General features: G+C 36.1%; 3 protein-coding genes across 5 annotated transcripts; 2 read left to right on the plus strand and 1 right to left on the minus strand.

The window, feature by feature from the left end:
- Positions 1-5,068: 5,068 nt before the first annotated feature.
- On the plus strand, positions 5,069-6,721 carry LOC148803060 (exopolygalacturonase-like). Its single transcript, XM_088897917.1, has 4 exons — positions 5,069-5,258; positions 5,358-5,669; positions 5,778-6,290; positions 6,390-6,721. The coding sequence occupies exons 1-4, from the start codon at positions 5,139-5,141 to the stop codon at positions 6,612-6,614; spliced, it is 1,170 nt and encodes a 389-aa protein (XP_088754043.1). The 5' UTR covers positions 5,069-5,138; the 3' UTR covers positions 6,615-6,721.
- Positions 6,722-15,477: 8,756 nt separating this feature from the next.
- Positions 15,478-29,479, plus strand: LOC148803061 (cell division cycle 20.2, cofactor of APC complex-like). 3 transcript variants are annotated; one of them, XM_088896588.1, is made up of 7 exons: positions 15,478-15,739; positions 18,183-18,446; positions 18,577-18,847; positions 18,948-18,963; positions 19,061-19,532; positions 19,658-19,776; positions 28,693-29,479. In XM_088896588.1, exons 1-5 carry the CDS (start codon positions 15,662-15,664, stop codon positions 19,461-19,463), a joined length of 1,032 nt encoding a protein of 343 aa, XP_088752714.1. In that variant the 5' UTR covers positions 15,478-15,661; the 3' UTR covers positions 19,464-19,532; positions 19,658-19,776; positions 28,693-29,479. The 3 variants fall into 3 exon arrangements, with proteins under 3 accessions (XP_088752714.1, XP_088752715.1, XP_088752716.1); XM_088896589.1 differs by having other exon boundaries at positions 19,681-19,776; XM_088896590.1 differs by having other exon boundaries at positions 15,481-15,717.
- Positions 29,480-38,077: 8,598 nt separating this feature from the next.
- LOC148803062 (uncharacterized) lies at positions 38,078-38,386 on the minus strand. The gene has a single exon (XM_088890898.1). It carries the CDS (start codon positions 38,384-38,386, stop codon positions 38,078-38,080), a length of 309 nt encoding a protein of 102 aa, XP_088747024.1.
- Between the last annotated feature and the right edge of the window lie 33,703 nt (positions 38,387-72,089).

Here is a 72,089-nt window from a genome sequence, read left to right on the forward strand (position 1 = left end):
TGTCATGTTCCTCGGGGATTGGTGTAAGGTTGATTCTATGGGCGGTCATTCTCTGTGATCAAAGAATGAACCAGAGATTCTATTGTAGGTTAGGTGGTGGCTATGATAGGGAGGTGGTCTCTTTGAAGGATAGAGGAAGGCTGAGGACTAGGAATCAATCATTAAGGAACATTGTTGGGGTTTCACCACGTGTCCCTATGGGAATCTTTCTTAGGATTGACTTTCCTTTCATTCAAAGATCCTCATAACCCATGTGTGCTACTACCCTTTTGCACCTTGCTTAACTGATGTGGCACTAGTGATGTCACTATTTGGCAGATGACATCTTATTAGACCTATGTGGTGCCTTGTCACATTCGTCACTTCAAAGTTACATGTGTAGGTAATATCCGGGCCCGGTTCTTAACAAACCGTTATCCTGTAGCAATTGAGGGTTCATCGCAGAGCTAGCTACATGTGAACCTCATTACGATTCAACTTAAGTTTGCTTTTGGGCTTGCACTAAGAATAGGTTCATTGCAAGCGTGTAATGAACCGTGGGTTCATTGTAGACCAATAGTGCACTGTAGGTTCATCACAGAGGAAAGATGGGCTACAGGTTAATCGCAAGTGTCCATGTGATATTAATCCAATGTTTACTATGCTTTGAGGGACTAAGCGAGCACTATGCACCTACACCTGATAAGGGTAGGAAAGGGGATGGCTCATTCCCATTATGTTTTATTTGGAAATCACAAGCCCTCTCTAAAGTTGCATTCCTTATGTAGACTGCATGCTTAGATAAAATTCTAGCAACCAGTCATGCGGTGTCCTGTAATCTGCCAATATCCACACAAGTAAATCATGAGTGATACAAGTGAATTGTTAATATCCAACTTTTAATTCATTAATCAATCATTCATAATCTGTATTCAAATTTTATGGGTGGTTTTAAGTGAGCTAGAGTCACCCTAGTAACATCAGATTATATTATATAGATTGTTTTCTATTTTATTATTTTTACTTTTTAACATTAACAAAAAGGTTAACCAAATATTGTTTCATAATTTTTAATTATGAAAATAATTATTTAATTATTAAAGTTTAAACTTTTATAAATTTTTTGAAACTAAAAATCATTTTTCTTTATAAATGTAAATTAGTGGATTTGATAGGTTCAATTCAATATTATATTCTTGAATATTTTGTAAAGAATTTTTTTGTGCAAACATGTTATCAATCAAATGTAAAATAAACATGCTATCAAAATCCTTTTCAAAAGAATATTTTTGTAAACAATTTTGTGCAAAAATGCAATGAAACAAATTTCCCATTTTCAAAAGAATGCTACTCAAAATCTTTTTCATGACAAAAATGTTGATATAAAAGATGATTGAAAAGCGACAATAATTGAAGATGATCAAAAGATTTTTCTAGAATCTCCTATGCTTCCATAGTTGTCTAGCACTCTCGGCTATTGACAAAAGGATTGTAATACATAGGCCAATCCTTCGATCTTCCTAAAGGGGTTTTTGAAAAGGAATCTCTTATCCATAAAGTTTGTGTGGTTATATAGGACTATGATTGTTTTTGTAACAAAGGAATTGTGTAATCTCTCATTGGAAATTCCTCGAAATTTTCTAGAATGCATGATTTTATAATGAGATTAAAAAATGCATTATTCAATGAGAAAATCTTTTTTTCATAGAAACTAATGAGTTCTAGAAAGTAATTCCAACATATTTCCTTACTAAACAAAACTGAAAGACATCCATCAAGTTTCCATACTTGAATTATGCATGTTTGATCTGGGTAAGTCAATATGTAGGGATTTTTTTGCATTTGGCTTTAATGACCAAAATATGCTTTGATTTTGAGAGTTGGGTCAACCACCTAATATGAGGATTAGGAGAATATTGGACTCAGAGCTCTCATAATGGATGTTTTGCAATTTGTACATGAAGTAGATGATGAGGGAATACGTGGCACTTACTTGATAACTGATGGTGATGTTATTTCTTATAGCTAATATGCCTTGATGGGATGAGATGTTTATCCTATCCATACATGTGAAGTTAAATGCAAAATAAAGGGTGAAGAAAACCTATGCGATCAAGCCACCATGAGATGACTATTACAATTTATATCTATATCTATACTATTATAAAAAGTATGAATAGGGTCTTAGGTTTTATGGGGTTTTTCTTGACTAAAATACTATGCTTTTTGAAATATGGTCCCTCTTTATTGTGAGGGAAAAATGGTAATCTAAATATTATTATTTAGTTTATTCAATTTTCTCTCATTAAATCCTACATTTATGATGTTAACTACCATTTTGCCTCATTGATTCAAATGTTTAAGGCGTTTTTGTTTCTTATCATTAAATTCTACTAATTAAATCCATTCATGACAATTTTAATAGTGTAGACATATTTTTTTAATCAACTCAGAAACAAAACTATATTTTCGTCTAGGTGATGGTAAGAAGTTCAACCATTTTGAATCAAATGGGCCAACCCATGATGTAATAATTGAACAATAAAAATTCAAAATAAATGAAATACAGAAAAATACAAAAAGGAATATAATTTGTACAAATTATGAACGCATCTTTAATATTATATATTCATCATGTTAAACAAACATGAGTGTGATAAACAAGAAATAGTTGTATTAATGATGAAAATGGCACATAAAACTTAAAACAAATTAGAAATAAAACCATTTTCATATTCAATTTCATCAGGTCTCATATATAAGGTGTTAAATCTATTCTTTCATTATACCACTTAATCCATCTATGGAAACAACTACAATATCTGCATACTTGTTCTTCAAACACATTAGTGCCCTTAGTGAATTTGTGATCATCAAATTACATAGGGCCAATAATGCTAACAGATGGAAATGATCCATTATTTCCATCTAGGTGGTGGGTAAGTAATTTAATCATCTTGGTTAAATGGGTCAATCTATAATTCCTTAATTCAAGTAATAAAAATTAAAAATAAATAAATAAAAACAAAAGGTTCTTAAAAATAGAAATTGTGTAGAAAATGTGGGTTCATTTCCATTAATGTGTATTTGTCATATTAAAAAAGTAAGTGTACTAAATAATAATGATCCTTTATCAATGATAGAAATAAAATTAAAATCAGGAGCAAGAGAATTAATGTTTGACCAATAATCCACAAACTGGGTTAAATGGTTTAGTGGTTTGATTTGCTACAACAATAGCATGGTGGTTAAGTTATTGGTTTTTTGTAACCAATTGATTTAGGCATATGATAAAAAATCACTGACAAAAAATGTATGTTATAAAAATCAATTGAAACTGTATTTTCCTCCTAACCTAACAAGATAACATGAGATTAATAAATTAAATAATAACAATAATATAACAATTTTTACTAAATTTGCAAAAAAAGAGCATATCTTTTAATATCATATTATATATTCATATTAAACAAAAAATATGCAAATAGAATTTATTGTTATTAATAATGAAAACTGCTAAAAATACCAAAAAAAATGTCTTTTCTCATGTCCTATTGACCTAGTTAAATAGGTCAATAGTCAACCAATAAGGTCATTTGGTTGTTAACCAAGTTAATGTTTTTTCTACTAGTAAAATTGAAACATACTCTTGATTAAATTTATTGTATGGGTGATATGCTAATCAATTTGAATGTTTGGTGAAACAACAAATTAAAATACAAGACTATTTAAATATAAGTCTTAAAGTTGAAAGGCAACAAATCCATCAGAACATTATGCTTCAATTAGTCTTTCTTGCCAGGAGATCTACTATATATGAACACAAGTAAATTTGGATTTACTCCTCACAGCATCCTCTCATAGCACATTGTACTTGTGCATTGGGAACATCTCTTAATGACAACATACATGCATGGGAGATGCTCCCAATGCATGGCTAAGTGTGTTATGAGATTGGTGTACAGAGCACATTCGATCTCAACACAAGTGTGCAAACTTAGGTGTGTAGCCAATCACAAGCGAACACACTAGTGTTTCTATATACATGAGGCTCATATCCCATGTGGGTCCCAAGCATAAGGAACATTGATGAGTTAATTTACAATTAGTTACACAACTAGGTCCACACACTTGTATTTGCACTAGATCCAGACCCACCTTTGTTACATAAGTTTTAATAAGAATCTTAAAATTATTGTCTTCATTGTCATCACTTTTAATTCATCAAATTCCCTTCAATAAGACCTATGATTAAGGTATTAACTCCCATTCTCTCATTAAATCCCATATTTAAGGCATTTTTGTTTTCTACCATTGAATTCCTCCAATTTTGCATAAAAGATTCACCATATGGTTATACCACATAATTTTATTTGTATAAAAAACTATATTTTTAAATCTAACAAAAGAAACTATTCTTCTATTTGGGTAGTAGGTGAGTGGCCTAATGTTATATAACATAGATTAAAATATCAACTAATAATTATACAAATATATAAAAATTGTAAGATATATATCATGCACAAATTTATAAATTTGAAGTGTTATGATAGTTATTCTCTTATTAATATTTTATTTGTATAAATTTCTTATGATTAAAATCACCATTTGATGTAAATTTGAATTTGATAGATTATTTATTTCATATAGTTATAAAATGCTAATTTGAAATATTATTTCTTTTATTTTTTAGTTGGAATTGTTAATCATAAATATGTATTATTTGTTTGGATGAACACAAAAGTTAGTAAAACATATTTTATTTAATTAAATAACACAAAAGGCAAGATGACTTAGTTGGGGTGGTAGGGGAGAGAAAATGAGAGAGGGTAGGTCAAAAGAAGGGAAATGTCTATTTTAACATGTAGGGTCAGGTGCTCATAAACATGGGTCTCTCCTTAATAGGGGAAGAACCAGGAAAATGAGAGGGAAAATAGATGAGTTGTAGATCTGGATCTATATTTAGGAAAAGTTTTTGTTATTGGTAACCTAGCCTATTGACATGTGGTTGGCTTTGCAAGGTTTTTGGCCTTTGTAACTTTGATAAAGTGGAAGACCATGAACACCTTCTATTATATATATAATCAACATTTAAACTCTAGCACCAATTGAGAATAGATCCTAAGAGGAAGAAGAAAGTAGAAGGGCAAGAATAGAAAATGGGTTCCAAATTGAATCTTCAAATCGTATTTCTATTGTTCTTTTTGTTGTGTGTTGCAGAGGCCCAAGATTTTGACGTGACAAAGTATGGTGGAGCAGCCGGTGCAGACATCACACAGGTTAGAGTTTGATAGACTTTAATGATATTTACTCAATATGTAGAATGCCAAATTCATTATAAGTTTTGTTTTGTATGTATAAACACAAACACACTCAAGGCTCTGTTGAACGCTTGGAAAGATGCATGCGCAGCAACAGGGACAGCTCAAGTTATTATTCCAAAAGGGACGTATACATTGAATGAAGTGAAGTTTCTAGGACCCTGCAAAGGACAAATAAACTTTCGGATTGAAGGGGTGGTACAGGCTCCAGCCGATCCATCTGCCTTTAAATCCGATGCCTGGGTTGTTTTTGAAACCATCACTGGCCTCACAGTGTTTGGAGGTGGAACCTTTGATGGCCAAGGACAACAGGCTTGGAAAGCGAACGATTGTAGCCTACATTTTGACACTTGTCGGCTACTGCCAACAGTGAGTTTTTTCGATGAATTAAGTACAATTAATCCAAACTCTATTTTGCTTACTATTAATGATATGACATTAAAATTTATTAAACTTTTGTTTTGGTACAATTAACAGAACGTAAGATTCAACTTTATCACCAATGGTGTCATCCATGACATAACCTCATTGAATAGCAAGATGTTTAACCTTTTTCTATTTGGTGGAAACAATGTGACTTTCCAACATGTCACCGTCACAGCACCAGAGAACAGTCTTAACACTGATGGCATCCATGTTGGAAGATCAACTGGAGTGAAAATTTTGGATACTACAATTGGAACAGGTGATGATTGCGTCTCAGCTGGTGATGGTACTAAAGATTTAACTGTCAGCAAGGTAACATGTGGACCAGGGCATGGCATTAGCATTGGAAGTTTAGGCAAATATGACAATGAAGAACCAGTGGTTGGAGTGCATGTAAGTGATTGCACTTTGACAAATACGGCTAATGGTGTGAGGATTAAAACATGGCCCAACTCTAAGCCTGGAAGTGCTTCTGATATCTCTTTTATTGGTATAGTTATGAACAATGTCTCTAATCCAATTATCTTAGACCAAAACTACTGTCCACACGCAATCTGTGACAAGGTAAGCAATTTTTTTTACTTAGTATTAAGGGAAATTTAGTACAACATAAAGATTTAGTGGGTTTAATGATATATTTTTTTCCTGTTTTCTTCTTTGCAGCAACCATCACGTGTTAAGGTGAGTGGAGTTAAATTTGAAAACATTCATGGCACTTCGGCAACACAAGAATGTGTAATAATTTCATGCAGTCCAGCTGTGCCTTGTGAGAATGTGGAGATTGGAGAAATCAACTTGGTTTATAATGGACCACTAGGACCCGGAAATTCTACGTGTTTAAATGTCAAGCCCACTTTTACTGGCCATCAAGTTCCACCTATTTGCTAACCACCCAATGCAGGAACAACTGTGTGAAGGATATTTAATAATTTATGTATTTTCTACATGTTTTAATTAAATAATTCAAATTTTGATGTGTGTGCAATGCTATTTTGCTATTTTAGAACGTATATGTAACACAAAATTAGATGTGGGTTTACAATTTACAAAACCCTCCCCAAATTTGCATTGTTCCCATCCCTACATCTAATATAGGATATCTCTAAGGCTTTAAATTAATTTTACTTCCTTTAATCAAGGGATCCTTCTAATTGGTAGTTGGCACAATCATCTAATAACTTGGATCTCATTAAAACTTGAGCTTGATAAGGGAAAGAAATTCCTAGGGCCTTAACAAAGTTCATTAAGGTTCTCCAAGTATTTATTAAGATCATCAAATTCATTTAGTGAGATATCAAAGTGTAGTCTAACACACCCAAAATTGGTCTTATTGTCGCCCCAAGTAGCCTAACCTAAGAGAAAGGTGCCAACAAAGGGTATATAACCAATTGCACTTCCTAGGTGTTGGCAAGATTGTTATAATGGATAATCTTATAGGTCTTATCGTTAATTTTACAACATGACTTCAATTTCTTACTTAAAATACTAGATACCCTTGGATAGTCTTTATGGGTCCTATCCAAAACTTTCAGTGTGTTCTATCTTAGAACATAGCTAGCAAACCACTAACTCTACACTCACAAACATGATATGGCACTACAAACATAGGAATAATACAATGCTTCTTAATAGGCTTCTCCTTGGTAGTAAACGTCCTTCTTGGTTTATCTTTTGAATTATCATCTTCATTAGAATGATTCACAATGATAGACACTACCCAAATCTCTATTCATGCTTTACTTCTCTTAGCATTTGTTAATCATTCTTAACTTAATGGATACAGTTGCACATTTAATTTAGCAAATTCATAACGTTCTCAATGAGCTTATTATTATCAAAACACATAGAGTTGACAGTCATCCACTTTCTTTGTCTATAATTTCAAAAATGCATCTTCTTTTAGGATATTGTTCTATTCACAAGAAAAATATATCCAATTCACTATTTGAAGCCTTTATTTGCTATTCATGATGACAACAAGTTTTCTAGAAATAATAACAATTGTGGCCATGTCCGATAAACAGCTACCTCGTATTCAAACAACCTCTAGAACCAATTGGTTAAGAATTTCTAGCAAGAAAGAACAATCTCAACTGGCATGGCATGATTTCTATCCCCCAAATTATCTATTAGCTTCAACCATCTTTTCCCTAATAAAAAACCCACCTCGATATAACAAGGAATACTTTGTGCTATTGTCAAAAGTTAAGCAAGGAGATGAGCGTGGAATGTAGAAAGAATGATCATTGCCTCCTATCAGCAAGGAGATTATACGAGTTCCTGGAGTAGTCATCCTCTTCCTTCTTCTATGTTTCAAAAAGTCAAAATCAACTTTCAAGACTACTTTGTGAAGACACAAATTCAGAATGATGAACCATTTTGTTTGGGTCATAGAGTTGTATTTATTTTACCCACTTTTGTATATGTTGAAGTGTGCTTCTCGTTTGTTTTAACTTGGGTTAAGATAGAGGAGTGTTAGTTGTTCAATTTAAATGTTATTCAAATAATACAAATTATTATTAATCAATAAATTAATCATATAAATTATGTAGTAACCATATAAATTATAACTTTATGAATTATTCAATTTAAATGTTATTCAAATAATACAAATTTAACTTTAAAAAATAAAATATAATTTAAATATTTTAATAACTAAATATCCTAAATAACAAAACATTAAAAGTAGCTAAATAATTGTATAAACAAATATTTAATATTACGTAATAACTTTAAAATACATAAAATTCAATTAATGAAAATTTTTTAATATTTTATGTATTACTTAAATATTTAAATTATGAAATATTTAACAAGACTAAATTTTAAATAGGTAAAATAACGAAATCATGTAATAAATTTAAAAAATTTCTTAAAAGTGCAAAAATAATTACAACACATTTCATAATATTCATATTAGTAATAATTTAATATTTGACAAAAATAATAACGAATTATGTGTACAAATAGTACTAATTATAATTTTATAGATTATTAAATTCAATGAATAATTAATATTTTAAAAAATTAAATAAGAATATTATTTAAATAACTAAATAATATTGTAAATAACTAATTTCACTCATACCAAATAATAATTATAGAAGGTAACTTTCAAAAAGTTAATATTTATTAGTACTAATTTTGTGATAATAGTGTATATTTGTTATATATTTATATGTACTAAAATTAATATTTATTTTATTTTTTGATAAATATATTTTCAATAATTATTAATAAATCTATTTTATTTTATTACTTAATAGAAAATTGTTAATAATTATTGGAGATTAAACAACTATTATTTAACTTTAGAAATTTAATTTATTGTTTCTTGTTATAAATTTGTTTTTAGTATTATGTACTTTTTATAATTTATTGATTAATATTTATTAGACATTAAACTATTATTTGAAATTACAATATTTATTAACTAATTTAATATATTTTTAGTATTTATTGCATTTTTGTAATTATTGTATTTTCAGTGTAAATTTATTTTCAATAATTGTGTATTTTTGCTATAAATTTTCAATGATTATTGGAGATTAAACTATTAATTTAGCTAAAATTAGGAGTGTTCAAAGATTGGTTCAGTTTGATTGTAGGTAGTTTTGCCTATCAAATCAACTTGGTAAGGTCGGGAGTTTGTCACCCAAAACTAATTAACCATTAGTTAAAACCCATCAACTCGGGATGTATCGGTTTGGGTCTATTTTTGATTTGGTTTGTTTGCTCAAAATATTTAAGCTTAAAAATTGAATTTAAATTTAATAAATTGTAGTGGTATTATTAAAAATAAATTAAAAAAGAATTAAATTTATGATATAAAATATTTTAGACTAAGAAATATGGGAATTTTCCCACTTTCCAGTATTAAAAAATCATATTTAAAATATAAAATATTAATATATATATATATATTATAATATATATATATATATATATATATATATATATATATATATATATGGTTGGGTCGCCTTATAAATGGCTAAACCGAAACTGACCTAAAATGATCGGGTTGAAAAGTTGTTTAACCAAAACCAATAGGAAATACTAGAAACCCAACCAACTCGATTGGAGTTCTATTAAGTTGGTTATTAAAAAGTTAAAATGTAAAATAATTATATACTCTTATGCATTTCTATTGTTTAGCTTTCACTTAACAAAGCCCGTGCATTGCACAAGTTCCCGCCAATTAATGAAAGTTTGATTAAGTAAATAAGTTGTAAAATATATGAGATGTTTTAGTAAAATGAAAACTATAAGGTAGGTTTAACTAAATATGTAAAACTATAAGGTATGTTCTATTAAATGACCCTAATAAAAACACATAAGATTATACAATTGCTTTATATTTTCAATTTTTTAAATAATTAATAATTATTCATATTTTATATACTATATTTAATAATTTTTTATGATACAAAAATAACAATAATTAATTTCAGTTAGGTTTATTCATCGATGAAACTGACCAACCCGATCAACTCGACCCGAGTTAGTCGGTTTTCAAGTATTTTAAGTCGGCTTTGGTTCAAAATTTTCCCAATTCGACCAAGTTGGATTAGTTTCACTTTGGTAATTTGTAATCGACCAAAATCAGACGAGCTAACCATGGATATATATTAATATTTTATATTTTAAATATAATTTTTAATATGGAAAAGTAGGAAATTTCCCAATTTTCTTAGTGTAAAATGTATTATATCATAAATCTAATTTTTAAATTTATTTTTCAATAATTGCACTATAATTTTTAAAATTCAATTTAATTTTTTAAGTTTAAATATTTTGAACCAACTAACCAAACCAACACAACTTGAGTGGAGTAAGTTTTTACAAAAGGTCAGTCGTTTTAGCTGACCAACTCCCCAACCTGACCAGGTCAATTTGGTTGGCCAAATAGCCTACGACCGAACCAAACCAACTCATGAACACTCATAAATTCAGCTAAATTAATAGTCTCATCTCGGATAAATAGCAATAGTTTAATCTCCAATAATTATTGAAAATTTATAGAGAAAATACATAATTATTGAAAATATATTGGGAATGAAAAAATACAATAAGTACTAAAAATATATTAACTTAGACAATAAATAGTATAATCTCAAATAATAGTTTAATCTCTAATAAATATTAATCAATTAGTTATAACAAAAATACAATAAGTATAATAAATTAAATTTAAAAAAAAATCAATAACAGTAGTTTAATCTCCAATAATTATTGAAAGTTTTCTGTTAAATAATAAAAATAAATAACAATAAACATAATCATTGAAAATATATTTATCACAAAAAGCATTAAATAGTTACTGAAATACAAGAAATATTAATTTTAATATATATAATTATATAATAAATATATATTAAGAGTTTAAAATTATTATTCATAAATATTAGTTTTTTGAAAGTTATTTTCTCGAATTATTACTTGATCTAAGTGAAATTAGTTATTTACAATATTATGTAAAAATATTAAATTATTGTTAAATTCAATATTATGTTTTAATTACATTTTCTAATTTTTAGAATTTTTTTAAAATTAATTATCCATAAAATCATAATTTATACTATCATTACATAGTTTCATTATTAACTTTGTAATATATTAAATTATTATTATTTTCACTTTTATGTTATAATTATTTTTCTAATTTGAATAAATTTTTTAAAATTATTACATGATTATGTTATTTTAACTATTTAAAATCTACTTATGATAAATATTTCATTATTATATTTAAATAATCTATAATTTTTTTATTTTTTATTTGAATTTTATTTATTTAAATCTATTACAAATTATTAATTATTTGAAAAACATTTAAACTAATAATCTAGAATAAAATCATAATTTAAATTTTTAATACATAATTTCGTGTTATATTTTGTTGAAGTATAAAATTATTATTTTGTGTTTTTAATAAATATTTTAAAGTTATTATATAATTTTGTTAGAATATTTAAATAATTCTTAAAATTCTAATCCAAACTTTCTTTAGATAGATATAGATAAAAAATAGGAGAGGGGATAAATGAGAATTAGAGATAATTTTGGAGAAAGTGGGGGATAGTGGGAGAGGTAGTTTAGGAGAAGAAATTATTTAGGTTATTGGGAAAGTACATCTCATTGGTTGTTTCAAAAATGACATGGAATTAAAAAAATAAAAAATTCAAAAAACAGAAAATTTTTCTAGACTTCCTTGTTTTAATATATACTAGCGGGGACCATGCGATGCATGGGATTTATTAAGCAAAAGCTAAATCATAAAAAGGGTCATTTACTAAAATACCCTTATATTTTCATGGATTTATTAAAATCTACCCTATAATTAGCATTTTACTGAAACACCACTTATAATTTGCAATGGATTTATTCAACCTTCCATTAGATGATAGTGGAAAATGACAATGTTGACCTTAATGTTCATTTAAATAAATTTAATCAAAAGAAAATAAAAATAAAATGTCATTTTTTCACTTAATAAGACATAAGCAACCACTCTATTGGCTATATTTGGTCAATTTTGTTTTCTATACAAAATAAGTATTAAGGGTATTTTTGGAATAAAAATATGGGCCTAAAAACAAACACTCCTTAATGAAAGGTTAATTAAGTAAATAAGTTGTAAAATATATGTGATGTTTTAGTAAAATGAAAACTATAAGGTAGGTTTAAATAAATATGTAAAACTACAAGTTGTGTTCTACTAAATGACCCTAATAGAAACACATAAGAGTGTACAATTGTTTTATATTTTCAACTTTTTAAATATTAATAATTATTCATATTTTATATACTACTTTTAATAAATTGTTAATAATACAAAATAACAATAATTAATTCCATTTAGGTTTATTTATCAAGCTAATGAAACCGACCAACCTGATTTGGTCGATTTTCTAGTATTTTATGTTGGCATTGGTTCAAAAATTTCCCAATTCGAACAAGTTGGATCAGTTTCACTTTGGCCATTTGTAAATCAACCAAAATCGAACAACCTAACAATGGATATATATTAATATTTTATATTTTAAATATAATTTTTAATATGGAAAAGTGGGAAATCTCCCATATTTCTTAGTCTGAAATGTTTTATATCGTAAGTCTAGTTTTTAAATTTATTTTTTAATAATTGCATTATAACTTTTAAAATTATATTTAATTTTTAAGTTTAAATCTTTTGAACTGACTGACCAAACCAAAAAATCGACCCAAACTGATACAACTTGAGTTTAAATCTTTCGCTAATCAATATTTAATACCAAATCTCTCATTAATGTAGGTAGTCCTGTATTTAAGTCTAATTTCTCTTTCACTAATTTGTCAATTACCCCAAAGAAAATTCAAATTTGAATTTTAGAACCTAATTCAATATATATATATATATATATATATATATATATATATATATATATATATATATATTAAAACAAGGCAGTCTAGAAATTTTCTCCGTTTTGAATTTTTTTAATTTTTTAGTTTCATGTCATTTTTTAAACAACCAATGAAATGCACTTTCCCAATAATCTAAATAATCTCTTCCCTAAGATTTATCCTAAATAATCTCTTCTCTAATTCCTATTTATCCTCTAAATTATCTCTAATTCTTATTTATCTCCAAAATTATCTATAATTTAGTAGAGAGTTTCTCTCCCAAATTACCTCCAATTCCTATTGATCTTCTAAATTATCTCTAATTCCTATTTCTCTCCTAAATTATCTCTATTTCCTATTTATCCTCTCCCCTACTTTTTATCTATATCTAATTAAAGAAAGTTTGGATTAAAAATTTTAAGAATATTTAAATATCTAACAAAACTATATACAAACTTTAAAATATTTATTAAAAGCACAAAAAATAATTTTATATCTTTACAAAATATTTCACAAAATTATGTACTAACAATATAAATTATGTTTTTCCGGCTTACCAACTACAATGTTTTTAAAATATTTAATAATAAGTAATAGCTTTAAATAAATAAAATTCAAATAACAAAAAAATCTAAAAATTTTATAGACTATTTAAATATTTCAATAACAAAATATTTATCATAACTACATTTAAAATAGTTAAAATAACGAAATTATGTAATAAATTTAAAAAACTTCTTAAAAGTAGAAAAATAATTATAACATAATATTGGAATAGAATAATTTAATATATTAAAAAATATGTAATAATAGTATAAATTATGATTTCATGGATACTTAAATTCGATAAATAATTAATATTTTACAGATTATTTAAGTATTTAAATAACTAAATATTTTAAATAACAAAATATTAACATAAATAGATCTTAAATAGTTAAAATTATGTAATAAATTTATAAAAATTCTGAAAAGTAGAAAAATAATTATAACATAATAAGGAAATTAATAATAATTTAATATTTTATGTAATATTGTAAATAACTAATTTCACTTATATCATGTAATAATTCGAGAAAATAAATTTAAAAAAAATAATATTGAAAATAGCAGTTTAATCTCCAATAATCATTGAAAGTTTTCTATTAAATTACCAAACAAAAATAATTTATACATAATTATTGAAAATACATTTATCATTAAAAACAATAAATATTTACTAAAATATAATAAATATTAATTTCAGTATATATAATTATATAATAAATACAGATTAAGAGTTTAAAATTATTATTGATAAATATTAATTTTTGTGAAAGTTATTTTCTCGAATTATTACTTGATATAAGTTAAATTAGTTATTTACAATATTATGTAAAATTATTTTAATTTTATTACATAATTTCTTTACTTTAACTATTTAAAGTTAAACATTTTGTTATTTAAATACTTAAGTAATATGTAAAATATATAAATTTTATAATGTTAATTATTTATTGAATTTAATTATCCATAAAATGATAATTAATACTATTATTACATAATTTAATTATTAATTTTGTAATATATTAAATTATTATTAATTTCAATATTATGTTATAATTATTTTTTTGCTTTGAAGAAATTATTTAAATTTATTACATAATTTCACTATTTTAACTCTTTAAAATCTAGTTATGATAAATATTTAAATAATTTATAAATTGTTTAAATTTTTTTATTATTTAAATTTTATTTACTTAAATCTATTACACATTATTAAATATTTGAAAAACATTTAAACTGATAATCCAAAAAAACATAATTTAAATTGTCAGTACATAATTTAACTTATATTTTGTAAAAATAAAAAATTATTTTTTGCCTTTGAATAAATATTTCAAGGCTATTATATAATTTTGTTAGAATATTTAAATAATTCTTAAATTTTTAATCCAAACCTTCTTTAGATGTATATAGATAAAAAGTAGGGGATAGGACAAATAGGAATTAGAGATAATTTAAGAGAGAAACTCTCTACTAAATTAGAGATAAATAGGAATTAGAGATAATTTTGGAGAATGTGGGTGATAATAGGGGAGGTAGATTAGGAGAAATTTTAGGAGAAGTAATTATTTGGATTATTGAGAAAATTAAAAAAATAAAAATTCAAAACAAAAGGAAAAAGTTTCTAGAATACAAATTTAGATATTGTTGGATTCGAATCTTGACCAGATCGGATTTGGAGAATCCATATCTGATGGGATTTGGAACCCGGACTCGCTCGAATAATCGGTATCATTGAGTCGTTGACAGCCCCAGCGGGAAAACACTCGCCACGAGGGTAAAAGCGTAATAATACATCCAACGGCCCAACGCGCGAACGACGTTTAGCTCATAATTCTACCACCTCTCAAACCTAGAAACCATCTGTTCATCTCTCTGCTTTTTCTCTATAATCTGTTATCTGATTCTCTCTCCATTTTGCAGTAGTTGTTCTTTGTCTCTCTAACATTGTTTTGCAGGGTTTTCTGTTTTCGTTTCCATTTTCTTTTCTAACACCATGGATGTTGGTTTTAGCGTGCAGGAACAGATGCTTCAGAGGAGAAGGTGGAATGACTATGTACGTATATCGTGTAAATCCTGTACTACCCATTTTCTTTTTCTGGATTACGATCCTCAGTTTTCAATTTTTGTAAAGTAGGGTTTATTTTCTATCGAATTTGCGTGCTGCCATGTACGGTAGGGTTTGTGATTGGATTTGTTTATTCGTAAGTGCTTTCTTAAACTAACAGAAAATAGGAAATTTAGAGAAAAAGAAGCGGGAAAACCGCTTCGAGTGGTCGGATCTCGAGGGTTTTGGTCTCTTTAAATGGAATCCTCCTTTCATAACCGAACTCAATAATACAGTTCTAACTAATCGTTTGTATTTAGAAGGGTAAGCCTCCTGTGCAATCGTTTCTCCATTATATTTCCATGAATAAAATTCAGAGTCAAGGAAACCAAAAAAAGTATAAAATTATAGAACCCAAGAAACAAAGACAGCTAGCCCGCTAACTCTCTATATACATTCTCTAACTACTTGATAACCTCCACTGATTTCTAACAAATACTAAAACTTCACTATCTTTTCTAAAAGGATACTAACCTTCCCGTAGGCTGACATGACAAGACAAAAACAACCTCTCACTTATTCCTCTGATAGTTGCTTGGTTACTGTCAGCATGTAATAGCAGACCAAAATACCAATAGTTCCTCTATTCAACTTGACTTCAAATTAAACAGACCAAAATACCCACCATGGTTACATTTGACAGGTACAGGGTTAAACCAAGTTCATATTCAGGATTTGCCTTCTCAAAGGAAAAGCAGAGTATCTTTTCTTTGTTGAAGAAAAGGCTACTTTCATTGCAAAAAAGTGGGGGTGGGGAAGGATGTACATGAGAGGATGTCCAATTACATACCACTAAAACCAAAATCCAAAAAACCCATCCCAGATTTACAAAGGCATAATGCTATTACTGTACAAAAAATCCTTATCCACCCCAACTTGAGCTCTCTAGGGACCCACCTAAAGCATGCAGTGTAAAGAACTAATTTTTTTGATCTCATTTAGAACACTGTTGAATGTCCAAGGGCCATGGTATAAGTTCATCCATCTGATTACATTTCTGGAGTCACCTTCCACCACCACTGAGGAGCGTAGCAGTAGTCTTCAGACCTTCTAACGGAGCTCTAATTTCAACTTCCACGGCATCTGTCGCACCAAGTGGCCCACTAATGGCCCAGAGTAGATCACCATTAGCTCTTAAAATTTTACCCCCTATACCAACCTCACCTATATGATTACCCCAACATCTACAGCTGCCATCAGACTGGAAAATGAATTCAGTCGGAGGCCTAGGTTGAAGCAATTGTAATCTGTTTGCATAGACTGGGGTGAAGTTGGGAGATTGCAGCACTTGTAATAGATTTCTTTCCAGCTCTCTGAGAGAAATGCCTAAAGAGCTTGTTGGCTAGCATACAAGAGGAAGCTAAGAGAGTGCTTCACCCTTTCTAGCTTTCCAGATTTGTACTTTGACCTTCAAAAATTTTCTTATTATGTTCCTCCCAAATGCACCACATCACAACATGACAAACTGCCTTCTCAAACAGGACAGCCCCTTAACCCAATCTACCACCCGACCATTGATTAAGGAAATCACTAACTGCACTAGGGGGCCCATAAGAAACTGCTACCATAGAGGAGATCCAGAAAATGCCACCACAAATTGCAGGCCACCTCATATTTTGTTAATAGATGGCTGCATGAGAGCACTTTTTTTCCAACATGGCCAAGATATTCACCATATGGCAGATCAAAATTGTTGAGCTGAAGGGTCAGTTACCAAAATATCCCTCCTAAAACCACTCTTTTTAGCATCAAGTTTTGGATTATGTGCCAACATTTGATTGGTCCCAAATGTATTTACTTTTGTTCTGTCACATAATTGATGATTAATGCAATAGCACAAGTCTCAGTCAACACAACACAGCTCAACGAAGCCTTGTCCCAACAAACTGGGGTTGGCTATATGAATCTTGTTCCCCCATTCCTCTCTGCTCAGTGCCATATCTGTTGTCAAATTATGGGTCCTAAAGTCAATTCTTACTGCAACTATGCCTCTCACTCATTGATACAATTCCAGTAGAGATGGAATGGCTTTAGGTTTTACAGAAAACTTTGGACCTATCCTTTTGGATCTAGAGGTTAATCCTTATGGTTTCTAGATTTCGACCATACAAAGAGAACTTGTTTTAACTTTTACAATATGGAGGTTTTGTTTACATGTTTGCTATTTCCTTGAATGGAACCATTTAGACTATTGGCCTTGAGTAGATCTTGTCTAGGATGTGCATTAAGTTATCGGATGCCTTTTTTAGTAAATTGCAAATTTATTCAATTTCAGTATATTCATTTCCAATAATAAATATGTAATCAATGTGCTTTTCCAATAATGCATACATAAACCAGTATCTTCAACTAGATGAACTAATTAGCAGCCTGTTAAACTGATTGCCTATTTTTTCTTTTCTTTGTGATGACAGTTGGATAGGTTCATCCCAAATCGATCAGCAATGGATTTTGATTTTGCTCAACATATGCTGACGAAAAGAATGAAAGAGGGAAAAGATAATCTGGATGCTAGGTCAGAGGCTTACGGGAATGACCTGGCTAAGATTCTTGGTGTTAATAGGAGTCGAATTCTTGCCTTCAAGGAAAGGCTACCCACTCCTGATCTGATTCCCCATAAGCTATCATTTTCTCATCTTCAGTTAAAACTCACAAAAACTCGAAGGCATATACCTGAAGTAAGTTATTCTTTCTTAATTATTTTTAACTGATCTTTTTTTCTAATACCTATTTCAATTATTTCACTTTTACATTCCATATATTGATCGGTTTCTCGCTGTTAACTATTCCCATTTGTTGTATATGCAGACTCCAGAGATGGTATTAGATGTTTATGAACTTTTAGATGATTACTCAGTTAACTTACTGGATTGGAGTAGCAGGAATGTTCTGTCAGTTGCCCTTGAGAACACAGTATATTTGTGGGACGCTTCAAATAAATCTGTAAATGAACTGTTGACAACTAACAATGAGAATGGTCCCATCACAAGTGTAAGTTGGTCTCCTGATGGACGGCACATTGCCATTGGGTTGAACAATTCAGATGTCCAGATTTGGGGATTCTATAGCCAATCGAAAGGTTAGGTTTCTTTTAAATTTGCAGCTCTCTTTTGTATTCTTTTTTTTTTCCTTCAGTTGTACTGATTTCTCTTCTCTATGTTTTGATTTGTTTCTTACAGATGACAACTCTTCAAGGTAGGCACCAATCTAGGGTTGGTTCATTGGATTGGAACAATATTAACATTCTTACTACTGGGGCAGTGGATGGTCTAATTGTAAATAATGATGTCAGAATAAGGTTGCACATTGTACAGACCTATAGAGGACATAGCAGGGGGATATGCCAGCTAAAATGGTCAGACTCAGGTCAGAAACTAGCAAGTGGAGGAGTTGATAACCTTCTCTTCATATGGGATCAATTGTTGGCCTCTTCAAATTCTCAAAGCAAGTGGCTGCACAGATTGAAAGACCACACATCTGCAGTGAAAGCTCTTGCCTGGTGTCCTTTCCTGGGTAATTTGCTTGCTTCTGGAGGAGGAAGAGGAGATGAGTGCATAAAATTCTGGAACATTTGCATAGGGGCTTGCTTGAAGTCAATAGACACAGGCTCAGAGGTGTGTTCTTTACTCTGGAACAAGAGTGAATGGGAGATACTTAGTTCTCATGGATTCCCAAAAAACCAACTAACCCTTTGAAAGTACCCGGAAATGTTAAAGATTACAAAGCTTAACGGCCCCACAGCAAGAGTCTTGTTCATGGCTCAGGTATGGATGAAATTATATTAGAGTTCCCAAGATTTATCTTTGGAACTTTATATGAGCTTTCCTACATTTTATTGATTGTGATTGTACTTTGACTTCCTTTTATCTAACCTAATATCGGAGTCCAGATGGGTGCATGGTGCATCTGCAGGAGCTAATGAAGCTTTGAGATTTTGGAAGTCTTGATAAGTGTACACCAAAAAAAAGATTCAGATCTTTATCCATTTCCTAGTGTAAATCGCATCAGGTGATGTGTCATCTTTCTTTCTATTGTGAAGATATATCTTGATGTACATTATTAGAGTAGTCCTTGTTGTATAGTGTCGTAATTCTTATTGTTTTATTTGTTCTTTTTATCTTTCAGCCCTGTAAGGGCATTCTTGTAACTATACATACCTTTTATCTCTTTAACATAAATGAGACTCTTTGGGGTGGGGGTCGACTATTCTTGACACCCCTAGATCTGTTTTCTTCTTGCTTTGAATTCAGTTCACATGGTATCAGAGCAGGTTGCTCTTTGATCTTCCTTCTCTCTGATCCATCTTGTTTTTGTGATCTATTGAGAACCTACATCTCTGTTGAGTGGTCCTGGACTGTTTTGATCTCTCCAAGAACTCCTCTTCTGTTTTCTTCGCATCCAGAGAGAGATATTTTATTGGATCTCTCTCGTTTGACCTCTGTAGCAAGAATTGAAAGGAGTTGTCACCTAGCCCTTCTCAACATATTCTAAAATTTTTACGGAGATCTGTGAAGTTTTAAGAGAGATTTGGACTCTTCTTCTTGGCAGCTGCGCCCAGACTTTCCTTTTCTAGACTGTGTTTTTAGCTTTTCTTTGTTTTGGATCTTGAACAATCTCCGGTGAAAGTAAGAGGTTTCTATCTCAATTATTTTACTCTCTTGGATTGATTACAGCCTATTTCACTCATCTTTGGATCAAGTTTTACTTCAATTTAGTTTCATTAAACTTTAATCGAACCCTATTTTGTGTTATTTTCTTGCTGTAATGGCTTCAAACAGAGGTAATATCATTCCTATAAAGACGAATGGACAGAACTATGGGATGTGGAAGTTTCACTTTGACTTTTATGTTGAGGGAAAGGGTTTAGAAGGATATCAAAATGGAATGGTCATCAAACCAGCTGAGATCGAGGCCCTCATCAAACCAGCTGAGATCGAGGCCAAAGCTTTACGACAATGGAAGTTGGACAATGGTAAACTTGTTTCTTGGATTTTGAGTTCTATTGACTATCATATATCTTTGTACCCATGTGGAGAATGAAAACAACATATGAGATGTACAAGTATTTAGAAAAAGTTTATCAATAGTCCAACGTATCTAAACAATATCAGATAGAATCAGAAATATTCTCTTATAACCAAGGAGATAGGAGGATACAGGAGTATTATTCTAGTTTTATTGATTTATGGGTTGAATATAAGATTGTTCAGATTGAACCCTCGGATCCAGTGGAGTGTGTGAAATATCTTTAGAATCACTTTGAGAAGAGAAAGGTGACTCAATTCTTAATGAGACAGACCTAAATATGAGATGATCAGGTTCAACATTTTGAGTAGGGTAACACTTCCAGATATGGATTCTGTTTTAGGGGAACTTTTGAGGGAAGAGACTAGACTTCTCACTACAGCCGGGTTTGATGGGAAGATGGCTAAAGTTGGGGCTAAAACGACCTTTGTTGCTCATAGGGGTAAGAAGCCAACCTCCAAGGACTTCTCCAAAATCCAGTGCTATGAGTGTAAGGGTTTTGGACATATTGCATCTCACTATAAGAAGAAGAATGTGTGTACCTCTTGGCAATATTGAAATATGAGGAAGTAGAGAAGGGAAGAAGAGAGAAGAGAAGAAGAAAGAAAGGAAGAAGAAAAGGTTTGGAGCAATGGAATAGTACTGGCGGTGCCAACTTCTATTATTATTATATAGGGCGGCAGAAATAAGAAGGGAAAAGACTCTTGTGCCCCTGTTGTAAGTGAGTACAATAGCAGAAAATAAAAAAAAGGCTTTAACTAGCCAAACAGACCCTAACACAAATAACTAAATTATTTCAACACTCCCCCTCAAGTTGGAGCATATATGTCAATCATGCCTAACTTCTCACACAAATCATTGTGCCGCACATGATGAAGACCTTTGGTGAAGATATCTGCAAGTTGTTCTTCTGAGCTGACATATGGAGTACACACTACTCCATTTATAAGTTTCTCTCTAATAAAATGCTTGTCCATTTCAATGTGTTTCGTCCTATCATGCAGGACTAGATTAGCAGCAATATTAATGGCAGTTTTTTTGTCACAGTAGAGTGACATAGGGTTGCTCACTGCAAAACCCAGTTCACCTAACAAATTTCTTATCCACATGATTTCAGCAACCCCATGAGACATCGCTCTATATTCTGCTTCAGCACTAGATCTGGCCACCACACTTTGTTTTTTACTTCTCCATGTGACCAGGTTTCCTCCTACAGAGGCACAATACTCACTAGTAGACTTTCGGTCATCAACTGCTCCTACCCAATCAGCATCAGTATATACTTCCACGTTTAAGTGCCCATGTTTCTGGAACAACAAACCAGCTCCGGGAAACTTCTTGAGGTATCTAAGGATCCCCTCTACAACTTCAAAGTGAGATGTCCTAGGATTGTGCATGAACTGACTAAGGACACCCACTGCATAAGCAATATCAGGCCTAGTCATAGACAAATACAAGAGTCTCCCTACGAGTCTCTGGAACTTCTTCACATCTTTCAAAAACTCTCCCTGACGATATCCCAACTGATGATTAGATTCAATTGGTGAGTCAATTAGTTTTACCACCAACTTGCCTGTATCTTCTAGTAGATCTAGTACATATTTCCATTGGGAAATAAAGATGCCCTTGTGAGAGCGAGCAACTTCAATTCCATGGAAATAACGTAAGGGGCCTAGATCTTTCACCTCAAATTGAGTGGCTAAGAATTTTTTTAGTCTTCATGTTTCAGCCTCCCAATTTCCTATGATCACTATGTCCACATACACAACTAGAGCTGCAATTTTCCCTTCACCTTTTTTCACAAATAGTGTGTGATCTGATTGGCATTGTTTGAACCCCATTTGCTGAACTGCTAAGTAGAACTTTCTAAACCAAGCCCGAGGTGATTGCTTTAACCCATATAAAGATTTTTTTAACCTGCACACTTTTTGTTCACTGCCTTTGGCACAAAAACCTGGAGGTTGGGTCATGTACACTTCCTCGTCCAAGTCACCATTCAAGAAAGCATTTTTGATGTCCAATTGGTGAAGTTCCCAGTCAAGATTTGCTGCCAATGAAAGAAGAATCCTGATAGAGTTCATCTTGGCTACTGAAGCAAAAGTCTTTGCATAGTCCACTCCATATCTTTGTGTAAAACCTCTTGCTACCAGTCTAGCCTTGTACCGTTCAACAGTTCCATCAGCCTTGTGTTTTACTATGAACACCCACTTGCAACCCATTAGTTCCTTCCCTTCAGGAAGATCCACCAACTCCCAAGTGCCATTTTTTGTAATGCATCAATTTCTTCTTGCATTGCATCTGTCCATTCAAGTTTAGATAAAGCTTTTGCCACATTCTTAGGAATGGGGACACTGTCCACAGAAGAGAGGAATGCATGGAATGAAGGCGAAATGTGATCATAGGACACAAAATTAGAGATAGGATGATTAGTGGTATATGATCTAATACCCTTTCTCTTAGCAATAGGAACATCAAGATCATTGATGACAGGGGAACCAACATTGAGAGGAACAGGCATATCAATAGGAGCAAGTGTACCTGGTTGATGAGAAGGATCTACCTTTGGCGAATCCGATGATGTTGGTTGCATAGTGTTAGGTTTCACGACTCTTGAACTCTGTTGGCTTTTATAGCAATGATGAAAGACACGGAATGGAGGAGGATCGGGTAAAGGAGGTAGTTGAGTTTGAGCCGCCTATTTCTCCTCAACCCTACTCTCCCCTTGAGGAGAAACCAAGAAGAAAGGTTGATTCTCAAAGAAGGATGCATCAATGGAGACTTAGTACTTGCGAGAGGTAGGATCATAGCAATGATACCCCTTTTGAGATAAAGGGTAACCAAGGAAAACACAAGGAATAACCTGAGGATCAAGCTTACCTCGAGTAGGGGACAAGTTATGAACAAAGCAACGACACCCAAAAAATGCATCAGAATGGTGGACAACGGAGCTATCGGAAACAGAAGCTGATGTGGGTCCTTACACTCTAGTAACTAAGATGGCATACAGTTGATGATGTATGTAGCACACAAAACTACATCAATCCAAAAATGTTTTGGCACATTCATATGAATTAATAAGCCATGAGCTACTTTGAGAAGGTGACGGTTCTTTCGTTCAGCAATACTATTTTCTTGGGGTGTCTTAGCACAAGATCTTCGTTGAAGTGATCCACTCGAAGCAAAAAACTCCGTGAGATCACTATGGAAGTATTCCTTGGCATCGCCCGACCGGAAGATATGGATTTCAGTTTAGAATTGAGTGAACACCATGCATTGAAAGTCTTTCACAATTTTTAGCACTTCATCTCTAGATCGCATAGGGTAAACCTAAGTGTATCTAGAGTAATCATCAATCAAGGTAATGAAATACTTATATCCAGCCTCAGTAGGTAGAGTAATAGGGCCCCAAACATCAGAATAAACAATATGAAATGGAAATTCAGATCTTTTATTTCTCAAAGGAAAAGAACTTCTACAATGTTTACTCAATTGACATGTTTGACACTGTAACTGACTCACTGACAAGGACTCAAACAACTTTGGGAACATAACTTTTAATGACTCAAAAGAGAGATGACCAAGACGAATGTACCATAAATAGGCTTGACTCTCACTGGACAAACTCATGGACTCTGTAGCCACAAGACTAGCTTTATTCTCCAACACGTAGAGACCATCCACCATGCTTCCTATACCAATCGTCTTCCCCAAGGCCAAATCCTGAAACACATATGAAGACGGAAAGAAAGTGACTGAACAGTTCAAGGAGTGAGTTATACTACTAATGGACAACAAATTTATAGGTAACTTCGAAACTTGTAGTACATTAGAAAGGGTAAGGCCGAGTGGGAGAGGTATGGTACCTTGGCCAGCTATGGTAGAGAAAGAACCATTAGCTAGTCTCACCTTATCTCTCCCAGAGAGAAGGTTATATGTCTGAAATAAATTTGACTTATCGGTCATGTGGTTTGAGGCTCCGAAGTCAATAACCCAAGGAGAATCAGTGGTATGAGATGACACATAAAAGGCAGTAGCAGCGTTATCTAATGTAGACATGTAAGAGGTAGAGGGAGTAGGACCAGAATCCATCAGGTGGAGAGTCCTACCATACAATTCCAAATGGTCACAAAAGGAGTTGATAATTTCTTCCTTAGGGTTAGAACTGGGATGCCTCTCTTAAGTTACTAATGGACTAGTCTCTAGAGATGCCATATTAGCTGAGTTATACTTTTTTCCGATTCTGCTGACTTGGTTTCTTGCCCTGATCAGGTGTTGACTTCTTACCCAAATCCTGTGCCTATTTAGGTTTTCCATGGAGATCCCAACATGTATCTCTGGTGTGTCTTGTCTTCTAGCAGTGAGTGCACCAATGTTTACTCTTATCATCTATTCTCTTCTAAGAGTCACCTTTCTTAAAAGCACCTCCAACATTTGTATCTGAATTTCCCCGGACAGTTAGGGCAATTGACTCCCCCTCTACACAATTCATCACACTTCTTTTACTCTCTTCTGACTGCACTAAGGCATACACCTCCAGAACTGATGGCAAGTCTTTACTACCCAAGATCTACACTCTGATGGACTCATATGAAGGATTCAGCCCTAGGAGGAAGGCAAAGACCCGTTGCTGAGATACAAGTGACTTATATGCCTTTGCATCTTCATCACACTTTCAATTCACATTCTGGTAGTGATCAAGTTCTTTCCATATCGATGTCAAATCAAAATAGTACATCGAGAGACTCCTCTCTCCCTGTTTGCAAGTAGAGGATTCAACTTGCAGTTGGTATATCTTGGCATAGTGTCTCTACTCTGAATAGGTGGACTTTGCTTGTTCCCATATCTCACAAGCAGTTTCAGCCCACATAAAAATTGTCCTTACCTGTGGCAGCATGGAAACCAAGAGCCATGACATCACAATACTATTCTCTTGGTTCCACCTATGATATTCAACACTTCTGTTCTTCGGTTCCTTCACTCTCCCATTGATGTATCCTATTTTCCCTCTAGCAGTGATGTAGAGTTTTATTCCCGTAGACCACTCAACGTAGTTCAAACCATCAAAGGGAATAACAACCATGAGGAAATTCATATCTATTCCCCCACTCGCTCCATTGTGGCTCCTTGAAATCTCTAAAGTAGTAGAATTCTCAGACGACATGGTAAACACAAAGTTTTTTTTATCTAAACTCTCAACTTAGGGTCCCTCCTTATATTGACAAAAGCTCCACACACAACAATTCAGTTCTGGACTTAATCTAAGCACAAAAAACAGCACCAATTTCCAAAGAAGAACTATGACGAGACTGATTTTCAGATCTGCATGAAGAACAGTCCCAGCCTACTGGTTTTCCAGTAAGTTCCACCACAGCATTAATCAATAAGAGAGATCCTAACACACATGAAATCAGACTAACGAGCAGAGAAAACAAGTCATTTGTGACCTACAGTCACCTTTTCACAGGTACAGGATCACACGATCCAACAAATAAAAGAGGTATAACCCTCACGAAAGTCTGCCAACATTCAGTGGTTTGGATTCATTTGTTCTCCACTTGGTACACGACCAAGGAAAGAAATAAAAGAAGAAAGAAAACTTTAGGGTTGTACCAGTTGCAGATCTGATTTGATTAGCCCAGATTCAATCCTTTGTTCTGCCCAAATTTAGCAACTTGAAGAGAAAAGTTGGTTGCCCAGATTCAACAACCTTGCTCTGATACCATCTTGGCAATAAATCCGATTGAAATATGAGGAAGTTGAGAAGAGAAGGGAAGAAGAGAGAAGAGAAGAAGAAAGAAGGGAAGAAGAAAAGGTTTGGAGCAATGGAACAGTACTGCTGGTGCCAACTTTTATTATATTATATAGGGCTGCAGAAATAAGAAGGGAAAAGACTCTTGTGCCCTTGCTGTAAGTGAGTACAATAATAGAAAATAAAAAAATGTTTTAACTAGCCAAACAAACCCTAACACAAATAACTAAATTATTTCAACAGTACCTATTGCAAGCAACATGGTCACATCATTCCAGATTGTCTAGTCCGACCAGCTAAGGGCTCTCAAGAAAAAGACTCAGCCCCAGGCCTATCAGGCAAAAGATGGACTAGCAACAGACATTGTATCTACCATGGGTGAGTCTTCAGTGAAAGGTGATTCAAGAAGTATCATGGATGAAGAAAGGTTTCGGCAACTGGTATCTTCTGTTATTTCCTCTGCTTTCTCTGCTATTGGCTTGTTTGGTAAGTTCTTTGCATATTGTTCTTCCCCTTCATATGCCTGGATTATAGATTCAGGTGCCACCAACCATATGACAAGAGCCTACCTCAATCACCCAATCCCTTCCACTAAAACTCACCATAAACATATTATTACTGCTAATGGTGAAAAGTTAGACATCATTGGTAGTAATGATCTGTCCCTTCAACTGTCACCAACTAGATCATTTCCTCTCTCCAAAACCCTCTTAGTACCCAACCTTACTACTAATCTGATTTCGGTTGGCCAACTTGTTGATGAAAGAAATGTTCTCACCATTTCTCATGATAGTTGCTTGATACAGAACCGGTACTAGGAAGGTGAAAGGGAAGGGGTGTAGGCTGGGCCATTTGTTTGCGCTGGAGTTCGAGAAATCTCAATTGGGGGCATTCTCTACTTTACTTAGTTCTTCTTCTGATTCTCTGTTGAGTTATAGAAATAATGTTTGGGATTTATGGCATAAACGATTGGGTCATCCATATCCCCAAAAATTAAAATTTTTGTTTGACTCTGGTTTGATTAAGAATAAAATTCCCCCTGTTGATACTTTTGATGTTTCTTGCACTACGTGTTGTTTGAGTAAAAGTCATGTTTTACCATTTCTTCATACATTTGAACATGCCACTAAACCTTTTGAGATAATACATAGTGATGTTTGGTTTGCTTCTATTACTTCACGATTGGGGTACAAATATTTCGTATTATTTATAGATGATTGTACCTGATATACTTGGATTTATTTTCTGTGACACAAATTAGAAGTCTTTGGTGCATTTAAATTGTTTCATACTATGGTGCAAAATCGATTCAAGTGCAATGTTGATGTCTAAAAGTCGACATCTCATTCTTGTGGGCAAACTAATGTTGATGTCTATGCATCAGTTTGAGGAGTGTGAAGATATATCTTGATGTACATTATTAGAGTAGTCCTTGTTGTACAGTATCGTAATTCTTATTATTTTATTTGTTCCTTTTTATCTTTTAGCCCTGTAAGGGCATTCTTGTAACTGTACATACCTTTTATCTCTTTAACATAAAAGAGACTCTTTTGGGTGGGGGTCGACTATTCTTGACACCCCTAGATCTGTTTTCTTCTTGCTTTGAATTTAGTTCACATCTATATTCATTCATTCATTCCTTATTCCTCTTTGTTGTCTAGTTTCTTTCAATCCTCTCATATGCCCCAAATTTTCACCCATATGTCTCTCTATGTCTCACTTCTCTCTTTTATGTTCTTTGGAACTCTTTTTATTTGCATCTTTTTGATTCCTAAGTTTGTTTGTTTTTCTTTCTTGATCTTGTTTTTTTTATTTTTTGGGTGTTATCCTTTATATATTTCCACCTATATTTAGATACCTTTGATGAAGAATGTTATTCTCTGCAATTTAAGCTAAACATGTTAGGTACTATTTTTCTCTCTTCATGCAGTATTGTTCTGGTATTATTATTTTCTTCTAAGGTTTTGTGTTTATGAATTTTAGTATATTTTTTTCTCCTAAGTTTAATGGTTGACTTGGTTTAAATAGTTTATATGATTAGTAGCAACTAGAAAGATTTTGTTCTATAGGAGTTGAGTGCTTTTGGTTGTTTGGAGCTTGTTTTGCTATATAGGGTTTTGCAGCTTTCTCACATTTACAAATTGTTTCAGAGGTAAGCTCAATTACACTTGGTGGCCGAATTCAGTCTTCTAATTTGAAAACATTTGCATCAAAACCGAGAAGTGCAACCACCCAGACAATCTCCAGCCTTCAGGGATACAGATGGTTCTACATTTACACATTTCTCTAAACTCCATAACACTCAAGAATCTCCCTTTTTTGTTTTCTTTTCTCTCTGCTAAAAGTATCTTATTACCTCCTTCGAACTCTTTTCTCCAAACCCTTGAAATGTGAAAGTACACTGCCCCTTCTATTGAATCATTGAGCCAATCTGCTCATTTTCATTAAAGCATACCTCTGCTTGCCATCCCTCCAGAATCTTCAAAATCCTGTTCCTACTTGAATTTTTGAAAAAACTTTCTTCAAAGAAAAAAAATTGCCTCAATCCTGCATGAGCTTCTCCACAGTTCCATTGGCACACCCTATTCAAATCTGTTTTCTGCCTCAAAACTGGCACACCCTATTCAAATCTGCGAAAGCTATTACACAAGAGATGTCCCATTTTTCTAACAAGGATATGACATTTAGAATTCAATGGCTGGGCAGGTTGGTAAATGCAATAGCTGATTATTTTGCTGAACAAGGGGCCACTCGGGAACTCTTATACTGGGCTGCATTGTAATGGTTTAGTTGTTTGACAAACTGTAATCTTTCTTAAAGGAGAGGTTGCATCTCACGGCTCTCTTTGGGATGTTGCAGTCCTACCCTTTGGTTCATAAAATTATCTTTCAATTATTTAAAAAAAAAAAGAAAAGAGATGTGCTGTTGTGCACTCAATATCTGCTAAACATATTACACTAGAGATGTGCTACAGGCATATCCTCAAAACTGGTTTTGCCTTTTGCCTAGATCAGACAGTGGTGAAAGGGGACTAACCTTTTCATGAATATCATAATGGAGTATAACATTTTATCATGAAAATCAAGGTGATGGATGGGCTTGACCAAATCATAGAGTTTTCTTAGGTCTTTTCAAGTTGCAACTGGTTCTAGTAGAATGGTATTTTTCGAAGAAATTACACATATTCTCAGTTAATATATAAATACAACAATTTATTTGACTTAATTGATCTGCCCATGATAAGAATTATAAGGCAGAATGAGCTTCAATCTCTTTGCAGCTTCTGTAGTGCTTGATGTTTTCTTCACCTCTATGATGGTCTTGATCTTCAGAGTAACATCAGTGGTAAGTAGAATGCATTGGGAAGTCCAAACCACAGAAAACTCATCAGGTAATGAATTGATTTGTTCAAGATTACCCACTATGGGAATGATTAGTTGAGTCCCCTTAAGGCCTTGTAAGAGATTTGATACCAACTCGATTCTCTATGCGGAAATAAGGTCATGTCTACAACCATGTCTGATCTGATTTTGCAGTGGACAATGAAGTGAATTAAATTTGCATACTAAAGCTTCAAGGAATTTTGTAATAATAAAATCAATTGAACAAAGTTCTAAAGATAGATGTGCTGATTATTGGTTAACTACCAAGAAAGGTTCATCACTGCATGTTCTTCTATATACCTTGACATGGTTGATAGAATTGCTTCTCCCCATAGTGGTATCAGGGGCTATGCTTGTCATACTAACAGATCGATCCCTGAAAGGAAAATGTGAAAGCAATTTGAAATTCAAGCTTTATTCCTCAATCCTCTATGTACATAAAACTGACTTAAAATGTTGTGGTGATTCGTGGGGATTGGGAGAGAGAGAGAAAGAGAGAGAGAGGAAGAGAGAGGTACGGTTGAGAGAGAAAAAATGTCTACTGTTAGCTGCCAGTTTTCTATTTATATTAACTTCATAAAAGAATCTGAAATTACAAGTATGCCCCTGGCAGCATATCCTAGAATCAAAATAATAAGAAAAAAGAAAGGAGAAAAAAACAAGTAACTGTAATTGTAACTATAACAACAGCTATTAAGTAAGCCTTACAACACTCCCCCTCAAGTTGGGCTGAATATGTCTCATGCCCAGTTTGTCACATAACTCATTGTGTCGCGAGCACGGAAGCCCCTTTGTAAGGACATCAACAATTTGTTCCTTGGAGTTGACATAGGGGATGCAAATTTCCCTTTTTTCCGGTTTCTCCCTTAATAAGTGTATCCACCTCAATATGCTTGGTCCTCTCATGTAGGACTGGGTTGCTGGCAATGTTTATTGCAACCTTGTTGTTACAATAAAGGGACATAGGACTATGAACAACAAATCCAAGCTCCCCTACAAGGTTCTTTAGTCAAAGGATTTCAGCCACCCCATGTGCCATAGCTCTATATTTAGGTTCGGCACTTGACTTTGCTACCACACTTTGCTTCTTATTCTTCTAGGTCACCAGATTTCTTCCCACAAATGTGCAATACCCACTAGTGGACTTTCTATCATCCATAGCTCCTACCTAATCAGCATCTGTAAAGACTTCCACCTTTAGATGATTGTGTTTATTGAATAGTAGGCCTATTCCTAGATATTTCTTCAAGTATCTAAGGATTCTCTCTGCTACCTCCATGTGTGTCTTCTTAGGAGAGTGCATAAACTGGCTCAGGACCCCAACGGAATAGGCAATGTCTGGACGGGTCATGGACAGATAAATCAGCTTTCCCACTAACTTTTGGAACTGCTTCACATCTTTTAGAGGTTCACCAACACAGTCACCTAGCTTGTGGTCCACATCCATAGGAGTATCTGCCAGCCTTACACCTAATTTACTTGTATCCCGTAATAGATCAAGGGTGTATTTCCTTTGAGAGACAAAGATACCCTTTTCTGAGCGGGCAACTTCAATCCCAAGGAAATACTTCAGGAGTCCTAGATCTTTCACTTCAAATTTCGATGCAAGGAATTGTTTCAAGTTCTGTATCTCTGAGCTCCAACTTCCTGTAATGATGATATCGTCTACATACACTATCAATATAGCAATCTGCTCCTGACATCTCTTCACAAAGAGTGTATGATCAGACTGACATTGTTTGAATCCCATCTCTTGAACTACCATGTGAAACTTATTGAACCAGGCTCTAGGAGACTGTTTTAAGCCATAGAGAGACTTCCATAACTTGCATACCTTATTTTCACTCCACTTGGCACAGAATCCAAGAGGTTGAACCATGTATACCTCTTTTTCTAAGTCACCATTTAGGAAAGCATTCTTTATGTCCAGTTAATGCAATTCCCAGTCAAAATTAGCAGCTAAGGACAGGAGAACCGATGGACTTACCTCCACAGTAGGAGGTCATCCACAGTAGGGATGTCAAGGTCATCCACAGTAGGAGTAGGGTTAGGGGATGGACTTACCTCCTGGGAGTCCGATGATGTCGGTTGCTCAGTGTTTGGCTGCTTCACATTTCTATCACCCCGTTGATCTCTCCGATGTATACGTTGGAAGACACCGAAGGGAATAAGGCTCGGAATAGAAGGAAGAGATACTTGAACCTGCTTCTCCTCTTTCACACTACGACTCTCCCCCTGAGGAGAAGGAGGGAAGAATGGCTCAGACTCAAAGAAGAACACGTCCATAAACACAGTATTTTTGTTATAATTTATTGATTAATATTTATTAGAGATTAAACCATTTATTGAATAATTTATTTTTTTTATAGTGTTTATTTTATTTTTGTAATTATTGTATTTATTGTATTTACATTATCAATATGTTTTTAATAATTGTGCATTTTCATTATAAATTTTTAATAAGTATTGGAGATTAAACTATTACTATTTATTAGAGATTAGATTATTAATTTAGCAAAAATTAGGATTGTTCGCGGATTGGTTCGATTTAGTTGTAGGCTGTTTGGCTAACCAAATTGACCTGGTCAGGTTAGGGGCTGAAAGTAACTAATAGATCAGTAGTTCTAGCTAATGGGAGTAGGTGAATAAATAGATATGACAGGAATATGGGCTGAAAGTAGCTAATAGATCAGTAGTTCTAACTAGGCCTTTGTATTCTTGACAGAAATATGCCACCCCAAAGGCATGCACGCTTGATACTTGATTCATCTTGAATCATATTTCTTCTTATCAGTGTCACCATGGTCCATGAGACAATCCTATGCAACGCAGCAATTGCTACTTTGTTGCTATTGCAGTACATGGATATCCCCATGTGGTAACATTTTCCACATACATTGAGATTGGTCTGGATATACAGGAGGAAGTAGCTTGACACCTGACCAGAAATTTTTGAACTGGACAGATCTGATTTTGGGATACTATTGAATGGTTAATAATTTAGTTTCTTAGTTTTTCATTTTGTTATATTACATGTAATTGGGGTGCCAGCTTATCACCCTAGTTTGATATTGTACTTTTGCCTCATGAATTTTTTTTTCTATTTACTATCAAAAAATGTTTGGGCTGCAATATAGATTCCCTTCTTTACAAAAGTTTATCTTCTTCTTGGGACTAAATGCAATTCCAAAGCTATATGGGGCCCATCATCAAACTAAAGGGATCTTTTGTGACGGGGATAAAAAGATGAATTCAAGTTTCATTTGGTATACTTTGGAAAGAATGTGCTCCCGCAAAGAGAGTGGTGCGCTGGGTATTAGGTATCTTAAAATGGCCAATATCGCCCACCTCTGCTACGTACTCCGCCACTAGCTGGCGCTGGCGATTGCATTCCACCTCAAGGTCCATGAGCCTCTTAGCAACTTCAACCATCTTTGCTTCAACTGCCTCAACACAATAGTGCACGTCCATCAAAGACCAACCATAAACCAATGGCAACTCTCCAAGACCGGCTTTTCAAAATACATGTGCTAAAAGAATAATGCGTTCTTCAATATATTTGACATGAAAGCCCATGGCAGCAAAACTCTGACAAGTCCTCAACCACTGTGCGAGGACAGAGCAAGACATCTGGTCGAAAGGGAGATTCATAATTTTGGACATCACTGTTGCAAGAGTGTTTAGCACTGGACCAATGACAATGGAGTGAAGTTCGAAGGGTGGAAACCAACCACCTCGAATGATTGCCTCTGCGAATTTCACCACTACACAGACGATGACAAGCAATAGGACACACCACACCCTTTTATAAACAACCCAGGGCCCCGTGATAGGGATCCAAACAGACACACCCAAACAAATCGTCACAAAAGGCAATATAAAATAGCTCATAGATCCACCCCTGAGAGAATGGAACACCGTGGAACATTTATCTAGACATAATGGTGCATCTAGCATCGTCACTTAAACACTGGAAACCCAATCGACACACGTGGTACCCATTACACTGGAATATGTGAAATTATGACTGTAGTTGCAGCTTAGTCATCAACCAATGCCTGATCACTATGAACAAATGATAGTAGCAGCCAAGCACCCATTGTCAAAAGGCTGCACTCATAACTATAGTTCATGTTATCTTTTGCTGATTTTCTTCCTATCAACAGTCATGGGGGCTAAAACACACAATTAACGCACAATACTGACTGTTGCCAGAAAACAAATCACCAAAAGATAGGGGGGATAAGCCTTAGATTATAATGAGCCACCAAACACGAACATAGGGTACATGTGATCTACACAAAACTACAAAGTAGGTAGAAACACCAAACCCAATGCACATAGGCGAACCTACCGCAAAACCGGAAGATGAAAAGGCAATATGCTTATCGATAAGCTCCCACTTACCGATAAGCAGGGGACTAATGTAGGTATGTATAGCTCATCCAGACCCTCAAAAAATACTTAGACACCAAGAGTAACACCACAGAAGCACTTACAAATAGCTTGCAATCAACCCCCTTGCTGTGATGAACTTGCGGCACACTGCCACCTTTGCTATGAAACCGCAATGCATTAAGCAAAACTATAATAAACCCATGGTCCAATAGGTACAGTCAACGCTTGAACCTAAATAAACCTTAGAAAGACCTATCTAAGAGACCCAGGCACACGTGAGCATGCGATGAACTCACAACCCGTGAGCCCGCTCTTGATGATGTGTTAGAAAGGACAGTAGGCCAAGCCCATGGCAAGGCCTATGTGTGCCGACCCACAAGATAAAAGGACTTTGTGGGCCGCCATGTGGAATTGACGAAGTATCGACCGCCGAATGGTGATGTCACTATTTCTCCATAGGATTAGTATTGACGCATAAAAATGTAGTAGCATACGTGAATAATGAAGGGTCTCGAGGATAAGGAATGCCAATCCTTGAGAAGATCCTCATATGACACGTGGTGATACCCCAATAGTGCACCCAATATTTAACGGCGAATCAAATATTCCCTTCCCCGATACGAGCGAATATCCTTATCTCCTACCTTTTAGGATCTCGAGACCTCTCCATAAACAGAGATCCTCCTCACATTAGAACTCATTCGATCCCAAGCTATCTATTACCTAGCATCCCTAGAGCACACCCCAAGTTTTCCTTGTCTGTCCTGCATCCTCAACCTAAGAAGACTCTCCTTCCCTATTCACAAGACTCTTCTCTATCTTTCAAAGAGACTGCTCTCTACCCTAGCCTTACTCCGCCTATAGTTGGACAGGATGTGATGGGATATTTTCACCAAATCCTAGGCAATTTAGTTAACTTTAAATTGCCATTTTTTCAAGAATGGAATGCTTGTAAAGAACCAAAGTTTGGATCTATACACCAATCAAACCATAGCTTTCAGAATGGATCTAAACCTGGAAAAGGCAAGGATAAAAAAATCTTACTATTTATAGTAGCAAAATAGAAGCTTTAAACATCTATTTGAATGAAGATTCTAGTAATTGTGAAAGGTGAATTAATTTATGTAGGTTTAATGAATGCTTATAGGGCAATGGTATGGAAATATTTACAAAACAAAGTGTAAATATAAGATAAAGTTTTGAAAATAGTATAAGAATCCATTCACAATAAGACTTAATTTACAAGCATATTAAGAAGCATAAGATTTGGTGTAAAGCAAATGAGGTATGAATATTTAAATTTGTTCATACTCCTATTGTAGTTCTTTTTTCTTTCAGTGCAAGGAAATTGATGTAAAAGGTACCAGTTTTTAAAATTGTTGAATGAAAAGAAATGTACAACAAAATGCTTATATAAACAAAATCATTCATCAATGCTAAATGAGAAACCTTCATATAATTATTTTCGTCACTGTTATTTGGTTAGATTTTGAAAGTTGATGGTGAGTCACATATATGAACCAAAGATTCCCCTATAGAAAGTTCTAGGAAGCAATCCTAACTCAATTTGCTTTAGAGCTTAATTTGTTTTTGCAATAACTGAAAACTATTCCTCAACATTTGAACCTTTGGATGATTTCCACTCTTGTTTGGTCTTGATCTTTTTCATCTTCATTTCCTTCTTTTCTTTGATGTCTTCTATCCATGTGGCTTCTAAGTTGTCTAATTTGTACATGTTTGTTGCTATGACTTTTCTAGAAGTATGGCTTGCACTAGTTATATTGTTCACCCGAATGATAGAAAAGTTAACCTTTCGTTTTAGACATTGTGAATTTATGATAAATTGATTCCCTTTTTTCCTACAAGTAAAAATATTGTGTATTTGTTTATGATAGTATCTATTTTATAAATTTATTACTCTAAGTTTAATTAGGAACTACTAAAAATGTGCTAAAATTAAAGGTTTTTTGAAATTATACAAAGAAATTGTATGTGATATTTGTTGAAGTACCTCCCTTTGAGCCTTAATGTATTAAAATATAGTGCATCCAATTATGTCTTTTATCAGTTCAAATAATGTCATTGTGGACTTTTGTGTCGTCCAATATATTTAATCTTAACATATATTTGTTTCATGTAAAATGTATTATCATTAGTACAATATGCTCCTATTGTTGTGAGATTTATAATTTCATATAGTTGTTTGAGCATACTGAGGTGTTGATATAGTAATATCTCTCTTCATAGAATGTCCTTTATATTGAAATTTATGCAATTTGCCTACATCAATCACAACTACAAATACATTTATATAGGAATGGTGTTTTTTAGTGTCCCTTAGTTTGTTGTTATTTTATCAAAAGAATTGATAGTATGGTTATGGTAATTGTATTATTTACCAAATTGGTCTTTACTTCTGATGTACCTACTAAAGTCATTAAGATTGATGAAATTGTATTTTATGTTGGTACAATTGATTGGAATTGTTGCTTCTGTGATTATGGTTTAATCAATGATACAAAATTCATAGTGGTTGTAGACATTCTTGTATAACCGACACTCTATCAATGATACAAAATTCATAGAACTTACTAACATAATGGACACTCTATCAAGTCTAAGCAAAAACCAAGGAAAGCACCTCATGCAAATTCCTAGTAATACATAGAACATTGAACATTGACTTATGAACTACCCAAGAAGAAAAGCTCCTCTTGTTGCAGTGAAGACAACTCAAATTAAAGTAATACCAACTTATCAAATAGAAAGGAGCATTAAACATGGACAAAAAAATTGAATTATTGTCTTATTATATATCTTTGTCTTTAATTATTTCATAGACTATATCCTTCTAAACATTGAAGTATGTTCGTTTGTATGGCTATTCACCAAGATTCATTGGTTGTTAATAGCTAAAACCTAATTGTGGCAATATTTCATTTGCTTTCAGCATTGCAAGGAGAACCCACAAATGTTATTAGAAATTTGTCACTTGTTTAATTTGGCATTGGAGATTGTTAACTACCATGTCAATTGCTATTTTTATGGCATATGTAACTAAATAATCAGATGGTAAATTGATTGTTCCAACTCATGAGGATATTGTAGGTAGGTTATACCCACATGTATGGATTTCATCTAACAAGTCCAACATCAATACAAATGACACATAGGGGTACTGCATGCCTAGTAGTGATGTATGTCTAAGTCTGGCTAGATGCCAACATGCTATTATCAATGCACTGACCATAATAAATGAGTACTAAAAAATAAGTAGCTACGTTGTTACAGAATATTGATTTATTGAAGTTGGTGTGAAAGTGAGGTTTGGTTTATAGTAGGGATGTAGAAAGAGTAAGGGGCATTGTTTGCGAATAAATAAATAAGTAAATACTTAATGAATTACAAGTTATTCTTTAAGAAATCTACATTTCTTGAGTTATTCAGTAGGTTGGAGATAAAGTGGACAGAGAATATCACTTCATCAAGTGGTTTTGGCTCTTTGTCTCCACTTCATCTCTTCCTCTACAGCCAACTTGTCATATTTACTTTTTGCATTAGACTTTTTTAATCTCAATTCTTCAGTCAAGGTGCTCGCCTCTTCAGCTCTATCAATCTCAACAATGGTGCTCAATAAGGCCTTCTTTTCAGTCCCAATTTCATTTTATTCTCCATACTCCAAATTTTTAACTTTCCCTTGATGGCATTTAACTTTTTTGCCAAAATAAAAGAACTAGAACCCTCCACCTGAAATTCATTCCACAGATTTGATCAAGGGGATAAGCTTGTCCTCCTCAAACCATGCATTTTCAAATTTAACTGGAGCACTGATTATCTTACGATGACCACAAACAAGCTGAATAGGGCTGTGGTCAGAAACCGGTCTAAGAAGAGTAATCTGCCTAAAATCAGGAAAGAAATCATCCCAATTTGAGGAAACCAAAAACCTGTCCAGTCTTACCAGAGTCGGGTTTGCTTGATTATTAGTCCAAGTAAATCTGTTACCCTGAATTGGAACATCCATTAGCTCCATCTTATTGATAAATCCAGCGAACAAATTCATCGATCCAGTTCTTCTACCCCTTGTATTTTTTTCTTCCACCGCTATAGTCGCATTAAAGTCACCACCGATGACCCAAGGATGATTCTGAGACTCTCTCACATCTGATAACTCCTCCCAGAAAGCCGCCCTAAGATTTGGCTCTGTTGGTCCCTAAACATTTGTAACTTGAATATTTTTCCACCCTGTAACTTCATACTTAAACAGATTGAGAAATTTCCAATTCTGCTGGAAACAAGGCTACAAAATGCAGGATCCCAAAGACTCAGAAGACCTCCGGCACTCCCAGAAGCAGCCAAAGCCTTCCACCTGACCTGACCTTCCCCCCAAATACTTCTGTGTGCAAGTAAAGGCAAAGTGATAGAGGGTAGCAGGACCTATGTCAGAGTTGTGGCAGATGGAATAAATGCAGAGCCAGGCCCTCAGCATTCTCAAAGCAGCTTGGAGAATATTAAAATGCTCAAAATGTGTACTGAGCGAAACCAAAAGTTGCGGACTGAACCAGATAACCATTTTCGATGTGGGGCTAAACTGACTTTAAGCAACCCTCATCTTGGGCCTTCGAGTGAACCCATTATATTAGGAAATGAGAACTCAGGGTCGAGGGGTGGACTGATACAAGGTTCGACTAGGCCTAGGTTAGAAAAGGGGTCACAAGATAGCTTAAACCTCCGTATGACAACTAAAGAGGGGGCTAGAGGGGCAGGAGATAGTTAGGGATGTATAGCATCGTCCTAGATACAACCTATGTCGAAGTTCACTAACTTGATTGAGGCTGTTGACGCAAGGCTTGCTTGGAAACCAAGCTTGGCCTCTTATTCCACTAGCCCTTAAGCGTCCAAATCCAAGGTATGGTAGGAGAAAAGATGAAGAAGATGAGTTTGATTTAGAATGGGTTAGTTGTGAGGAGGAAGTTTATGGTGAATCCAATATCTGCAGTGTTGAGAGCGGACCTGGCAAGCACTTCATTGAGGAAGAGGATGTTGGAATAACTCTACTCTTTGGTGGCTCTTTGCCAGCCCTAGCTGAAAAATCTTTGGAACCTTAGAAGATCTCTAGTCTGGAAGTTTGTCCCTTGGGTGAAGCAAACTTCTCAACCATAGGCAGAGAAGATCCTTTCCTTCATCCAAGACAAAACCAGGGTGTCCATAGATTGGTTTCTACATCTCTTCTAGACAACAAATCTAAAAATGTTCTCATTCCCCCTAAAAGCATGACGAAGGTTGGTTTGGAGGAGGTTGCTTCCAACCAAAGTCCTCTCAATCGTACCAAAATTGGGTTTGATAATCTTTCAGTTCCCCTTGTTCCTGGTATGGTGTTTCAAGATTCTTTGTTTCTTAAATTTGTTTTGGCTAACCACCCCCCCTTCCCTAATTGCTTTTGTTGTCCAACCTGTAGGTGAATCCACTTCTTATCTAGAAGCTGCCATGTCTAGTGACTCTTTGGTGGTAACTGATGATGTTGTGGCTAAAAAGTCAAAGAGAAAGAGTAAAGGGTTGGAGAAAAGAGACAATTTTGGATCAAAAGAATATTCCTAATAAGAAGGAAGGAGAGACACCAAAGAGGAGAAAGAAAAAGTTGAGTGAGGTGGAGAGCCTCTCCACTTCACATTTGACCACATGTTTCTTACCCACCTCCTATCCAATTCTACTAATTTGGATTCCTAGATTAAAACAATATCTGGCCGAGTCAGGCAGAGAGGCTCAGATGTGAAGTGGATTATGAGAAAGGGTGCACAGGGAGGAAGAAAAGGAAACTGGGATAATAAAGGGTAAGCCTTTTTGGGTATTGTACTTAGGTTTTCCCTATTAAGATAATCAGTTGGAATGTAAAGGGTTTGGGGAGATCAAGGAAAAGAAGGATGATTAGGGAAGTTTTTAGGAAAGAGAAGCCAGATATTGTCTTAATCTAGGAATCCAAATTAGTAAAATTGGATAGGAGGTGGGTAAGAAATGTGTGATCAGCACAATCTTGGGGGGCTTTAGGGGGAGTTGTTACAATTTTGGAAGGTTGAGGAGATGGAGTGTATAGAAGAACTTATTGGTAACATTATAGTTGCAATTATATTAAGTAGGAAAGCAGATGGATTGGAATGGGCCTTAACTAATGTCTATGGACAAAACTCCTATAGGGAAAGGGAAGAGTTGTGGGAGGAGGTAGCAGCTATAAGGGGTCTTTGGGAGGGTCCTCAGTATGTGGGGGTGGTTTTAATGTTATCAGATATGTAAATGAAACAAATAACCCCAATGATAGGATTACCTCCAACATGAGAAAATTTAACCTCTTTGAGGCTTCCTTTTAGTTGAGAGAGTTGCCTATGTTGCAAGCAAATCTTACTTGGTCCAATTTCCAAGAGGATCTCCTTTGTTGTAAGCTGGATAGATTATATTCTCTTCAGATTAAGAAATTGCTTGGAGGGGATTGGTAGTGAGGACCCTCCCTAGGCCTACCTAAATCATTGTCCAATTAGACTTTCCCAAGAAAGAGTAGGAGCGGAACCTTGCCCGTTTAGGTTTAGAATATGTGGCAGATTCATCTTGAATTTATAAAGAAAGTGAAAGAGTGGTGGGAAGAAGACCAGGTGGTTTCAAGGTTGAAAGGCTATAGGTTCTACAAAAGCTACAATCCTTGAAATCTGGGATCAAAGCCTGGAATAAAGAAGAATTTGGAAGGGTGGAAGAAAGAAAGGAGTGGATTGCCACAAGGATTCAAGAAATTGGTGTAGGTGAAGTATAAAGAAGATTGAGGGAAGAGAAATGAAAATTGAAACAAGAATTGGAAGAAATCATTAGAAGAGAGGAGGTGAGTTGGAGACAAAATCTAGATGTAGTGGTTGAAGGAGATGGTAATACTAATTTTTTTTCACACTTTGGCAAATGGATTTTTCTTTTTGGCAATAAATTTTTCTTTATTTATCTTCAAAAAAAAAAGAAAAATGAAGAATCTTGTGGAAAGATTGGAGTGGAATGGGGAACTGCTTACAAGGGAAGAGGATATAACAAGAGCTTTTGTAAATCATTTTAAAGCCATCTATGACAGACCGAGTAGAGTAAGAGAGAACCATCTTGATTTTGATTGACAAGTAGGGAGTAGGGGGAGTTGTTGGATACTTTAGAAAGTAATTGAGGCCTAACCGCCTAAGAAGTAAAAGATGCAGTGTTTTTGGTGGAAAGATCTAAAGCCCCAGGCCCAAATAGATTCACGATGGATTTTTACCAAGATTGTTGGGATATCATAGGTGGTGACTTAGTGGAGGTATTCTTAGAGTTCTTTGAGAAAGGCAAAATATATTCGGGTGCAAATGTTACCTTTATAGCCTTGGTTCCCAAGAAAGTGGATGCAATTTAGCCTAAGGATTTTAGGCCCATAAGTTTAATTGGGAGTATCTATAAGGTCATTTCTAAGGTTTTAGCCTTGAGAATAAAAAAAGTACTCCCCAACCTAATTTCACCGAATCAAGGAAACTTTATGTTTGGGAGGCCAACTGTTAATCAAATCTTAATTGCCAATGAGTGTGTGTGTGTGGATTATAGCAAAAGGAAAAAGGAGAGAAGGGGCTTATTTATGAATTTGACCTAGAAGAGGCTTACAATTTGGTGGGTTGGGACTTTTTGCTTGAAGTTTTGAAAAGTAATGGTTTTTAAGAAAGGTGGTGTAGGTGGGTCAAGGGTTGTGTTTCTACTTGTTGCTTCTCTATTTTGGTAAATGGCATAGTTAGGGATTTTTTTTCCCTGCTAAAAGAGGCCTTAGACAAGGGGACCCTCTTTCCCCTTCTTATTCACCCTAATAGTGGATGTTTTGAGTGTCTTGATTACTAGGGCTGACTTTGAATATAATTCAAGGTTGGAGAATGGGGAGGCAAGTATTTGTCACTCACAATTCATAGTTGATGTAATTCTATTTTGTGAAGGGGAACCAGAGGAGATAATCTAAAATCCTTGGTGGCACAGTTTGAGAGGGTTTCAAACCTGAGAGTGAATTGGAATAGAAGTTGTGTAGTAGGTGTAAATAGGCAAATAGATGAGGTGTCTTCATTGGCTAGAGCTCTAGGTTGTGAGTTAAGTGAGTGGCCCCTAAATTACTTAGGTTTACCGTTGGGGGGAAATCCTAGGTTAAAGGCTTTTTGGTACCCAATGTTGGACAGATTCACAAGGAGGTTAGTAGAGTGGAAGAGGAATTATATTTCACTAAGGAGTAGAATCACGATCACCTGAATCAAGTCTACACTTGCAAATTTGCCAGAGTACTTATCTACTTTCAAGTTGCCTATTAAAGTTGTGAACCAAATTGAAAAGATCATGAGAGATTTTCTTTGGGAGCCAAGCAACTCAAAAAATGATCACTTGGTAAAATGGAAGAAACTTAGCATTGCTAGGAAAATGATTGTGGAGATTCCCCCAAGAGTTGGAAAGTTTGTAGCACATAGTGATAGTAAATATCCATGGAATGGTTATTCATCAAAAAAATATCCATGGAATGGCATCTCATGGATGGCATGTTGGTCTTGACCCGGTTTCTCGTTCTTCTCTGTGGAAAGACATTATTGGAGTTACCTATTTTTTCTCCTTTCATTAGGTATGATGTTTGCATGGGTAATAAAATTCTTTTCTGGGAGGACATTTGGGTTGGGGACACTCCTTTTTTATTACATGTTCCATTATCCTCCTAAAAGTACAACCTACTATCTTTCTCATGCACAACCTAATCAACCACACCATTTTTCTATTAAAATGATACCATAGAAATGAAATATAGCAAAATAGAACTTGATAGTTTGAACAATAGATGGTAGATGAAAATTTTCATAAAAATAGAAGGGGGATGATTCATTAAAAACTCAAGCAAAAGTGTTGTGCTAATGAGCACAACTATTTTTTTATTGTCTGCAATAGCAAACAATATTAGAAGCACTCGATCAGGTAGGCCCAATTGGAAATTATTTCTTACCACTTTGGCTCAGTTTGGAAGGAGTAGAAATGCAAATTTGTAGTGTGTAAAACCTTGTAAGGCCTAATTAGAAATTATTTGTTACCACTTAGGCTCAATTTGGAAGGAGTACAAATGCAAATTTGTAGAGTGTAAAACCTTGTATTTTGTATTATTTTGTATGTATTTGCACACTATAAATTTGCATTTGTACTCCTTCCAAACTGAGCCTTAACAACAAATTTGGGAACACATTTTGTTTAAGAACAAAAGTAAAAATAAACATTCAGCATTTGCAGGAAAAAAGAAAAACATCTATTTCACAACAAAAATAAATTAGAATAACGAAAGAAAATGTTTTATTTTGGATGTTGATCCTAAGAGAAATGAGTAAAGGTCAATCAACAATATGTAGATAATGTTTCAAAAAGTGAACCCAATTGTTGTTGTAGGTATGTACAATTCACCCAGACCCTCAAAGAATACTTAGACACAAAGAGTAACACCACAAAAGCACTTACGAGCAGCTTGAAATCAACCCCCACGTTGCGATGAACTTGTGGCACACCGCCACCTTTGTGATGAAACCTCAACACACTAAGCAAAACCATGATAAACCCACAGTCCAACAGGTACAGTAAACGGCCGAACCTAAATAAACCTCAAAAGGACCTGTCCGAGAAACCCAAGCACACCTAAGCATGCGATGAAGCCACACCCACTACGACGTGCGATGAATTCACAACCCGTGAGCCCATTCTTGATAATGGATTAGAAAGGACAATAGGCTGAGCCCATGGCGAGGCCAACGTGTGCCCAGACACACGTGGATCCATGATAGCAAATGACTTTGTGGGCTGCCACATGGAATTGACGAAGTATCGACCACCGAACGGTGATGTCACCGTTGTCACATTGGATTAGTTATGATGCACAAAAAGGTAGTAGCACACGTGAGTAATGAGGGGTCTCGAGGATAAGGAAATCCAATCCTTGAGAAGAACCTCATGAGACACGTGGGAATACCCTAATAGCGCATCCAATAATTAATAGCGAATCAAATATTCTCTTCCCCGATATGGAGTGAATATCCTCATCTCCTACCTTTTAAGATCTCGGGACCTCTCCATAAATAATGGTCCTCCTCACATTTGAACTCATCCAATCTCAAGCTATCTATTACCTAGCATCCCCAGAGCACACCCCAAGTTTTCCCTATCTATCCTACATCCTCAACCTAAGAAGACTCTCCCTTCCCTGTTCACGAGACTCTTCTCTATCTTTCAAAGAGTCTGCTCTCTACCCCAGCCTTACTCTACCTATAGTAAAATCTCTAGTTAATCTTTGATCACGGAGAATGGCCTCAAGAAGAATCAACCTCACCACTATCCCGAAGGATCAAAGCAACACTCAAGAAAGCGCCAACCCTAGTGCTAAAAACCAGCCCGAAATGCAAATGCCCATCCAAGTTGATATTGAGATCTTGTAAAACAAGGTCTATGGGTTTGAGGCACTTTTTGAAGAATGGTTCAGGAAACTAGAAGAGAGCTAGGAGGAGACAAGGAGCGCTCTCCAAATCCTACTCAACAATTTGGCTCAAGCTGAATAGACCCCTGCCGCTACTATCCCCAGCGTTCCAAATTCCAACCCCAACCCTAGTCGCGATGCCTCTAACCTTACACCCACTGTCCCAAAACAACCCAACAGGGCCAACCCAACCCCAAATCAAGCAAGTCACCAGACCACCCACCAATTTCACACCTTCCCCCACATTGACCCGATAACGGAGACTCCTTTCAGTTGGGATGAGCTAAGGGAATACGTCTAGGGGCTGCTAGTCGAAAGGCACAACCGGGTCCAGGATTCGGCTGTCTTGCAAAAGCCCTACTTTGATCACATCCTAAACAAGCCCCACCTTATTGGGTACACCCCTCCCTAGTAATGGCCTCAGTACAACGGACAGAGAGGTAGCCCGCAGGAGCACATCAACAAGTTCGAAGACATCATCGACTCCTTCGCTCTCGATGAGGACCTCAAATTACATGAGTTTTTGAGGTCCTTGACCGGACCAACGTACACATGGTTCGTAAGCCTAACCCCTGGGAGCATCGGTTCATGGGGCAAGGATGAACTAGCCACGAAGTTCTTGTCCAAATGGTTCACCTTAGAAAGGAAAATGACAATGGCCGACCTATGGATCATAGAGCAAGGACCAAGAGAGGACTTTCTAGCATACGTAATGCAATTCTAGAAACTTACACACTCTGTCTTCGATGAGCATGCCATCGAAAAAGTTTTGTCGAGCAGTGCATTCAGGGTATGCGCCCTACCTATAGAATCAGCATAAAAAACATCAAAGTTAAAACCTTTAGCCAACTCTGGAGGTACGTAGAAAGAACAACGCTAATTGTCAAAGACACCTCCCCGTACAACAAAAATGAAGCATACACAATTGATAGGAGACCCAGTTATACTTAGACCTTGCCCGTCCTCGAGCAAGACAAAATTCAAGCAAAAACAAGCAAATTATCCTACCAATCTTTAAACTCAACTTTCCTTCATCTTTTTCCACAAATATTCTAGGTTAACTATTGCAAACCGTTAAATCAACACGACCAAGTTATAATTAACTCATCTATCAGCCAATCCCTTTTTCTTTACTACTACAAATCAGGTAGTAAACTAGGGAAAACATTTTTACTTACCTCTCTTCTTTTTCTTCTTTCTCTTTTTATCGGGAGTGAGTGCATTTTATGCTCCATCTCACTTTAGGATTACTTGGGCATTAGGTGCATTTTTTTCTCCATCCTAATCTTGAATTTCTTGCTTGTAGGTGCATTTTATGCTCCATCCTACTTTTGAATTGCTTGGCTAGTAGGTGCATTTTATGCTCCATCCTACTAAGTCACACCAATTGCATGGTAAAAATATTTACCTTATTTACTTAAACCTAGATTTAGGACTAGTTTAAAAGGGGATAGTTTCAAATGAGTCGTGTACTCCCTAATCATATCTTTTTACCATGTTTACAAGAATTTTCCCAGAACACTATTTCAATTCATTTCAAAAGAGTTGAGTTTTTTTTTAATTGAGATAAAATCCTATACTCCTCCTCCCCACACTTAATCTATGCATTGTCCTCAATATAACAAAAGAAAGCTTACTAGAGCAGAATTTTTGTATTAGAGAGATAAGGGAGACTTCCTTGACTAGTGAGCTTCACTAGCATTCTGCTTGGGGTTGACTAGGGTCTGGGAGTGTAGCTTTCCTAATCCTTTAGATTTCAATCGACTCACAACTGCTGCCAATTGACGTACTTGATTTCCCAGGTTTTGGATGCTTGTCCTTGTCTCCTGTTAAAATTGTTGAGTGTTAGTTGCAAGTGCTTTAACAATTTCATCTAGAGACATACCTGGTCTGGAAGATGTAAGTTGTGGAGCTGGTTGTTTAGCTTGATGTTATGGTTGGAAACCAAAGGACTTGGCTCCATGGTTAAGATTGGCATGATCCCCCCATCCTACATTGTAAGTATTGGAATAGGGGTCGTATCTCCTTTGTAGGAATCCTCCAACAACATTGGTTTGTTCATAGAGTTCATCTTGAAGTGTAGGGAACATGTCAGTTGGATGACCCATGGTAGAAAAAATGCCACAAGTCTTTACTTGTTGTATGTGTCCTGCAACCAATTTTTCCACTAGAGAGGTGACGGTATCTAATCTTTGATTGATGGAAGAAGTACTTACCTCATTGACTCTCCGTGGAATGGACTCTTGTCTATTGCCAAACTATTGTGCATTGGCAGTCATATTTGAAATTAGTTCCCTTGCTTGAGTAGGAGTTTTATTCACCAACACACCTCCACTTGCAGCATCAATCATACTCCTATCCATTGGCAATAATCCTTTATAAAAATATTGGATAAGGAGCTAATCAGGAATCTGATGTTGAGGACAGCTTGCGCAAAGTTGTTTAAATCTCAAAAAATACTCATAGAGAGTTTCTCCACTGAATTGTCTTATCCCACAAAATTCCTTCCTGATGTTAGCAGCTCGTGAGGCAGGGAAGAACTTCTCAAGAAATTGCTTCTTCATCTCATTCCATGTAGTGATAGAACCGGATGGTAAGTAGTAAAGCCAATCCTTAGCTTTGTCAGCTAATGAGAAAGGAAAGGCACACAACTTGATCTGCTCTTCGGCAACGGCGCCAAGATTTGGTGTGTGTCAAATCCAACCAAAAATAAAAGTCCTACTCGAATTAATTACTTTTTGTATATAGTGGTGAGCAAGGTCGTCTCCACAGGGATTGGGTGGATTTATTTCCAAGAAAAGGAAATAGGGGGGTTGTTATAAAGACAAGGAAAATAAAATAAAATAAAGTAAGGATGAAATCGATGGGAGGCAGCTTCTGGTTGAAGAGATAAGTTCAGCTTCGATTCTTATCATTGGTCATCGATGTAAGCATGAATTCATATGCTTATGAATAAATTGGTTATAGCTATTAACAATCTCTAATAGCCAATCTCTACTTGAATTCTCGACAACCAAAACAAGCTCTTTGATTGCTCGTCTTATTAATAGACAGTCGTAAAGAAGCTCTTAGGATTTAATCTATTAATAACATTAAGAATGGGAGAGACCCAATTCTGGTCAGCGAACACACAAGCTCGGATCGTTTAAACCAGATCATATATTCTCCTAACATAAATCAAAAACTTGCCCATAATCAATTTATGTTAGTTGCCACAATGATTAAACCAAACAATCACGTACGAAATTGGTGATTTAATCGGCAATAGAGTATTTTCTTCGAATGAGCAATAGATCCTTTTTGCTCAATTAATAAAAATAATTCTCATAGGAAATCCCAGAAAATATATAAATACTCATAAACAATGAACTGAAATAAAATCAATTAGATCTCACAATGTTTGTAGAACCAAAGCTTCCCTAACCTTCAACCAGAAAATAAAAGCTTACACACGCTTCATGGAGAGATCGTTGCTTCTAGATGAGAGGGGCGTATTCTGCTTCTTTCCTCCCTTGGTTACTGATTTCTTGTTTCCAAGATTGAGTGATGCCTCCTTGCTAGTCCGCCCTCCTTTATATAGCCTTGGGGGGGGGGGGGGGGGGGGGCGGTTTTCAGCACCTCTTACGAGTTCTATCTCAAATAGAAGTCCAACTCCTAATGGATAATGCCTATTTCAGATCTAATCTATTCTTATCTCTAATTAGGATATCCAACAAAGATGGACTCTGACTCTTTTCTCTCTTTAGGATTATAGCAAGAAGCAAATTTTATTAAGACTCTTTGGTGATTCACTTCCCGAACTCAGCCAAATCCTACTAGGATCGATGGTGTGGGCCCAACTCTTGCATGCTGAATTGTGCTGGTCTTCTCCAACGTACTGGGGCTTCTCCAACGTGCTAGGGCTCTTGCTGCAAGCTCTTTTCAGTTTTCTCTTCCAATCTGCGATTTCTTAATTAAAACACAATAATATTAATTAATTAAGGAAAAAACTAATAAAAATGGAAATTACGCGCACTATCAAATCCCCCCACACTTAGACCTTGCCCGTCCTCAGGCAAGACAAAATTCAAGCAAAAACAAGCAAAGTATCCTACCAAACTTTAAACTCAACTTTCCTTCATCTTTTTCAACAAATATTCTAGGTTAACTATTGCAAACTGTTAAATCAACATGACCAAGTTATAGTCAACTCATCTATCAGCCAATCCCGTTTACTTTACTACTACAAACCAGGTAGTAAACAAGGGAAAACATTTTTACTTCCCACTCTTCTTTTTCTTCCTTCTCTTTGTTTCAGGAGTGAGTACATTTTATGCTCCATCTCACTTTAGGATTATTTGGGCAATAGGTGCATTTTTTGCTCCATCCTAATCTTGACTTTCTTGCTAGTAGGTGCATTTTATGCTCCATACTACTTTTGAATTGATTGGCTAGTAGGTGCATTTTATGCTCCATCCTACTAAGTCACACCAATTGCATGGTAAAAGTATTTACCTTATTTACTTAAACCTGGATTTAGGACTGATTTAAAAGGGGATGGTTTCAAATGAGTCGTGTATTCCCTAATCACGTCTTTTTACTAAGTTCACAACAATATTCCTAGAACACTATTTCAATTGATTTCAAAAGAGTTGAGTTTTTTTTTTAATTGAGATAAAATCCTATACTCCTCCCCCCCACACTTAATCTATGCATTGTCCTCAATATAACAAAAGAATTTTTACTATAGCAGAATTTTAGTAGTAGAGAAATAAGGGAGACTTCCCTGACTAGTGAGCTTCACTAGCGTTCTGCTTGGGGTTGACTATGGTCTGGGAGGGTAGCTTTCTTGATCCTTGAGATTCCAATCGACTCATAGTAGCTGCCAATTGACTTACTTTATTCTCCAGGTTTTGGATGCTTGTCCTTGTCTCCTGTCGAAATTGTTGAGTGTTAGTTGCAAGTGCTTTAACAATTTCATCTATAGGCATACCTGGTCTGGAAGATGTATGTTGTGGAGATGGTTGTTTAGTTTGATGTTGTGGTTGGAAACCGAAGGACTTGGCTCCATAGCTAAGATTGGGATGATCCCTCCATCCTGCATTGTGAGTATTGGAGTACGGGTCGTATCTCCTTTGTAGGAATCTTCCAACAACATTGGTTTGTTCATAGGGTTCATCTTGAAGTGTAGGAAACATCTCAGTTGGATGACCCATGGTAGAACAAATGCCACATGTCTTTACTTGTTGTATGTGTCCTACAACCAATTTTTCCACCAGAGAGGTGAGGGTATCTAATCTTTGATCGATGGAAGAAGTACTTACCTCATTGACTCTCCGTGGAATGGACTCTTGTCTATTGCCAAACTATTGTGCATTGGCAGTCATATTTGAAATTAGTTCCCTTGCTTGAGTAGGAGTTTTATTCACCAACACACCTCCACTTGCAGCATCAATCATACACATATCCATTGGCAATAATCCTTTATAAAAATATTGGATAAGGAGCTAATCAAGAATCTGATGTTGAGGACAGCTTGCGCAAAGTTGTTTAAATCTCTCCTAATACTCATAGAGAGTTTCTCCACTGAATTGTCTTATCCCACAGAATTCCTTCCTGATGTTAGCAGCTCATGAGGCAGGGAAGAACTTCTCAAGAAATTGCTTCTTCATCTCATTCCATGTAGTGATAGAACTGAAGGGATGAGAGATCCATCCTATGAACGCCCAAAGATTGCGGAATAAGGGGCGAATTTCAAAAATTTTATCTCTCCCTTCAACTGGGAATCGTATTCCCTAGTTAGAAAATCATATTTTCAAGGATCAATCTTGAACCATAAACTGAACCAGATCTGAACCAAAAGGAGTGGGAGAGGATTATACCTGATACGGAGAAATACTATCTCCCAATGGAGGTGTTCACGCCCAAGGAAGGATCCAAAATCTGCTCCCACTGAAGATGGCGCAGTGCAGGGTGGAGCAGAATCAGCAACATTCTTCAAAAGAACTTGATCCTTCGTAAGGATCAACTGGACGACTTGAGTACAGCTCCAACCAATCTTTTCACAAAAGATTGAAATCAAGATCCAATCTTGATTGCTCCCAAGAACTGGAGATCGAACTGAAGGAATGGCAATGGCAGGAAGGTGGCGGCAGGAGAGAATTCGCAGTATGTAGGAAATCTCTCAATCTCTCTTTCTTTAAGAGAATAATGCTTTTTATGATGTAAAAGGCTGCCGCCCCCTTCCCCTTTTATAATCTCAAAGGGATCAGCTCCTAATCAGATTAGGAGTTGCTAATCCAAATCATATTTGGGTTAGAAGTCCCTTAGTGATAAGGGATAATCCTTATCTTATCTGCAAATCAGATCAGCTGTCTCCTAATCTAATTAGGAGGTTTCCAGATCTAAATCTTATTTAGATCTTGGACTCTCTGAGTGGATAGGGTCTAAGCCCAATCCTTTTAGCTGACCCACTTCAGAATTCGCCCCCTTTAAATGACTGATCAAATTAGCCCAGTTCGAAATGGGCTTAAGGCCCATTAAGGTTATGTACTCAAAAACCTTCCAAATTGCTGCCCAGTTGGGCTTCCTTGTATGGCGTGGGACCCAAGCATTGATCTACACATCAGCCACATGGGTTCAGCCCAGCCTTTGTTACAAGGCCTAGCCGAATGCACTGCTGAAGACAGTGTACCCCCTGAAACCCATCAAATGAGCTCTATGGGCCCAACACTTACACTAAGTGGTCCCTGGGCCAAGCCACCTTGTAACACCCAGGGACTGTGGGCAGATGCAAGATTAGCCCATCAGGCATTATCCTCAATGGTCTTACACTTAACCTCTCAGCCCATAATGATCATACACTGCCCGACAAGAGAGGACCTCTCCCTCGGCTGCAAGGAACAGTGTTGCACTCTCCACTTATATGGATCCCGGGAATTAAAACCTTCTTGCAAACAATTTAGAAACCATACATATATACTTTTATATCTTATATAAAATATATTTTGCAAAACAAATCTCAACGGTTGAAATCGGCTGCCGGCAGTCTTGGTTTCCATCAGTGAGAGTGCATCCCCGATCATTACCTTTGTCCGACAAAGGGGCTGATCCTGTCACTATGATCACCCACTCAGATGAATTCTCGGACTGTCCCAACATACCCAGGTTTTGACCCCCGCTAAGGATCTCACTGATTGGTACATCAAAGACAGCCCAATCCGACACCTAGTGTAGTATCATAATCGAGTCTAGGGGTCGGGTGTAACTTTCCAGTTTTGCCCATCAATCTCCAAGGTCCAGGGCAATACTGGAAATCTGGTCCAGTTCAAAGATTCAATTAATCCTACACTGTATGTCCCTAGGGTCTCACCTTGGCAGCTGAGACAGGCCACCCCAACCGACTTGGTGGCACCACAGTGTCAGCCTTGTCAGGATAGGTCTCCCCAGACCGACCCACTGGCTATGAACATTCTAAACTAACACGAGTCTCATTAAGTGTCCAGTTTAAGGGTATTACACAGAAACATACCAAGGGAACATGAATCAAATATGTATCTTTATTCATTTACAATAAACTCATAAAGTACATCATTCTGATTGAAGCTAAGGGCATACAAAACTGTCTAACAGCTCCCACTTGCACTTAGGTCCAATCAGGTACTAGCCGGAGTCCCATGCTTTCGACGTGTTTCTCAAACACTTTCTGTGATAGTGGCTTTGTCAATGGGTCTGCTACATTTTCCGCTGACGCTACCTTCTGAATCAGGACGTCCCCTCTACCAACAATCTCCCGCAGTACGTGGTACTTCCTCTCGATGTGCTTCGACTTCGAGTGGGCTCGTGGCTCCTTAGCCTGAGCAATGGCTCCATTGTCGTCACACAACAATGGGATGGGTGATGTGCTGGACGGAACAACTCCCAACTCGTGAACGAACTTCTTCATCCACATAGCTTCTTTGGCAGCCTCACTTGCGGCAATGTATTCGGCCTCGGTCGTGGAGTCTGCAGTGGACCCCTGTTTGCTGCTTTTCCAGCAAACAGCACACGATCCTATCGTGAAAATATATCCAGATGTAGACTTTCTATCATCTGGGTCTGACTGGAAATCAGCATCTGTAAACCCCTGGATCTGTAGTGAGCTACCGTCGAACACCAGACAAAACTCTTTTGTCCTTCGAAGGTACTTAAGTATGTTTTTCACAGCAGTCCAATGCTCCTGCCCTGGGTTGGCCTGAAATCTGCTTACTACACTCACTGCCTGAGCTATGTCAGGACGAGTGCACAGCATGGCATACATGATGCTCCCTACGGCTGAGGCATAAGGAATGGCTTTCATGCCATCAATCTCCTCAGAAGTCTTGGGACACATCTTCTTGGAGAGAGTGACTCCGTGCCTGAAAGGAACATTTCCTTTCTTGGAGTTTTCCATGCTGTATCTTTTGACTATTTTGTCAATGTAAGCAGATTGGGATAATCCTATTATCCACTTCGATCTATCTCTATAGAGTCGAAGACCCAGTATATAGGAGGCTTCTCCAAGATCTTTCATGGAGAATTGCTGCGAAAGCCATACTTTCACCGTAGTTAACATTCCCACATCATTCCCAATGAGTAGAATGTCATCTACATACAGAACCAAGAAGGTAACCTTATCCCCACTGTACTTCCTGTAGACACAGGGTTCATCCGGATTCTGCTCGAAGTCAAACGTGTTGACAGCAGAGTTAAAACGGATGTTCCAACTTCTAGAAGCTTGCTTAAGTCCATATATGGATCTGTTAAGTTTACATACCATGGTTTCCTGACCTGCAGCAACGAAGCCTTGCGGCTACTGCATATAGATATCTTCAGCAAGATTTCCATTCAGGAATGCAGTTTTGACATCCATCTGCCAAATCTCATAATCATGGTATGCTGCTACAGCTAGCAGGATCCTAATGGATTTAAGCATGGCCACAGGCGAAAAGGTTTCCTCATAATCAATGCCCTCTTTCTGAGTGTACCCTTTCGCCACCAGACGAGCCTTGAAGGTCTCAACTTTACCATCGGGGCCCTTCTTCCTCTTGTAAATCCATTTGCAACCGATTGCCTTTACCCCGGAGGGCGGATCTACTAGAGTCCAGACTCTATTGGTCTCCATTGAGTCCATCTCTGCCCTCATGGCCTCCACCCACTTCTGGGAATCTATGTCCAACATAGCTTCCGCGTAAGTCACGGGATCCTCCTCACTAGTCAAGGTTTCCACCAGGTAACTATCCTAGTCATAACCATAACGGACTGGTGGCCTGGATGCCCGAGTGGATCTTCTAAGTTGGTCACTACCTAGAACTTGTGGGACATCTCCCACTACTCCTGAGCTCTCCTCATCAAGAACAACTTCCTGACGATGGGTGTCCAGGATATAGTCGGTTTCCAAGAATTGCGCATTTCGACTGCAGAACACTTTCTGCTCACTTGGGTCATAGAAAAGGTAACCTACAGAGCCTTTTGGGTAGCCTACAAATAGGCAACGGCTGGTCTTAGATTCCAACTTGTCTGCACTCGTTCTTTTGACGTGTGCTGGACAACCCCAAATCTTCAAGTGTCTAACAATTGGTTTCTTTCCGGTCCAAAGTTCATATGGAGTATTCAGAACCGATTTGGTTGGAACCCGATTCAGCACGTAAATCGCAGTCTCTAATGCGTAACCCCAAAAGGATGTGGGTAACTCTGAGTGTATGAGAAGCGACCGGACCATATCTAATAAGGTCCTATTCCTCCTCTCTGAAACACCGTTAAGTTGTGGTGTAGCAGGAGGAGCTAATTGGGATACTATCCCATTGTCTTTTAAGTAGTCCCTGAATTCGTCAGAGAGATATTCGCCACCTCGATCGGATCGAAGGGCTTTAATTTCTCTCCCTAACTGTTTCTCGACCTCTTGTCTAAACTCTTTGAACTTTTCAAAGGATTCAGACTTGTGTCTCATTAGGTACACGTAACCATATCGTGAAAAATCATCTGTGAAGGTGATGAAATACACGTGTTGATTTCGTGTCCTAATACTCAGGGGACCATATACATCAGTATGTATTAGGTCAAGTGTGCCTGTACATCTTTCAGGCTTACCGTCAAATGGCCGTTTCGTCATCTTGCCTTGTAGGCAAGGCTCACAGGTGGGAAGATCTTCTACAGCTAGAAAATCCAAAGGACCATCCTTTACCAACCTTGTGATTCGGTCAACACCGATGTGGCCAAGTCGGTAATGCCACAGACACGTGGGATTAACTGTATCACGGGCTCTCTTCTTGGGGTTTTCAACCGACGTAGTTTCGGTTATGTTTGTTTCTAGAGAAGGATGTAGAACATAGAGACCGTTCTCCAGTTCCCCGTATGCGATGAATCTGTTATTTCTTTTAATAGTAATCGTATTACTAAAGAAGACAGAATAACCATCTGCACACAGTTTTGAAACAGAAATCAAATTTCTTCTTAAATTTTGTACATAAAGACAATCTTTTAGTACAATTTTTCCTTCTCTAAAATATAATTCCACGGTTCCTATGGCCGCGGCTGCAACAGTTGCAGTAGTCCCCAAGTAGAGTGTGACTTCTCCTTCACTCAGCCTTCTGCTTACCTTGAACCCCTGCAGTGAGTTACACGCATGAGTTGAAGCCCTGGAGTCAATACACCAGGACGCAAAAGCTACCAATAAATTGGTTTCTATAACACAAGTTTCGAAGTTACCTTTCTTGGATTCCAGGTAGGCAGGACAATTCCTTTTCCAGTGGCCGGTCTTCTTGCAAAAATGACAGGCATCTGATGCCTTGTCCTTCCTCTGTTTCTTGGGTTTGGCAGCCTTTATCTGGGGCTTTCTCTTTGCCTTCCTTTTCTTGCCCGATTTGCCAGTTTCAACAAGCATGGCAATGGGCTCATCCTTTTTAATCAATTCTTCGGCCCTCTGCAACATATTGCTGAGTTCCTGCAAGCTAACGTTCAGCTTGTTCATGTTGTAGTTCAGGATGAATGGATTAAAGGATGGAGGCAGAGAGTTGAGAATAGCATCGATCTGAGTCACCAGATCCAGCCCGGATCCAAGAGCCTCTAGTTCGTTGATATAGCCCATCATCCGAAGACAATGGTCGTGAACTTGTTGGCCCTTGGTCATCTGCGCGGTCAAGAACTGTTTCAAGACCTTTTGCTGAGTAGAACGATTCTGCTCTTCGTACATTGTCCTAAGACTGTCCAATACGTCTTTAGCAAGTTCGATCTGATCGAACTGCCTCTGAATTGGATTGTCCAAGGAGGCAATGATATAGCAGCGGGCAAGGGAGTTTCTCTCCTCCCATTCTTGGTATTCTCTTCTTCGGGCCTCAGAAGCCCTATCTCCCGGACGGTCCGGGGCAGGATTCTTGGCTACCTTGTCCAATCTCTCAGAGGTCAAGACCAACATAAGGTTCCTGTACCAGTCAGCATAGTTTGGGCCTTTCAACTTGTTATCATCAAGTAGCTTTGCAAATGATTCGTTTGCCATTTTCTGATAAAAGAGCAAACATCAGTCCACGACCTAATTTGATTCATGTTCATTTCATATATGGATTTTAATCTACGATCCATTTCCATTTATTCGTCTCTGAGATTTCCCTCCTTTCTCAGTGACGGAGACTACGGGTTGTCACTGGAAATGTGGGAAATCACATAGGGTGCATGAGGCCAACTGTTTCAGCTGCATAACCCCACCACCTTTCTGTGAAGGATCATATCCACTCATCATATGAGTTTTCCCTTTGGCCTCTGTCAGACAAGGTTTAGAGCCGTTTTCAGGTAAACCTTTCTGTCCAGTGAGTGCTTACCCATCATGTTCGTGAACGCCAAGGTACCGTGAGAGAGTTCCCATTTTCTGGTGAAGCCCCTCCCACATCGGTCTATGACGCCCCTATCATCTTATGAAACACTTAGACAAGCCCAACAGCAAATGGATAGCCCATTTTCTGGTGCGTTTCCTCATTACTGAAGGACCCATCCTTGTGCTAATGATGGAAGGCCTTTAGAGAGTTCATCATATGAATCTCCCTATCACATGCACTCATATTATCTAGAGGGAACAGATAATTACGCCCTAGTTTTATCTTTAGGTCAAACCAAAGTGGCTCCCACTGACTTTCATAAAGCCAGATTTTGGTGGGCCTAAATCGGCTAGGGTTCCGCACGAGACCTCATGATGAGGTGTGGGGCCCACCACTGAGGGAGGTCATCCAATGACCTAAAGGGACACCATGGCAATGATGTGCATTCAGCCATGGTGTGCGAAAGAGCCACTGTCGATTGAGCATGGGCCAAGTACTTATGGCCCATGTACGTAGCACATCACACATCCATACATCACAGGCAGGGATAAATTGATCCAATCAATTAATTATCTGTAAAGCCCATTTGAAGCCCATTTTAAATCCATAATATTAACCATTAATTAAAACACAATAATATTAATTAATTGACTTACTAATTAATTAAGAAAAATACAAATAAAAATGGAAACTATGCGCACTATCACCAATGGAAGTTGATACCCGCTAGCAGCAAGGGGAATGAGAATGGTGCAAAGACCATGGTCAGGAATTCCCGAGAACAAGAATTAGGATGCCACATAGAGAATATAGGTGACACGGTGGCACTATGAGCCAGCACCCTGCACCATAACATCCCTCCCACCTCGACACTCAAACCAGTATCGCATCCAATGCTCTAATGGCATTTTGCCCTAGGAAGTAGATTGATCCACTAACGCTTTGTACAGAGGAACTTCCCCAAGAAGCTCCTCACACAACCCCCTCAATTCCGCAAGAATGGACTTGATGTGTTGCAAATGCCGCATAGACACTACACCTCCAATAGTTAGCGCCAACAGAGCTGCCACATCTTCGACTATAATAGTGAATTCCCCGAATGCACCCAAGAAAGTGTGAGTGCAACAACACCAATGACCGATAAGGTGATTAACATATTTGACACCCTCTCAACCTGTAATGTTTGTGAAGCAATCCACAAACCTGAGAAGTCTAGAATCCTACAACGCATGGCAATAAAAAGGGTTTTTGAGAATATACTGCATCCAAGAGGTATAACTAGTAAGAGACTTTGAATTGTCAATTTGGGGTTCATGACATTTATACGATACAAACACCTCGACATGGTCATGAGACACATCAGCTCTATGTCGGTAATAACTTCAAAAGAACCACCCTCACCCTTGGACATAGGCATGGGCGGCCAAAATCCCCACCCACCATCAACCTCTAGGGTTGCCTCCCTTTCTACTAACATTTCAGCAGTCTCAACCTCCCTAACAAAGTCGACAAAAAGGGAGTCTGGTCGATTTGATCAAGGAGCCATGAGGAGAAAGAAAAGTTATAGAACAGAGAGATAGAGAATGAAGGAAAGGAATAGAAACAACTTTGGAATACATGGAACTCTACGAAAAACAACAACACTAGAACCCTATAGAGAAACCAATGAAATGCAAAAGGAAAACCAAAGCGGTTGCCTCCCTCTAATTTTATAGAGATACTACTCGACATGTACAAAACACCAAACGGCACCGGAGAAGATGACAAGATGTATGTGCAATACTAGAAACGATGCATAGCAGAAAAATAACCATGGACAATTACCTCAATACCGGAGAAGATGACACGTCAGTTGCCACCACTGGACCGGTCGGATGTCGAGTTCGCCCCACACGTGCTATTGACTCGCAATGATTTTGGGAACAATAATCGAATGACCACTACCAACAAGTGCCATGTGGTCATCCCTGAAATTCCCCTCAGTCACTATCAATTACGGAACACTGATAGCAAACTAAATAGCCTGTTCTCAACAAGAGACAGACACAAAAGCTATTTGACTGTCACAAGAAGAAGGTTACTACTCACACCACCCATTCCTCCCTTGTAGGGATTATAGTTTGAGAGGGATTGATGACAAAATCGTTGTACCCAAATCGACCGGAGAGGCCGAAGCACACAAAAAAAGGAGGTTAACAATATATAGCCAGACTGGCCATTGGTGGTTGTGGTTTAATCAATGATACAAAATTCATAGTGGACACTCTATCAAGTCCATGAAATGTGTTAAATAAGAAAATGAATCTAAAAAACCCCATGAAGACCCAATAACCATAGAACTTACTAACATAATGGACACTCTATCAAGTCCAAGCAAAAACCAAGGAAAGCACCTCATACAAATTCCTAATAATACATAGAACATTGAACATTGACTTATGAACTACCCAAGAAGAAAAGCTCCTCTTGTGGCAGTGAAGACAACTCAAATTAAAGTAATACCAACTTATCACATAGAAAGGGGCATTAAACATGGACAAAAAAATTGAATTATTGTCTTATTATATATCTTTGTCTTTAATTATTTCATAGACTATATCCTTCTAAACATTGACGTATGTTTGTTTGTATGGCTATTCACCAAGATTCATTGGTTGTTAATAGCTAAAACCAAATTGTGGCAATATTTCATTTGCTTTCAGCATTACAAGCAGAACCCACAAATGTTATTAGAAATTTGTCACTTGTTTAATTTGGCATTGGAGATTGTTAACTACCATGTCAATTGCTAATTTTATGGCATATATAACTAAATAATCAGATGGTAAATTGATTGTTCCAACTCATGAGGATATTGTAGGTAGGTTATACCCACATGTATGGATTTCATCTAACAAGCCCAACATCAATACAAATGACACATAGGGGTACTGCATGCCTAGTAGTGATGTATGTCTAAGTCTGGCTAGATGCCAACATGCTATTATCAATGCACTGACCATAATAAATGAGTGCTAAAAAATAAGTAGCTAGTTGTTACAAAATATTGATTTATTGAAGTTGGTATGAAAGTGAGGTTTGGTTTATAGTAGGTTGGAGATAAAGTGGACAGAGAATTTTACTTCATCAACTTTCTTTATTAAAAGAGAGATTTGAAAGATGGGGTGTGATAATTCAGAGAAAAGTGAAAATAAAGTTCCTAACCATGTTAATTGTTATGTTATTCCTAGTGGATTGTTAGGATTCATTATGAGCAGGCTACCATGACAATTGGGGCTCAAAAATTTGTCATTATTCATCATACTTGCAAAAACAAGAATAAAAGTTACATGTCTTTAGATGTAAATTCAGATGGTATTTATGGTTAAAAATTCTTTATACACTATATTCTTTGTGAAAGTTCCTCTCTTCTTATTTGATTGTTCAACTTTGATGAATAGCTTTGTTGTTAAAGAGATACTCCTTTTGATAAGTTATTCAGGTGAGAAGACATGTTTTGAAAGATAAATGCATACATGTGAGATTATCTGGCCTTGAGATTTATTTATTGTCATTGGAAAGATCAAACGAATCGGAAATTACTTCCAATTGAATTTAAATGGAAAGCCTTCAACCTCAAATGGTGAAAGTGGTATCTAAAGAAGAAAAGCTTGATTTTTGGCATATTGTCTCATAACAATTTGTGTGTGTATGACATTGCATTAAAAACTCTTCCAAACTATTCTTATGTCATTGCATAAAACATTTAGTGGATCCAAGTTTCAAAGAAGAATGATAGGGCAATTCACTTTTTAAATGAGTCGATGTGGTGGTAAGCCGTTAAGAGTTATAGAATTTAAAAAATTAATGAGGTAATAATCATTTATTTCATCTTCTATAGAGTCATAACTGTAGTAGGTAATCATCTCTCCTAGGAACTTTTCGATCAACTTCTCAATCAATAAATTTACTACTCATTCTTTGTGGCCAAGATCGTACATTTTATTATGTAATTAGGTGAATTGGCATTCTCTTCCAATGATGTAAATACTTGTTGGATCAACTTTATTTGATCTATTTCATCATTCCTATGTTTTATTATCGTGTTTTCCAGTATTTTAATCATATCACCTTGTTTCATTAGTTCAATTCCATTTCCAATCCTCATAACAATTCACTGAATAATGGATCTAAAGTGGTCCTCATATTTCATGCATGGCCAAAGGTTTGATTTTATAAGACTTGCATCAATTATTTCTATTCATGTTCCTCGATGAATTACATAAATGACTTGTTGAAAATCTCCCCTGAATACAATGATTTTTCCTCCAAATGGTAATTGAATGTTCATAATGTCTTTAAGAGTTATCTAAAGTTTTAATTAATTTTCACTTTGTCATTGGTGCCTCATCCTATATAATTAGATTTGCTCTTTGAAATAGTTCTATTGTGTCACTTTGTGTTGGTATATTACACATGTTGGAATCAATTGCATTAATAGGAATTTTGAATATGAAATGTATCATTCGTCCTCTAGGTATTATTGTTGCAACGACAGCAGATATTATAGTTGCTAAAGAAATCCCATTATTTAATCTAATTGTTGTTAACAATGCACGATATAGTTAAGTTTTTCCTATTACTCCTAGGTCACCTATGAAAAATGCTCTTAGACTTTCCTGTTCTCGATTCAATCATGATATTGAGAGAGAATCTTGTTCAAAAGTCTTAATTTCCATTTCTTCTTCAACATCTCTTATTTTGAATTGATGCTATTATTTTATATTTCATGTAATGTTAGAAGGCCATAGTTAATAATTCTCTTACCCATGTTTTACAAGTTGTTAATGTTTCGCAACATGTTCATGATATGATATTCACAACAATGTGGATTTATCCTTTAAAAATATTTTGATAATGAGTTAAAGTAATCATCCCATAACTTGTTGACATTTGTTGCTTCATAGAAGATTAAAATTATTGCAAAAAGCCATTGCTTTATTGTTGGCATATTGAACAAAGACATTCTAATAGACTTTGGTCTAACTTCATTAAGTGTCTTTTCTCAAATGATTCCCTGAAGGTCAAACACTTTATTCCATCAACAGTTAACAATTTTTTAAATAATATCTTTCTCCTTCAAAAGGGTTTGGACTAACTACACAATCAATAACCTCTCTTTGCTTTCATGGTGTCCATTTTTTGCTTGCTTCATCCAAACATAATTCTCCAAGGACTCTCTGTATAAGCATTTCCTTGCATTCTTATCTCTTGAACAAGTCTGGAAGAACTCTATTAGCATTACTGTAGATGCATTTTCCAAATTCACAACTTGAAATGTTATTGGTTCTCTTAATAATAAATGCATTGTTGGTATGGTAGATACAATTGCAAGTTTAGTATACATGGATAAATTTAATTCAATTCAAATTGAAATATTCTCCATATTATTTCTTGTAGTAAAACCCAGTTTGCATCTTGAAATTGTTTAATTAAATCGATAACATTGTCTCCCTCATTATGTGTAATAAAATTTATAACTTAGATGTGCCCATTGTAGATGTACTTATATAGATATTTAACTGTGTTAATCCTATAACATATCTCAAAATTGATGTTGTAGTTATATCTTTGCAACAAGTATGGGTTATAAGGAATAATCCATTGATTATCTAAGTGTCTGTTACAAACAATTACACTTTGTCCATTCTTTTGTCTTCAATATATGGGGTATAAATCTATACCTTGCATAGTATACTCTGAGAATTTTATACAATAATGGTATCTGTATTACTTCTTTACTATTCATGTATTGTTTTGATTTAATATCTCGCATGGTCCATGCATCCTGTACTTATTCACCATGCTATGAAGTGTTGGATATTTTTAAGGGTCTAGTATTTCTACACTAACGAACCTATCAAATTGGTCGGGTGTCATAATTTTGTAAGTTGCCTTCATAATGAGTAGTAAATGTGCATGTGAGAGACCTCTTTTTTGGAATTCTAATACATGTACATGTGCAACAACTTTCCCAAATATGTTTTTCTTGGAAAGTTGGTTATTTAAATCTTTCAACTTCGCTTGAAAAACTTTGTTGTTAGATCTGTTCTATTTTGTGCAACTTGTCCTAACAGTAATTGATCATGAATATCTTTCCACTTAGTGTTACATGTCATTGTAATGAAGAAATATGGATTTCTAAATCGCCTAACTAGTTTCATTGAATCTTGATATCTATATCACATATCTCATGGTCCTTTAATAATTGTTGTAGATAAAACTATTCTTCCTCCAATTTTGCTTCCATTGATTTCACTAGCTAATATGCTATGAGTTGCACCCTGATATAATTATCATCTAATTTATGTTTACTTCTGTCGATATTAGTCAAGAGGTTATTTCTATCTTGGCATACATGTCAGCCACAATTTAATGAAGAAGCCTTCATGCTAAGAGAATTATTAAGAATTGTTAATCCTTATCTATAGGAGGTTGCTATAGTGTTGTCTGTATGTTAAAATTGATGAATTTGCTTTAGTGATAGTATCTATGCATAAATAAAAGTTTTCTATAAGGTTCTTAACAATGTCTAATTTATAATCCTAAAAATTATTTTGAACTTTGGGATATAGTTACCTTCTTGCTCCAAAAATATCATTAATGGAGGTGTATTCTATTGATCTTGTTATTTGTTGCCAAAGTACATGAAAATTTTGTTCAACATGTAACTTAGGGATGTTTGGATGCAATCCAACTTCTCCTCTTGGAAATAATAAAAGATATTGTAAGGAATTATAGCATCCATAGTAATGTTATGCTCTGTATCTACTTCAAAAGTTAACTTGTACAATAATGTCTTTTTGTTGTAATCCATTTAGGTTACTTCTCTCAATCCATATAGTTGCAATTAGATTTGTCATTGGTGCATTGTACACTCTTTGATCTAATTTTACATCACTTATTATGCATATTTCATATTGCTTCGAATGTTTAATATCTCTAGGTTGTGAAAGAACTAGAAATACATATTTATAGATAATATTGTTATCAACTTCTCAATTGTTTCCTTCTTCAATTATGTAGCACTGAAATTGCTCATTCTATTTTCAACTTCATTCTCTGTGTCATAAAAGTATAATTATAGGAAGCATGGGCCATTCTTGGTAGGTGTAATGGGTGGAAGGTCATAGTAAATTTGATCTTGAGCTCGAAAAGTGTGCACACCTTTGTTAAAGGTGGCCAATTCCTTATCAAGGTGCACTCCAAAGGATGTGAAGGAGAATATATTGTTGTATGCTCTAATATTGTTTTGAAATTCATTTGCATCATCATCTTCTTAGATGTATAACCCTTATAACTCATTTGGGTAGGAGTTGATGTTTAGAAGACTTGTCCACTTTGGCAACAAAAACTTGGGGGCTCATATTCAAATCTCTTAGCACCACGAAAGTTGCATGGTGGAATTTTCTTCAATTTATTTGTCTTATTCATAATAGGGGAAGTAGAATAATCACCTACATATAACTTTTGTTATTGGTAATGTTAAATTTTTATATAGATTGAAATAAAGTATGAGTTGTATAGTAAGTGAGATTACAACCTTAAACAAAGTTGTGTTGAATAGTATCTTCTTCTATTCCAGCAATTGAACTCTTTATTTTTCTTGTATTTGGATGGCCATTTTATTTACCTTGTTCCCTTCTTTCATCCAGGTAGTGTGCATATCTTCTTCTCTCATACTACACTTCCGTGCATGTCCCTCCTCTAAAAAAATCTTAGATTAGTTCATATTGTTCACTTATAAATGTTAGCATCGTTTATGGTCATAGTTTATGTGGTTTATGAGTAAACCTTATATTAGAACCATAACAACTTAGTGATAGTTGTTCTCTAGGTGGAAAAATATCTACATATTATAGTATATAGTAAATAGATGGAAGATTAAAGATAAGGAAAGACATAATATTGGCATGTTATAAATCATGGAATCATGAATATGTAATTGGTAAGTATTTTAGAATACTTACATGTGGTGTTTAGGATGGTCCAACTGAAATTTGTAGAGATTATTCCTCCATCTCTACATAATATCCAAAGCCTCCATCTTTTCAACTATAGAAACTCAAGTATTTAAATTAGTCTACCTTTGATACTGAGCCCCTATATTTGCCAGGTTAACAATATCTCCTTTAATGTCTTTGGCACTACCTAGCTCAAATCACTAGTCTTAATAAAATGCAGCCAAAAAATTCTAGTAAGCTTGCATGGATGAAAAGATAGGCAACACTCTCCATGTCCTTCCTACACAACACTAAAGGCCCTTCTCAATAGGTTATCATTTAGTTAAATGCCCCTCTAAAGTCGCAAACAACAACAAAAATCCAACTTTAGATAGCACAAGTAATCATTAAACTATATTAGTCAGATAGGTATGTTGCCCATTAGATTTTTAACAAAATATTTGATAGTAGAAATTTCACTTCCTTTCCATTTCTGAACCCATTCATCTTGGCCAAACCTCACATTATGGGTTCTCTGAATCTGAAGCAACTCCAACACATTGTCCAACTCCCGATCGTAGACATTATGTGAAGATCAGAAGACCATGTCACAATTCCACCTTTCAGTCGATAGGATTCGGCCACAGAAGTATATGTATTAGCTATAAACATATATAACTGAGGGAGACTTCCTCTAAAGGCCTCTATAAACACCACTTGTCATGCTAAAAGTTTGGTTTATCTCCACCTCCCAACTTAAATTCTATTCCTTTTGAGAAATCATTGTATGTTTTCATAATAGCCATCCACACTGAGTTGCCAAAGGAGGTGAAAGGGTCCCGTTACCTCTTGGGATTCCATATTTTGTAGCAATTAGTCTCCTCTACCAAACCTCCCTATTAACTCCAAATTCCATTTCTCAATGAATGCCACATTGAAATCCTTGGTTCTTTTAATCCCTAGGCCACCTTCCTTAAGGAGGTAGATTTGGTCCTAGTTGATACATGGATTTCGTTCCCCTCCTGCTAGTTAGGAAGTTCTAGTAGCTTATGTTGAACATGTATCGCCTACAATTAGCATGCCAAGTTCTTCTCATAACATTACTTCTATAAGTGATGGATGTTTGTCTACAAGTGAGTTGTTGTTCAGACAATTGAAGCCTATTGAAGAGCAACTAACCCATTTGATTGATTTGGAATCCTACATACTTCAGGAAGATGGTGGGGAAGTTTTATTGCATAAATCATCCCATGATGTTGGTCCAAATTTTCATATTTAAAAGGGTGGATCTTTCTTTAGCTCCCATATAGACCAAGAACACAAAGAGTCACTTCAACAAACAATGGGGTGCTTGAAAGTGATCCACCTTATTGGGCATTTTAGTGAGTAGTGTCTTCAGTTATTGGAGAAAAGTTCAATGAAAGAGAAAGATCTTTACATGCATTAGATGATCCAAAAAATCATGTATTCTAATGGCACACATTTTGAATTACACCAGTCTAGAATGGCTCATAGTATTCAATCTATTGATTGGATATGATGGACTCATATCGGATTGGGTCTGGTAAGACCAATATGCTTTTGACAAGTTTTCTTCGTTATATACCCTCATTGTGTATTTTAACATGGTAAAGTAAATGTAATATATACTACTTCAAAGAAAGAAGAATAATCCATAAGAGTTCTATTTTTCCATTCAATTTCTATTGAAATAGTAACTACAAAATAAAGAGAGATATCATAGAAAAGATTTCAAATGTAACACAAAATAGAATATGCAAATCTAGTTTGTATATGATTTATATAAAAGGTTTCAAGTGAGGTAGGTATATGAGACCTTGTGGTTGATCTAAGTAGAAGATAGTATTGAAAATGCACTAACCACTATTTGCAAATGTTACTAAGAGTTGCAAAGCTCCTTTCGGTGATAGAAGCAAGTAGTTAAAAGGCTGACATAAAACCAAGATTCAAAATTATTATGGTTCTAAATGAGGAACATGTTATTCAAAATCTATTTAATGAAAGATTCAAAATCATCCATTTATTTAGTAATTTGAAGAAAACTTCTAGTCTTAAATTAACACATCAATTAAGTTTGAACACTAATCAGGCTAGCTTGGGCCTCTAACTAATAGAAGGGAATCGATAAAACAATATGTGAACATTAATTGTTTTAGGTTGTGTTTGATTTGGTAGAAAATAAGAGAGAAACAAAATTGATGAAAAGTTGTTAATGAATTTCACAACTACGCTAGATGATTGAACATTCCATCCATTATATGGTTTCTTTGAAAATAATTGTTTTGGTCCAACATCACCTTAAAGCAAGTCATACAGCTGTTGGTTTTATCATTTATAACAAGCACAAGATAAGAAGCTGAATTTGATGGTTACTAAACATGCAGGTAGTTCTTCTAGTATTGATGGTGCTTCATGAACTATTAAGACAACACAACCTTTATCTATTCAATACTAGTGTAGTTTAGGTGGTGACTAGCCTAGGGAAGTGATCTCTTTAAAGGACAGAGGAAGGCTAAGGACTAGGAATCAACCGGGAGGCTAGGGCAAAAGGGGAGTAATGAAACGATTGAGCAGGGAGATTAGTAACATATGAATGGCCTTTGTTATGACAAGGATGTCTATTTATGAGGGAGATCCCAAGATCTTGAAAGAAAGGAGTTAAAGGTGTTTGTTTTCTACTAGGAAAGGGAATATTAGATTTGTCGTCAATCATTAAGTAGCATTATTGGGGTTTTGCCATGTGTCCCTATGGGAATCTTTTTGAGGAGTGACTTTTCTTTCACTTGGAGATCCTCATAACCCACGTGTGCTACTACCCTTTTGCACCTTACTTAACTGGCGTGGCACTAGTGATATCACTTTTTGGTGAATGACATCTTATTAAACCAACGTGGTGCCTTGTCACATTCATCACTTCAAAGTTACATGTGTAGGTAATATTCAGGCCTGATTCTTAATGAACCAGGATCCTATAGCAATTGAGGGTTCATCATAGGGTTGGGTGCGTGTGAACCTCATTGTAGTTCAACCTAAGTTTGCTTTTGGGCTTGTGCAAAGAATAGGTTCATAGAAAGCGTATGATGAACTAGGGGTTCATCGCAGAGGAAAGATAGGTTGCAGGTTGATCGCAAGTGTCCATGTAGTATCAATACAGTGTTTATTGTGCTCTGAGAGACTGAGCAAGCACTATGCGCCTACATTAGCCCCCCTACTTATTAGTAAGTGAAAGCTTATCAATAATCACTTTGCTTTCACATTTATTTTTAGGTCTTGCAATGTGTCAATGGATACTAGCATGTTGGGTCTAGGTATTTGCTCTATTTTGCAACTTTGTGTGGATGGTATAAACTTGATTTTGGCTTTTGTCTTCCCCCTATTTGTTGAAAAACTAGGAGTCGGTTACTTAAGTGATTGTGTTTTTGTGGCCTTAGGCATACATTAAGTACCTATTCTTCGACAAAGTTTCGTATACTCTATGGTTTAGCCCCCTTGCCTTTTTCTGATTTTCTTTCTATCAATGGACAATCTTATGCCAAGTTTGTGCATTTCAGCCCCCTGCCATTGGTAGGAAGGGAATTAGTAAATAACACTAACGACAAGCCCCCTATGTGTTTAAGTGGATCTGGATGTTGATTCATGGTCTGGGTTGATTGTACAGTTGATGGTAACATATCATATTCAATGATAGATGGAATCAAGGAAGTATTGGGTGATGGTGGTGTTGCGGATATCATTGGGATTTTTGCTTAACCATCATTGTGTAATAAATGCACTAATTCGCACGTGTGGTCCGCTTTCAATATCTAATACTTTAAATTGGCAGTCGATGACATGGCCATTGGTTTAAAATATTGCATCGTTTCATCTCACTTTTTGAAGGGTATAATTATAATTTTATCCAGGTTTCTTTTTCATTAAGCTTCGATTGGGGTTCCATACTCACACCCATTCATCTTCCCCGACGCCATTTGCCATTTCCAACACGTGTGAGGGAGTCACAATGAATCCCCATTTTGTCTTCTTGTTGTAATCAATTTGTTTCGCTTTCTATCTCCTTTTGCTTACCCTACAATCCTCTTTTTTTGGTCCTCTTCTTGTTTGTACTATTGACCGTTGTCTATTTATCATGGCTTCTCAACAAAAGAAAGATGAATGTCCCTTCGTTAGGGAAGTGAACACAACAGAGTTATTATTAGAAAGAGAAGCAGCTATGGCAGTCGATGGAGGATGAGGGTTCTGGCCTCCGATGTTAGTGTCCAGAGGGGAAGGTGGACTTTTTGATGTTATCACTAGTGTGAAGCTGATGTGCCTCTACAGCCAGGGTTCTGGCCTCCGATCAACATCTCCAACATGTTGAGCCTATTCCTCATGATCTAAGGGATCTTTGTGACCATCTTTTTGTAGAGAGTGTTGCATTTAAAATCAAGGTGGACAAGACTAACGCTCGGGGAAAGTTGTAGTTAGAACAATGGCTTGAGTATTGGTTTGAGTCTTATGGTAGGGGAAATGTGATGGTACGTGGGGCAGACAGCCAATGCCACCTTGTTGCCTTCGTCTTGTATGTTGCTTCTCAGTTTCTATTCCCAAGGCTCCCAAACTACAGATTGCGCACAGTCTTGGTGCCCCTTGCTGTCTTGGCTGCCAGCGGCCACCAGCTACCTTTGGCCTCCATGCTTTTGGGTTATTTATACGAATAGATGGACGACATCATCTAGCAAATAATGGGCCCCAGCTGTAAAAGGTGCATTAGCAACATCTATGCCCCATTTTTGTAGATGATTCTATGTAAACGTTTCAGTCTCAGCATCACAGCTCGCGATCTTTCTCCGATGCATGTAGTCGTGGCCACCATGCAGGGGGGTGAGTATGAGAAGGTGGTTGAAGCAGGGTCCAGTAGACAATGACTCAGTATGTGATTTATTTTATTTCTCCCTTTGTTTTGTTGATGTATCGACTGAATTTAGTGTGAATAACTAAGTTATGTCTGGTTTGTTGTCTTTGCTGTCTATGGAAAGCGAAGATATTCCGCAGGTAGCGGAAGTCCCGGTGGCCCTTCCTGAATGGGTGGATTTGGTAAGCGGCTTTGTTATTAATTTTTTTGAGGTGTTTGAGTGCAGCCACAATGCTTGTGTTTTACCTCATTGCAGGCACCATTCCATGTAGGTCCAGCCACATTGATACTAGTGGAGGATCTGAAATCATCGCAGCCCCCCAATCAAGTTCCTAAGGCTACTGAGGACGTTGGTGTTGGTGATACCACTCCCGATGCTATGATATGGAAGGAAGAAGGTCGGGAGACCGCGATGCCCAAGCCAACGATTTGTCACAAAGAGGTCTATGCTCCTTCCCTGATTGTTGAGGTCGAGGCCCATGTGGGTTCAAAGGTCAGGGCTCCTACTGAGCCAGAGATCCCCATTGAAGGAGTTGTGTCTTCCATTGACATAGAAGACCAGACTAGGGACAAGGATGCGGGATCTAGGATTGTCTTGCCAACTGAGGAGCTAACGTATGAGGAGGACCTAGCTCAGATACGGCAGGAATTCGGGGAGTACTATGATAAACATGGCATCCCTCCCTTGGGTTATGCAGCCATAGACCTTGTTCAAGTTTAGGGTCATCCTAGTAGCGACAAGTACTCCATCTCCCATTCGGTGACAAAGTTTGCTTCAACTGTCATACGGGTTGGATGGTTGCCATCTGTGAACATTCATCCAAGGGTTGTGGCGCCTACTCTGAACACTATTGTGACCATGATGGACTGCATAATGAACCATCCAGTGGAAGAACTTTCATAGTCGGACTTCACTCGCTAGCTTGAAGCCTGTAGGTCTTTTTCCACAATGGTCTTCGATATGGGTCTGATCGAGGAATGAGTCGTTATGCTAGCCCATGCATTTTGGAAGGCCGGTCTTAGGGTGTAACAATCCATTTTATTTCGCTCAATGAAGGACTCACACCTTTGCTGGAAAGTGGTCGAGTCTAGCAATACAAAGGTAATGGGGAAACTCGAGGCTTTGATGGACAAATATGCTAGGAAAAAGAAGATCCTTGCTGAATATGAAGAAAAATAGGACCTGAAGAGCTTTGAAGAATGTAGTCAGGCCTTGGAGAACATTATCGCTATGAGGAAGGAGTGGGGAAATGTATCAATACATGTATTCATTGTAAAACATTTGAACTGATGCTAATTAGAATATGAATTTTGTGTTATGTTGTTGCTTCACGATACTTTGATTGTTTTACACTTGGGTGGCTTTATCGCAATGACCCCTGGCCATTTGCCTCGCTTGTTATTAATCACTAGCATATATTGGAGTTAATTGTTTTGAGGGGAATTTCTTAGGGTAGTTCCCATGTAAAAAGCCCTAATGGTGAACGTTCACTATAATTTTGTCATACTTTTTTGAGTTTTATCGTAAATAAGCATTGGCACATCCGTAGTGATCATTATCACAAACAAGTAGATCGGGTAAATACAATATCGTTCCTGTGTTTAAGCATTGGCACATCCGTAGGGATGAGAGATCCATCTTATGGATAGCTGAACGTTGCAGGTAGGTAAGGCAAAATTTCAAAAATTTCTTTCTCCCCTCTAGGAATCATATTCCATATTTTAGAAAACTGCATTTTCAAAGATCAATCTTGAACAATAAACCAAACTAGATCTGAAACCAAAAGGTAGGAGAGAGAAGTACCTGATACGAAGAAATAGTAACTCCCAATGAAGGTGTTCACGCCCAAGAAAAACGCCAAAGACTGCTCCCACTGAAGATGACACAGCATAGGGTAGAGCAGAATTAGTAGGTGGTTCTTCACAGGAACCGAATTCTTCAGCAAGAATTCAATGGAGGGTGAGTGAGCACAACTTCAGACCAGTTTTTCACCAAAAACTAATATCAAGAATGCTTCTTGATCGCTCCTACAGGTGGAGAATGAACTGGCAATGGCGGCAGCGAGAGGAGAACGCAAGAGCAGAAGATGGCATTAGTCTCACTAAAGTTGTCTTCTCTCTTGTCTCTGTAATCTGAATTGTGTTAATGGGGTTCGCCCTCCTCTATTTATAGCCTTAAAGAGAGGTTCTCCTAATCCCATTAAAAGTTTCCTAACCCAAATCTTTATTTGGATCTGGACTCTCTTTAAGAGATAAGGATAAACCCTTATCTTATCTGTAGATAATGATCAGCCCTCCTAATCTTATTAAGAGTTTTTTAATCCAAATCTTTATTTGGATCTAGACTCTCTAAGTGGATAGGGATAACTCCTTAGCCTATCTACTAATCTAAATCCCAGATCCGCCCCTCTTTAATTAATCAAATTAAACCAGTTCGAATTGGGCTTTAAGCTCATTAAGTCTGTGTGCTCACTTAACTTCCAAACTATTGCCCAGTTGGAATTCCTTGTATAGCGTGGGACCCAAACATTGATCTACACATCAATTACATGTGT

The sequence above is a fragment of the Nelumbo nucifera genome, chromosome 1, assembly GCF_055504915.1.
Source record: "Nelumbo nucifera cultivar China Antique chromosome 1, China Antique-T2T, whole genome shotgun sequence".
Lineage (NCBI taxonomy): Eukaryota > Viridiplantae > Streptophyta > Magnoliopsida > Proteales > Nelumbonaceae > Nelumbo > Nelumbo nucifera.

Coding starts and splice junctions, on each gene's coding strand:
- LOC148803060 (XM_088897917.1), top strand. CDS start 5,139: ATGGGTTCCAAATTGAATCTTCAAATCGTATTTCTATTGTTCTTTTTG. Junction 5,259..5,357: donor CCGGTGCAGACATCACACAG/GTTAGAGTTTGA, acceptor AACACACTCAAG/GCTCTGTTGAACGCTTGGAA. Junction 6,291..6,389: donor CACACGCAATCTGTGACAAG/GTAAGCAATTTT, acceptor TCTTCTTTGCAG/CAACCATCACGTGTTAAGGT.
- LOC148803061 (XM_088896588.1), top strand. CDS start 15,662: ATGTTGGTTTTAGCGTGCAGGAACAGATGCTTCAGAGGAGAAGGTGGA. Junction 15,740..18,182: donor ACGTATATCGTGTAAATCCT/GTACTACCCATT, acceptor TTGTGATGACAG/TTGGATAGGTTCATCCCAAA. Junction 18,447..18,576: donor CTCGAAGGCATATACCTGAA/GTAAGTTATTCT, acceptor TTGTATATGCAG/ACTCCAGAGATGGTATTAGA.
- LOC148803062 (XM_088890898.1), bottom strand. CDS start 38,386: ATGAATTTGTTCGCTGGATTTATCAATAAGATGGAGCTAATGGATGTT.